The following is a 60,990-nucleotide window of genomic DNA, read 5'->3' on the forward strand; positions in this document are numbered from 1 at the left end:
TCACTAAAAAGTCCCTTCAACCAAATAGCTTCTTTACAAGCCTCAGTAATCGCCATGTACTCAGCTTCAGTGGCAGACAAAGCAACTGTAGTTTGCAAAGTGGCTTTCCAACTGATTGCACAACCTCTGATTGTAAAGACATAACCTATGAGAGATTTTCTTCTATCAAGGTCTCCAGCAAAATCAGCATCAACATACCCAATGACTCCATCTCTAGTTCTTACAAACTGTAAGCCAACATCAGTAGTACCTCGTAAGTATCTTAAAATCCACTGAACTACTTTCCAATGTTCTTTATCGGGATTCACCATATATCCGCTAACTGCACTAAATGCACATGATAAATCTGGACGTGAACAAACCATAGCATACCTGAGAGATCCCGCTGCACTAGAGTATGAAACATGTGACTTGTACTCAATCTCATCATCTGATTGTGGAGACAAAGCCAATGAAAGTCTGAAATTGGCTGCTAAATGAGTACTAACAGGCTTAGCACTCTGCATATTGAACATGCAAAGAACTTTCTCAATGTACCCCTTCTGACTTAGGTACAATTTACTTGCTTTTCTATCTCTGGGAATCTCCATACCAAGTATCTTCTTTGTTGGTCCCAAATCTTTCATCTCAAATTCTTCAGTTAGTTGGCCTTTGACCTTTCTTATCTCTCCTTTATCTTTTGCTGCTATCAACATGTCATCAACATAAAGAAGTAGATACACAAAAGAACCATCATTGTTTTTCTTAAAGTAAACACAGCTGTCAAAACTACTTCTTTTGAAATCATAAGAAGTCATAAAGGAATCAAACCTCTTATACCACTATCTTGGTGACTGTTTCAAACCGTAAAGGAACTTTTTCAGCAAGCAAACATAGTCCTCTTTTTCTGAGACTGTAAAACCCTCTGGTTGTTGTATGTAAATATCCTCCTCAAGTTCTCCATGCAAAAATGCATTTTCTACATCTAACTGCTCAAGCTCCAAATCATGCATGGCCACAATACCAAGCAAAGCTCAAATCGAACTATGTTTAACAATTGGGGAGAACACATCTGTGAAGTCCACTCCTAGAATTTGATTGTAACCCTTTGCAACAAGCCTTACCTTATATCTGATTTCTTCAACTCCTGGAGTCTCTTCTTTCTTTTTAAACTCCCATTTACAATGAACAGTCTTCTTACCTTTAGGAAGTTTCACAAGATCCCATGTTTTATTTTTGTGGAGTGATTCAATCTCCTCTTGCATAGTAAACATTCATTTTTCTGAGCCTTCACAACTAACCGCCACAGAATAATTAGATGGCTCTTGATCCGCATCTATATATTCAGCCACATTTAAAGTAAAAGCAACTAGATCAGCCTCAGCATACTTCTTTGGAGGTTTAATTTCTCTTCTAGTTCTATTTTTGGCGGTAGAGTATTGCGGTGAAGAAATAACTCTATTCTCAATTTTTGTACTGGCTTGAGGAGTCGACTCTGTATTAATCTGATGCTCCACCTGCTTTTGATTTTCTTTATTGGACGAGTCTTTAAGAGATAAGTTAGGTAGCATAGCAGTTTCATCAAAAACAACATCTCTGCTAATCACAACTTTTCTATTTTTAGGACACCTAACTTATACCCTTTTACACCAGCTTTATAACCAAGAAAAATACATTTAATGGATCTCGATTCCAATTTTCCATTATCAACATGAGCATACGTAGGACACCCAAAAATCTTTAAATCAGAATAATTAGCAGGATTACCAGACCATACCTCTTGTGGAGTCTTTTTTTCAATGGCAACAGATGGGGATCGGTTGATCAAAAAACATGCAGTAGAGGCTGCTTCGGCCCAAAACGACTTTGGTAAGTTGGCATTTGACAACATACATCGAACCTTCTCCATGATCGTTCTATTCATTCGTTCTGCAATGCTATTTTGCTGTGGAGTACGGCAAACTGTCAAGTGTCTCACGATCCCTTCTGACTTGCACAATCTATTAAACTCATCAGAACAAAACTCTAAGACATTGTCTGTGCGGAGGTATTTTATTTGTTTTCCCGTCTGTTTTTCAATCATAATTTTCCAAAACTTAAATGCAGAAAACACATCATTTTTCTGCTTCAAGAAGAACGCCCAAACTTTTCTGAAAAAATCATCAATAAAGGTTAGCATATAATTAGCTCCACCTTTCGAAGGCACTCTGGATGGCCCACACAGATCAGAATGAATATACTCCAATGTTCCTTTTGTGTTATGGATTCCTTTGGTGAATTGAACTCTCTTTTGCTTCCCAAAAACATAGTGTTCACAAAAATTCAGTTTGCAAATTCCTTGCCTATCAAGAAGTCCTTTTTTGCTCAATTCTGCCATGCCATTCTCACTCATATGCCCTAGGCGCATATTCCAAATTTTAGTAACATCATCATCTGACAAGGAAGAGAAAGCAGCAGTTGCATTACCAGTAACAGTAGAACCCTGCAAAACATATAACTTGGTAATCTTTCTTCGCCATTTCATCACAACAAGGGAACTTTTGGAAATCTTTAAAACCCCACTTTCAGTTGTGTATCTGTACCCTTTTGAATCAAGATTACTCAATGAAATTAAATTTCTTTTCAATTCTGGAACATGTCGTACGTTACTAAGTGTTCTGACAACTCCATCAAACATCTTAACTTTAATTGTTCCAACACCTGCGATTTTACATGAAGCATTATTTCCCATCAAAACAACACCTTCAGACACTATTTCGTAAGTTGTAAACCAATCCCGATTGGGACTCATGTGGAAGGTGCAGCCTGAATTAAGTATCCATTCCTCGCTTACTTTAGAATCATTGACAGAAGCGACTAGAAGTTCACCATCGCTGTAGTTTCCTACAACATCAGCTTCACCAGAATTTTCTGGTTGTTTTTCCTTTTGATTCACAGCCTCCCTTTTAATATTATTTTGTAGCTTATAGCACTCAAATTTAATGTGCCCTTTCTTCTTGCAGAAGTTACAAGTTTTACCTCTATTTGAAGACTTTGATCTACCCTTAGATTTACCACGAGAATTCTGCTCATGTGTCCTTCCATGATCATCATCAGCATTCTTATCTTGTCTCCCACGAACATGAGACTCTCTCCCTAAAAGTTGGGTTTAACCACAAGATACTTCATATTATCATACGAGGTCAAAGAATCATAAACCTCATCAACTGTGAGAGAGTCGTGGCTATATAAAATCATGTCTCTAAAGGTTGAATAAGACGGGGGCAACGAACAAAGTAGAATCAACCCTAGATCTTCCTTATCATACTAAACCTCCATGACCTCCAAGTTTGAAAGAATTTCTTTAAACACTGTTAAGTGTTCATGTACAGATGCACCTTCCTCCAAACGATGAGCATAAAAACGCTACTTCATATGCAACTTGCTTGTTAGGGTTTTTGACATACATATTTGTTCTAGCCTCTTTCATAATGCAGCGACGGTCTTCTCTTTCATCACATCCTGTAAAATTTCGTTGGACAAATGCATATGTAATTGTGTTAACGCCTTTCGATCCTTACGTTTCTTCCCTTCATCTATAAATGTTGAAGGCATCTTATCTATCCCTAGCACGGCATCCTCGGGATCCATCTGTACAAGAATTGCTTGCATCTTAATCTGCCACAACGCAAATCTGGTGTTACGACCCAACAGTAGAATTTCATACTTCAAAGATGTTATTACCGTGATCAAGATGAACAACCCGGAAGCTCAGATACCAATTTGTGAAAAATAAAAATGAAATAATAAAATAAAATAAAAACCACACAAATTTTTACATGGAAACCCTTTCGGAAAAAAACCACAGGCAGAGAAGAAGAAAATTCATTACATCAAATTTTATTTTATTTTTGCAAGAGGAATATACTATGTCTATTTATAGGCTTGTAAAGTCATATTCTAGTAAGACTGAAACTCCTTATTCTAATCAATATAAAATAGATGAAGTTTAATAAGGTTTAAAAAACCTTATTCTAAAATAAAATAAAAGAAGTGTAATTCTATATGGATTCTTCTTTTATTTTATTTTACCACGTATTTTATTTAAATAAGGATTCGGGTCACTTAATTCTAACAAAGACTAATTAATTTAGCAACAATTTTCACCAACTTAGCAATTCCTTGGGTACAGTCCTCCAAATACTTTCAATATTTCGTTGTAAAATTAACTATATTTCAATTTGACTCAAACACTTGCAGACACCATACCTCACTTCTATATTTAATTGCATTATTCTAAGCCCTGGTGCATGTACATCAAGGAGTGATCAAGTTGTTGGCGCCATTGCTAAAGATTACGACGGTGTAAAATTGTTATTAAATTGGTTGTTTAGTAAAATAATACTATTTGCAAGACGAACGAGCTAGATAGTGTTTTAACTTTCTTATATAGTTATTTTTATTTTTCATTTTTATTATTTTGCTTATCTACCTTTTTGATAATTTAACTTAACCATGGATAATGATGCATACAGGTGGTTTTATAATCAATACTTAAGTAGGAAAAAATCGAGTTGGTCGAATAGAATCTCAACGAACCAATGGAATTATGCCGAAAAATACAGGAGGCACGGGTATTAAGATGAACCTCTGTATGATTCATATGGATATACTACCAAGAGAGAGAGATATACAATTAAGGATAGTCTAATCGTTATCTGACTTACAATCCACCGCCTCAGTACTACCTATAGACTTAGTATAAGTATCCAGATTGGGGTGAGGATCATAGCAGATATGAGGAGTGCCCAGTAAAAGAAGCTCGTCTTGGTGCATTTAAGGATAGCTTGTCTGATTTTGGAGCTAAGATGAAAGGCCACATGTCCCTAATAAACAAGATGGATTAGATAATAAAATTACTTCAAAAAAGATTAGAGGTAAATACTCTAATACAAGAGGTCGTATATGATGTTCCTAACTCTGACGATGAGGACCATTGTACTGTTGTTGACCATATTAAGTTAAATGATAAAGTTCATCAAGAGATTGTAATGGAAACCATGATGAGGATTTGAAGATGGAAGAAGGTGTATCCAATCCAATTCACATAGTAGTAAATGTAGGAGTAGTCACTACCACTGAGTTCAAATCGGTTCTAAATGAATGTGTAATGGAGTTTGTACACTTTTTGGCCATAGTTGGGAAGATTCCAACTAAAGGATTCGATGAGTTCATTCTGTTCTCATTCGAAGAGGAAGGCAAAGCTCGAGCAACCAGAGCCTTACGCGACATTAAAGAGAGGATGCGTGAGGTAATAATACCTTTGAACACAATATGCGGTTGGATCGGATTTGGTGTCAAATGGCTCATAATGCGGATGCCGCATGAATCGAAGATAAGGCATTGTTAGTGGATTTAAACGAGGTTGGTTTGTATTTCTTGACAGGAGAACAAGCATCGAATCAAAGTGTTAAGGACAAGCGACTGGACTGATAGTACATCGAACAGGATCCAAATAGAATAGATCTTGAATTTGTTTGTGGATTTATTCATTTCTGACATTTATAGTATGACGCACCTTAATTCTGAGTGGATGATGGACTATTATGTGTGACTTGTATACTTTAATGTAAGTAAAGACTTGAGTTCAAAGAGATAAGGATTCGAAAGCTGGTGCATTAGGTATACGACTTTTGCAATATGTAGCATCATTCACAATAGTGGAATTCATAGCTCAAGACATGGGTAAATTATATCATTTCATTGACATTACATGATAGATGAAAAGTAAATGTGTCATGGGTCGTTTTTCTTTGTGATGAATGAGTTAATTACTATATGATAGTAATTGACTTTTCATGAAGGAAAATGTAATGATTACCATGAAATAAAATAGAATCATATTGGGAGAATAAATTTATCCCAAAGAGATTAAGAATATCCTATAAGGGTAACACACTTATGAAAAGGTCATTGGACGAGCACTGATCAAGTATCTATGCGTAATGATATGTAATTAGGGAGAGCTCAGTCATGATATTATAGTGGAATGACTTCGTGACTAAATGAGTTTATAATTAATATGCAAAAGGTTGGAACTTACCTATAAATCATTTCAACTCTAATCACATATGTTCAATTGATCCCTCTTCTAGCTCTTTGAAACCATAAATAAATTGCATGTTGAATCAAATGAACAAAAATGGATAGAAATCATAAAGTTAGAGGAATGAGTTATATTCGAAAATGAATGTGGTTTCTCACTAAGTGTGGAAATGACATGAGAATTATTTTAAGTTTTTTGAATTATTATTTAATTAAATAATTGAAGCTCAAAAATAGAATTAAATTAATTGGTCATTGTGAATCTGTTGAATGTAGAAATTAAATATATTTTCTCATAGATTCTTTTACGGTAAAATTGTTATGATTTTAATAGAATTAGAATTGGGTTGAGAAAATTATTTAATTAAAATTTTAATTAATTTTAATTAATTTAATAAGTAATGTTGAGGCACGGTCAGCAACATAAACCAACAACTTTTAGTAGGAAAGTAAGTTCCCTCTCTATAAATCAATAAAACTCTTAATTCTCAAAAAATAAAAATTATTCTTAATAGATAAATTATCACTACTTTCTAGCAGAATAATAATATATTAATAATACATAAAGTGTATTTTTTAGGTCAATCAGTACTCTCTACTTATAGGGAGATATATAAGAGTTATTGTAGAATAAGTCATTAATAAATAATATTCTTTAAATAGAAAATGCAATCCAACTCCAACTTAAGTAGAGGGAACACTCTTGTATTTCCTAGTAGCATTGTGGCCCCTCATGCTTCATGAAGGCTAATTTAGGCTCAATTATATTGAGTTCAATTTAGGCTCTACATGTCGAATCAAGTAATAAAATGATGAGAAGATATTGTTATCACAAGGATCAAATTCTAAGTTGCTAAGTACCAACTATTCAGTTTTTATCTAATTCGAATCAATAAATTAAATTCCAATTACTACTAAAATTAAACTAAAGAAATTAAATAGATTGTATTAAACTAAAATAGTGAAAATTACTAAGCTTCTCAATCAATTATTAAAATCTTGGAACTCTAACTTCACCTATTCTAGTTAATCAATTATCTCTCGTTCAATTGTTCAACCTATGTAATTACTAACTCGGGATTCAATGGTATTACCTAGACTATTCCAGTATCTAGGTAAGTAGTTAATCTCACTTCCCCACTTGTTTTATTCCTACGCTAGGTAAGTTGGGCGAAGTCACTATGAACAAATCTATAGGGTTAATTTAGGCATCAAGTATATTCCTATCCTAGCTGAAAATTAACTCGTTCGTCACTACTACTAAAATTAATCCTAATCTATTGAGTCTAGATTTAAACCTTAATTTTCTCTTCCAAGACAAATCAAGATTATCAAATTAATACTACTTGGTTGTAAGACAGACATATTAAATAAGCACAGGACTGAATAAATAACAAGGATCAAAACAATTGAAGAGAGAATAAATTAATTAATTAAAAGTAGGATTCATCATCGTTCCAAGAAAATAGAGTTTAGTTCATGTTGTTTTGAGAAAGCATTACAAGAAGAAATTCAAAACAAACTTGCATTGAGAAAAAGTAAAAAGAAATCATCTAGAGAGAAAAATAATTATCGAATTAGTGTAAATCATTTCAAATCTCTTTTTCTTTTTGTTTTTGCAAGCTTGAAGTTCCCCTTGGTGTGAGAGAGTTGTTTCTTAGTTCTAAGTTGATTTCTCCTCTTTTTTTCCATATTTTCTCTTAAATCATGTCACCCTTTTATTTTTAGGCTTTTAATCGTTCTGCTCCACCGGATGCATAATTACGGTAGAGCGGACTACTTGTAACAACCCATTTTTCAATGGTGACGAAAAAGTGGTTTCGGGACCATAAATTTCCATTGTGTCAACTCATAAATATTATTTATAGTATATTTACAGAGTCATTAGAGTCATATTATAATTTGGTTAAGAAATATTAATGTTTAGATAGCCAATTAAGGAAAAAGGACTAAATTGAAAAAGGTGCAAAACTTAGTAATTATTGAATTCTATTGACTTGATAGTCCAATTATTAAATAAAAAGGGACTTAGGAAATAATTAGTCCATAAGCTATTGATGGACGATTATAGCCTATTAAATTGTTGAATTATAAGGTTATAATTAAAGGTAAATTTGTAATTTAGTAATTTAACTAGAGATTATTAAAACATAAAAAAATTTGGCCATCATCTTTTTCATGTTCTTCCACCGAAAATCAAAATAAAAATTCATCATTTTTGGAGCTTCAAATTCAGCCAAACATAGCTTTGCATGTACGTGATTTTTGTACCCGTTTCTTCTAATTTTTATGTTTTTGAGATCGTTGCATCTAGGTCCAACTAGCCCATACCTTTGTTTTTTTTTAATATGTTAACAATTTTATTAGTTTCCATTGATGAATATTTAATGATTTTGATAGTTATGACATGTATTTGACTTTTAATTTAACTATACATTCATCGGGTTGAGATTTGGGATGACAAGGAACACATGTACTTGAGTATTTATTGAATAATTTGTTGTACTTACTTCGGTAAGATTTATCATTTTTGTACGTCAACTTACTAAGCTTCAATGAGTTTATTTGTGTTATTTTCTATTCTTGTAGATTATTTGAAGGTTGGACGATCGGATCGACACTCAAGTCACACTATCCTCCTGTTTTCAGTAGTTTTTGGAACGTTCATTTTGGATTATATGGCATGTAATAGGCTAGTTTGTCTTTGCCATTATTTTGATAAATAAAACTTTAAAGTAGGATCTTAAACGAAAGTAGTTAATATGAATGTTATATTGTGTGAATTAACATGCTTTAGAGTGATAGTTGATTTTGTTGTGAAATTGTGTAAACTTGTGGTACCAATGAGGGTACATCGGTTAGGCACTTAGGATTGTTGGTTTATGATAAGCTATAAAAGCAACATATTTTAATCTCATTTTTAATGCATTTTTGGATGATTAATTATGAAAATTAGTGAACTTGATGCTCCCAATCCTTTAAATTCATGCTTCTATACTTAAGAGAGCATTTGGGAGCGAAAGGAGTGAAAAACGAGCCAAAATCGGACAAATAGAGCAATTTTCAAGAACCACATGGTCTGGGAATTTCCACACGAGCTGGGCACACGCCCATGTGCCAGCCCGTGTCGATTTTGCACCCTACTTCCCAATATGAGGAAAAACCCAATTTTTAGGCTTTTTAAACATTCTAAAGTCTGTAAATACCAATTAGAAGAAGATATAAGGGAGAATAAGAGAATATCAAAGAAAACACTCAAAGAATACCATCGGAATCAACTCAAAAGCGGATCCCCATCAAGATCGAAAATCTCTTTTTAATTTCTTTCGAAGTTTTTATGAGTTTCTTTATATCTTGTGGTTATTTTGATTTTGAGACATTTTCATTTAGGATTATGAACAAATTCCCTAGATACTTAGGGAGGATGAAACCTATTATTTAATTTCTATTTTACACGATAAATACTTGATTCTTGTTCTCAATTATGTATACTTATTTCTTGTTTTAATATTTCCGGAATATTAATTCATGTTTAATGTGCTTAACTTAGTGGAGCAAAAGTTCCTATTTAATAGTAGATTTATCATAATTGAGTGGAGTTGCATGCAATCCTAGAAATAGGGTGACATAAATTTACCGGATCAGAGTCAAATCTAATAGGGAGATTCATATATTGAGTTAATGTTACGATAAGGGTTTTAATTAGAAAGAGATTTTAATTAATCAACCAAGAGTCAGTTGTTTTTACTCTCGAAATAGATATTAACACAATTTAAGGATTTCTACGGATCAAGACACAAGTGAATAAATTGTTTAATTCAGATTCTTAATAAAATGTGAAGTCTAGGTGGATTCTTTCATGGGTATTGTCTATCTCATGGGTTAATATTTGATTTTTTCTTTGATTTATTCTTTGTTGTATTCTTAGTTAAATTAGTTTAGTAAATTTAAATTAAAACGCATCCCTCCAAATTGTCAGCTAAATAATAGAAAAAAGGTAATTATTAATACTTTTAGTCCTCGTAGATACGATATTCTCTACTTACCATAGCTATACTATTGTTTGATAGGTGCGCTTGCCTTTGTCGTATTTATAGCTAGTTTAGCGATCATCAATTTAACATGTTTTAAGCTTGTTTAATATCATTTTAAGTAGGTCTTTTGGCTGGTAAATGGATTACTTAGGGTCCAAGTAAGCCTGAAATGGTAAACTTGTCATTTAAGGTTCATTTGGGTCCACACGGCCTGAGACATGGGTGTGTGACTCAATCGTGTGAGACACACAGTCGTGTTTCATCTGATGATTTCTTTAGAGTGCAAGTCAGTGAGTTACATGGCCTAACACACAGCCCGACACACGGGCGTGTGGGGCAACTCAGAGAGTTACACGGCCTAGCATACGGGCATGTGACATGGCCATGTGTCCCTAGTTTGATTGTTACACGGCCTGAGACACGGGCATGTGTCTCAGCCGTGTGACCATTGTTTTGCAAATTTTCCATTTTTTACTAAACTTTCCAAACTGTTTCAAATTGGTCTCAATTTGTTTCTAGGTTATTTTTAGAGCATCGAGGGCTCAATTTAGGGACAATATGCATATGTATGAATGATTTATGATGTGATTATAATATTGAATAGTATAATGTGCAAGTGTTTCTAATTGTTTAGTAATACCCCGTAACCCTAATCCAGCGACGAAGACGGGTTAGAGGTGTTACACTACTTGTTGTTTGAAAATTCTGAATTGAAGATTGTGTTCCACTGCACTGACATCCGATGGACCGAAAAACTTTTCTTCAGTACCTTTTACTCTATGCTCCAAGCCTTCCCTTCTTTCATATTGAAACATACAATGTAGAGAGGAAAATAACAAGTAAATCCAAGCTAACTCTAGAAATGATAAAAATCAAATAAAATATAATTAAGCTGAAAAATATATAAAATGTAATAAAACTAACCTAAATGCTAAGATTATCTACTAAAATGCTATAAAAACTAAATCAACATAACTCTAAATATGAGAGTTATTAGCAATACGTGCAAACCTCTCAGAGGAACCCCCTCGATTCTGACAGTTGGACCCACTCATTAACCACCCGCACCAAACTCCAATTATCACGTCCCATTTGAGATGACCTAGAGCACATCATAGTGCCACTTTACCTAGACATATAGCACTAGATCACTTTGATACTTGTATTTGACCCACCAATAGTGGCTCAACACGAGGCACCTCGGGACAGGAGACAAGATATATACAAGGCTTGAGGCTCAAAGCTAAAGGCAAGCAACCATACCTCCCTAACTCCTATTACTCTATTCCAAATTCCATCTTCTCCTCCTTACCTTCTACCCCAGTACCCAAATAGGCAACTCCCAGTCCTATCCTAAACAAGGTGAACTGCCCATCACCACCACCTACTCCTCCGTGTATGAAAAAACAATAAAAACAAAATAGATCAAACTTGAGAAGATTAAGTTATATCAACATATAATAGATCAAACTCATTCTTCAATATCAAGTCTTAAAGACCCTTGGAGTGAACCATATTAACCCAATATCAAGTCTAGAAGACCCTTACATCAAATTTTCATCAATCATCTTTAATATCAAGTCTAGATAACCTTTTGAGTGAACTATATTGATTCAAAATCAAGTTTCAAAAACCCTTAAATCTAGATCAAATCCAAATCATTTATTCAAACCTACTTTCAAAATCAAATCTCAAAGACCTTTGTTTCAAGATCAAATATATCTTAATCCAAATGAAATATGAAAGAATAAAGAACATCAAGATTCAATAAAAATATGAAATGAGAAAATAGAAATGAATGTGTCCACTAAATTTGATTATTATTTTCGCTTTAAAAGTTTAATCACTTGGATTATTTAATAATAATGAACTTTAAAATATTTAATTTTTTTTTAAATACATATGCATAAATTTAATTTCAAAATGCAAAACTTTAGTATCAAATTTCTAAAATTATTAATAAAATCTCAATATATGAAATATACATATAAGATAACAACATTTACTTCTTTTATCATTGGTTACTATGTTAAAACTTCTTTATCATTTTATATGTATAATTTTAAAAATAAATAAATTTTAATATGGAATAATTTAATATATACTCATTAATGAATACAATTAATTCGTGCGTTACACAAGATAAAAAAAATTAATATAAAATACACAAATATTTATTCGTAAAATTATGATAAGTAAACACATTTATTACTTAATATTTCAGTTTTTATAATAATTTAATTGTTGGACCTATATATTAATTAATATATAATACTTCATTTAATTTAATTAAAATGTAGCATAAATTAATTAAAATAAACATAACATAGGATTTGCCATGAAAAAAATTAATTAAAATGCAGCATAAATTAATTATTTTTAAGTGCACCTAACATGTTTTATATATATTTTTTCCTAACATATGAAATGATATAAATATATTGCCACTTTCAAACAGAAGGTATGTAATATAGCTGTCAATGGGACCATATGTATTTAGGCATGGAAATGTACAACCAAGAAACCATACTTGAATATGAATTTTGCTTTTCTTCTTTTAGTATTAGTAATGATTGTGACTCTAATTTTACTTTAAGCATTATATTTAAACCATATAACCCACCAAATTGCTTAAAATATCTAATTTATTTTTGTTATGATATTTGTTATCACCAGTTCAAGACCTGGATAGGTTCAAGTCAGATGTACTGATTTCCATTGAGTTTGGACATTGACCTCACAGACCGTGCTAGCAAACTGAGCTCGCTGGAAGAGTATCTATGTTCTCCTTTGAAATCACACATGAATTTACATAAAGACGCTTTTAAGTCTAAGGTAGGATACGTGTTGATGTCCATAAAACCTATATAAATAGGCAAACACCAAGAAACAGAAAAATACTCAACAACTTTTCATTTCTTCCCTTAATTATTACAAATTTTCCAGCCACCATACATTTCTGTTTAAGCAATAATAAACTGCTTTATATATCAACTTGGTACATATTTAATAAACATATTAAACTATAGAAAATGAGGTGGACATGCATCAGCTTTGAAATTAAACTATATAGTTTGGATACAACCAAAGTCCCTAACCTATATATCAAAGTGAAATATATATATATATAAAAGAACACTTCACCATATTTTTGACACTTTGTGTTTTGGTGGTTAATTAGTGAAATACAATTAACAACAATGTTGGTTTATAATATCAAATGGACTGTCATACACTTATGGTGTGATAAGTAGTGGGAATATGTTGGGTTGTTGAAGCCAATCTATGAAGCTTCTTCATTTCTTTAATGGCTGGGTCTTGTAATAGTAGCACTTTGTCTTTGTCTTTAACACCAACCATGTGTAGATATTCATCTTCTTCTCTTTCTTTCCCTTTGAATAATAGTCTTTGCTCTTTTGGCTCCAAACTTGTTACCAATGACAATATCATCTTCAATTCTCCTAAATAAACAAAATTCCCCACAAATTTCAATCAATACTCGACCTTGGGGTCCCTTTTTTGGTAAAATTGTTCTATTGATTCCCAAAATTGTAAACTTTATAGTTAATAAAATCATAAAATTACACTTTACTCTCTCAAAAAATTTGCAAATAAGTCAAATTATGATATAAAAACATATATAGTTGAAGCCAAGAGTGAATTTAGAAGGTCAAACAGGCCTTGGCCTCCCCTCAAATGGAATAACCATTTTTTAGTCTCCAATAAATGATAGAATTAAAAGTTATTATGTGATAAATTGCACTTTCACTCCCAAAAATGAAAAGATTTATATATAGTCCTTTCAAAAGTGATAAAATCATAAGTAAGTATGATATTAAATTACACCTTAACCTCAAAAAAAATTATAATTCAATTTTGATCCTTGGTTGAAGCTGATTACTATGAAAAGAAAAGCTATAAAGATAAGGAAAGGCTTACCAAAAGTGGAAGTTGCTCCAATGGAGATATCATGGCATTGAGAAACAGTTGAGACTCTAACAATGATCATCCCTTCTCCAACACTTGAACCAGTTTCTCTCTTTTGAACAAGCATCCCACCAGGCCTAAGTTCCCATTTGATTTCACTTATATTATTACAATTCCCAACACCCTTTTCACCACTTTTTACATTACCATTGTTTCCACCTCCATTCCCAAACTTAAAGCTGCCTCTGCAAAACTTCTTAGACTTCAACTTCATCATGTTCCTTTTAACAGCTAGGATTGATCCCTTAGTGTTTGTCAAAAGCTTAAGAAGCTAGAAATGGGGAGAGAAAGTGTTGAGGTTTAGCTAGTTATATAATACAAGACATGGGAGACAAATGAGACGAAGCACATGGGTGGTGGGTGCCTATGTAACACGCTTGCTTGATTAGTGGACCAAACCCTAAACATATAATCAAAAACATTGGTCGGCTGGCAAATATATATATAGCTTATTGATTTGATGGATGGATTTTAGGAATATTTTTCATGGGGTCTATTGGGATTTGGAATATCTTTATTTAAATATGATCGATTGTGGATTTTCATAATAATATTTTGATAGTAAATGATTAGTTTTTAAGTTTTATTGTGTATTAGTCTCATGAGATTTGATGAATATTTTTTATTTAAAATAATTTGATTAAATAAGTCATTTTGAAAGTAGAGAAAATTATTTCAATCGTAATTCAATTGGCCCGTAATAATTTTTAAATTAATTAATTTTTCTTTAAATTAATACTTTAATTAATTTTTAATTCAACCAGATCGAATTTTAAAATAAATTACTTATTATTAATTTCTTGAACACATTATCTCATAAAGAAAAATGTGAAAACATGATTGGATACTAATTTTTTTTCTTACAATCATACATTTCATTCCTTATTTTTCTTTGTAGCTAAGGTATGGTCATAAAAAGTCAGAGAATGTAATGATTTTATTTAAGGACCATCCATTTATATGACCAACTTCTTTTTTCTTTCTTTTTTGACCACTTGATCAAGTTGTTAAATCATGGTGTTTAGGAGCAATAAGTAATTATACCAAAGTTTGTTTCTAAATGTTGTTTAAAAAATTAAATATGTAATTCTTAAAATTTAACACAATTAAGGATTCATGCTGTCATAATGGACATTCGATCGAATCGAGTCGAATTGAGTAAAAAAAATTTGAGTTAGTCAAGTTGACAAATCTTATTTTAGCAACCGAACTCAATTTGATTTTTTTGAATCAAATCAAAGCGAGTCAAAAAAATTCGAATCAAGTCGAGTCGAGTTAATGAATCTTATTATTTATACTCAATGTTGAGTTTACATGGACCAATTATTTAACTAGCAGACGAAATATAAAATTATTTAACTACATAAGCAATATAATAGTTTTGCATTTTAACTTAATGGGTAAATATTTATCAAAACGACGTAGTTTTGCCTTTTCTTATTGGGATTTTCGGATAACTTGAATTGTGTAATTCATATTCGAGTTAAACTGAAAAATTTGAATTTTTATTCAAGTTTATCAAAATAACTTGAAAAACTCGAACTATTTAATTCAAAATTTAAATCTTTTATCAAATTTTTCAAATCAAATCGGATTTTACTCACCCCTAATAGAGAGTCACTCTTTTGGCTTAAGTTGCTTCGTGTGGATCAAGTTGTCATGGAATCAGACTATTTGTTATGATTGAGGCGATTTCTCATAACTCTGATATTGAGCTTGATAAGATCCTTCACGATTACTTGATGGTGTAATCATTCTTCGAATTGTTGTTCTTCCATTGTATTTGTCAGGGTGCCAATAAGATAACTCATGCTTTTGCTAAGGCGGCTTTATTACATGTAAACCAAACCGAATGAAATATTCTTTCCACTAATGTTTAATCTATCGTATCTTCTGATTTTACTTATCTGGTGCGCCATGGGGATGAAAGATCTAGAACGAGGTACATAAGATAAGAATATTATTTTGGTTAATTGTCCCTCCCCAATATCTCTTGTATTGTTGTTATTTGCTTACTTACTTTATATTAATCTAATTATTAATTGTTCAACAAACTAAATATTGCATATATTGCTTTCTTTGCTTTTACTCTTTTCCATTAGTGGCAACAAGTAACTTAGGCAATCATCTATATATTTATAACTCTCTTCCAACTTTCAAGTTTGGTTTTCCAATAAGAAAATAACTACTTCCATTATTACATTAATTAATTAAATAGAATATTGCTATTTTGAGTAACCCTTTTGCACCCTCTTCCTATTACTAAGAAAACAACTTGATAAAAACAAGTATGCATGTTACAACCAAAGTTGCCTGTGGTATATTTAGTTCTTTGGTACAAAATAGAGTACAAATGTTATAAACTGAATTCCAACCTATTAAATGTGATATTTTAAATATGATTACATGAATTAATTAAATTAAATTAAATTATGAGTTATGTTTTTGATTATATGGGTTCAAAATATATTCCCTGAATCCCTTGCCCATCAAAAGAATAGGCATAATATTCAATTTAGCCCTTAACTTTTACATATTTTATTATTTTGGCTCTTATTCTTCTTCTTCTTTTTAGTTAAATTTAGCCATTAACCTTTTTTTTAAAAAAATCACTTTTTTAAATAGAAATGTTGATGAAAACATTAATTTTTTAATGATGTTGATGTGACATTTTACGTAATAGTCCACATATACTTTATGCTAATATGACACTTTTATCTTATATGTTACATCAATAAATAATTTAAAAATTATAAAAATTTAAAAAAAAATTTAAAAAAATTAGAGTACACGTAAATTATCATGCAAGCTGTTATATTTAAAATTTTAATATTTTAGTTAATATTTCTATTAAAAATAACAATTAGACTTTTTCATTAAAAAAATTGGGGCTAATTTTAACTTAAAAATAAAAACCAAAATGATTGAAAATTAAATTTATTATTTGAATTATCATTTCACAATGACATTTTTTTAATCTTAAAATCATCAATTCTCAATATTAAATCTAATCTAATTTATCAAACATGGTGTAAGAATAATTAATATTTGATGGAATATATGTTTAAAAAAAAGTACCAAAATTGTTTGTCTTGGACTTTATAACTTGTTATTATTTATGATTTAGTTAGTTAGTTAGGTGGATCTTGTCTTGTCCTTTGAGATGTTTATTATTTATTTATGTTTTACTTTTATAAAATGCTTTGCTTAAGTGTTTCATTTATAAGGCTTCAAACTCTCAACCCATGTGAAGATCCATAAAACTCTCAATAATTCAATGAATGTTTCTAAGGGATTAATCTCTAAATAACTTTTTTCTTAGTGGGTGACAATTTTATAAAGATTTGATGAAATTATGAAACAAGTATTAAATTAAAGGATTAATTACAATTATTTATTCAAATCTTATCAACTTTCAATTCTTATTATATACTCTATTTCAAACATGATAATGACACCCACATGGTTTGTGAGAGAAAGACATAGCAAACTTAGGTTTGGCTCACTTTATTTATGCAAAAATTGACAATGACTTCCAATTTTAATATTCTTTTCAATTTAATATTTGATTTTGACTTCAATTTTCAATTTGGTACTTAATTTAAATGTCATTATGTGAGTCACTGAATATTTGACACGCATGTCCTAAAAAAAAGAAAAACCTCAACTATCAAAAGGAACATTGAAACCTACCTTAAGTAAGAAATAGTATATTAACACAACATTTTATTATAAAACTAAAAGGCATAATGATAACTTTAGCCATCAATATTTTTATTTTCTATCAAGTTGACCATTATTCTTTGTTTTAGTCAAACTTGGTAATTAACCTTTCAAAAAGAGTCGATTTACTTTTCTTTACTAATATGGTACCATTTGTCTTTTATGTCACTTCAATAAATAATTTAAAAATTATGACAATATTCAAAAAAAATAGTATGAAGTACACGTGAATTGCTATATAAGTTATCATGTCTAAAATTTTAATATTTTACTCAATATTTCTATTAAAAAAAGTCAATTTAACTCCTTTGTTTTGTTAAATTAGTAATTAAATTTATCTTTTTTTAAAAAAAATTCAATCCACAATTCCATTACATTGTTTATTACAATCTATTGTTTTGATTTCATATTAATATATTGTAACACCCCTTACCCAATACCGTTGCCGGAGTCGAGCATGAGGCGTTACTTGACTTAACTTAAAAGTTCGGGCATAAAAAATTACTTTCAAATTTAATTTCATCATTCATAAGAAAGCTGTCCACCTGTACAGAAGTCACTAAAATAATTATAATTCAAGCTACGAAACTCGAAATTTAGATCCGTAAATTTTCCCTGAAACTAGACTCATATATCTATTCACCATAAAATTTTCAGAATTTTTTCTTTAGCCAATTAGTACAGTTTATTAGTTTAAATCTCCCCTGTTTCACTAATCGACTATCCTGACCACTCATCACTAAAATTTAATTATCTCTTATTACAGACTTCATATGTTGATTAAACTTATTTCTACTGAAAATAGACTCATTAAGGAATCTATACATATAAATTATAACTCATAATTCCTTCTGTACAATTTTTAATGAATTTCTAAATTCAGAACAGGGGACTTCAGAAACATTCTTGCCCTGTTTCACTAAAATTCAAATATCTAAAAGTATATAATTCTTTTGCTTACTCCACTTCTTTCATATGAAAGTAGACTCTTTAAGCTCTAATTTCATATCTCACTCAACTTCTAATTCTATTTCCACTATTTTTGGTGATTTTTAAAATTTACATCAATGCTGCTGTCCAAGAACTGCTCCATTGCAATTTTTTTAAAAAAATTCAATATAACCCCTTTATAATTGTCTAACCTTCCTTGCAATTTTCAAATCACAACCAATTCCAGTATTTCATCTACTTCATTTAAATACTAATGAAGTTCAACCAATCAACCATTTCAAACTAAAAACATGTATATATTTCGATATCTAACGTAACCATAACATTCAAATTTACTTTTTACTTCAATTCCCTATACATGCCATATAAATCCAAAAAGTTGCTTAACATAATCTACCGGAGTATATCTGGATAGTGTGATTCTTGATGTAGATCCGATCCTCCGAATGTATAAATACGTTAATCTACAAAAACAATAAACACACACATGTAAGCTTATAGAAAAGCTTAGTAAGTTCATAGGAATAAAACATAAATCTTACCAAACACTTGTACACTTATACAATATACACCATTACTAAATTTACCTGTCAACCACAATCTTTGGTGAGTTCCTTGGTATAAACTCACTACTACTTATTCTTTTACCATAATTCCTTTGGGCCCATTTATCACTTACTATCCTTGATCAAAATTAAGGAACGGTTACGGAAAATTGAGTACTTCACTTTCACTTTGACATATGGCCTCTTATCACTTGTCCTTGATTAGATAAGTGTAGCTAGGCTACCACTTATCACTTTGCCACTTGATCAGATAAGTGTAGCTAAAGCTACCACTTATCACTTTATCACTTGATCAGATAAGTGTAGCCACTTATCACTTTGTCTCTTGATCAGATAAGTGTAACCACTTATCACTTTGTTTCTTGATCAGATAAATGTAACCACTTATCACTTTGTCACTTGATCAGATAAGTGTAGCTAAAACTACCACTTATCACTTTGTCACTTGATCAGATGTACTCAAATCCGGCGTTCCACTTAATTTGATCATTTATTCGATTTTCACATTTTTATTTTATTCTCACTTCAACAATAAATGCATTTCATCATACATTGTATAATTCATGAAATTAACATTTAATCATTAAATTTCAGCCATATGAACTTACCTGGGTCGATTTGTAGAATTTGCAAAAGTTCAGGGACTAATCAACTACTTTTTCTTTTCCTCGGCTTGCTTCGGGTTCTCGATCTAAAATACAAATTTATTCATTCATCAGCATATAATTCTATTCTAATCCATTTCACAATTTATGCCCTTAAGTTTTCGAAATTACACTTTTACCCCAAACTTTACAGTTTTTACAATTTGGTCCCTACTCAATTAACCCCTCAATTGATCTAATTTTTCTCAATTAACACCTTTTCCAACTATTTTAAACTACTACATAGCCTTTCATACTCAAAACCGCAACACCAAACCTTAATTCTCAACTTTTTCACCATTAAGTCCCTAAAATCAATTTCTATCAAAATTACTTAATAAAATCATCATATAACAAAATTAAAGCTTTAATTCCATGTTCATTCATCATATACTTCCAGCATGTATTCATAGAAACTTTCAAAATCAGCCATGAAATCAAAAACTAATGAAATAATTAGTTGGGCCTAATTGTAAAAGTATCAAAATCACAAAAATTAGAAGAAAAAAATCAAGAATTAAACTTACATAATTCAAATATATGAAAAACCAGCTTGTTTCAGACCTCCTATGGCGTTTTTGCTGATAAATTGTGAAGAGATCTCTAGATTTTTCACTTTTGTCTTTGTTTTAAATGTTTAATTTGTTAAGTTTCCAATTTTGCCCCTATTTCTACTTACATTCTGCTGATTTTTCTTACCCAACCGTCCAGCCCATAAAATTTGGGCCTAATTGCCTTTTAAATCCCTCCTCATTAGTCACTTAAGCTATTTAATCACAATTTAATAAATTTTACACTATTTTCAATTTAGTCCTTTTTAGTTAATTAACTATCCAAACGTTAAAATTTTCTAACGAAACTTTAATACCAACTCAATGACACTCTATAAATATTTCTAAAATATTTATGGCTCAGTTTAAAATCTTCGAGGTCTCGATACCTCGTTTTTTTATTTTAATTATTTTAATATTTATTCCTAGTACACTATTCACTATTTCAAAAATTTTTCTAACTTCACATTTAACTTATACTTACTAAATTTATAATATTTTCTACTCGTTTGTCAGATTTAGTGATCTCGAATCACCATTCCGACACCACTGAATATTCAGGCTATTACATATATATTATAATTAAATTAAAATAATAATAATTTTATTGCATAAATTGTAACTAGAGTATGCTGCATATTCTATTTGGAGAGACATTTATGATGATTTTGCTATGTTAGGATTATGATATACCTTTTCCAGTTTTATCCAATTATCTCCCAAAATTTTGAAATTCAATAATAATTACTTCCTCTTTGAAATATGTTCTTCTAAAATTAAGGGTAAATTATACTATTATTCAATAAATTATAAATAAATTTTTGTTTTGATAACTTACTTAAAAGAAGTTAAAATTTGATCATTAACATTTTTTAATTTTTTTATCCAACAATAAAGTAACACTTTTTAATTGATATAATAATATTTTTAATCCTATTTTTTTGTCAATTTAATCCTGATTATATATATAATAATAAAATTGAAAATTATAAAAATTAAAAATTATATAAAAGTAGATAAATTTTTCAAAAAAATAAATAATGTGAGAGAAAATGGGATAAAATTATTTCCAAACTCTTCAAATTTTTTTCTTTATTATTTGTATAAAAATATTTAATACTCGTCCTTTAAATAACATAGAGACCTCTCAATCCTTCTTAATTTCAAAATTGAGTAAATTGATCCCTCTAAAAGAATGAAGCAATTTAATCTTTGTCAATTTTAAATGTGGGCAATTAAAGATAATTAATCACGACATTAATGTCTACAATCAATTGAACATAATTTTAATTGGTATAAAAAATATTTCTATAATATTTTATAAAATATCAAAAAATATTTATAAATTTTATAAAAAAATTACACAAATCAAAATCATGAAAATACTCATAAATCACATAAACTTTTTTATAAAAATAGAAAATATATATACTTTTAATTTTTGAGATGACGCATCATATTGGCCACATGTCAAATATTCATCATCAAGTGAAAAAAAAATTAACGCCATTTGGTCTCGATACCAACTTCTATAATGGAAATTAAATATTAAATTATATATTAAAACTAAATTTAAATACAAATATATTAACCCAAAAGATGATAGCAAGAGATACCCACAAGATTTACTTCATCTTGGCATATGCATTCCCAAGCCGATTATGATTGTTGGTGAAGATTTTAAGGTCTATGGAAGTGTGATTTCAAAGCTCAATCATGGTGGTCCATTAATGGCTATATATCAAACTTTATAAAATTAGAAACATATAGATATGATTCCCTGTATGTTAATCATAGTAACAAAAACAAATGATGTTGCAACTTGTATTTGTCTTGTTATGTAGATATGATTTTATTGATGATCAAAATCTTTTGTTGTTTCCAGATTGAGATTCTCAATATCCAGCATAGATTGCTTAGCCTTTCTTGTTCTTTACTAAATCTGAATCAAAGGAATTGAGTTAATTTGCTCATGGTTGCAAAGTAAATGCTTTATAAGTTTTAGAATAATGGTTCGAGTCTCCACACCTTCAAGTTAGCTATATAATTATTCTTATATCTTAGGTAGATATTTTTCTTCTGAGTTTTACAAGTTCACCAACTAAAAGTGTTCATGGATTGGGTTGGGTCGAGTTTGGGGTAAGTCTAAACATGATATTAACACACTTTACACTTATCCAAGTTCAACCCGAACTAAAATATGAGCTTAGAATTTTGTCAAAATCCGCTAATGTTTGTAAATGGTTAAGCTAAGCTCATTTTAAGCTCGTCCATATTAATTTTTTTAATATTTAAAAATATATATTTGTATTTTTTTCATTTATTAAAATTTTATATATAGTCATCTTAACTTTTTTTTTAATATTTACATTGTAGTATTTTATATTACTATAGATTTAGTTCTTATGTGTTATAAATTATATTATATATATAAAAAACATAATATAATATATTATAAATATAGAGAACGGGTCAGGCGGGGCTCAAGATTTGAATTTTTGAGCTCGAGCTCAAGCTCGACCCATATTTTAAATGGGCTTAACTTTTTTTTCGAATCTCGTTTATGGGCCTAATATTTTTTTCTGAACCCTCCTAAATTTTGGGTGGGCATCCCGGTCCATGAACAAGCCTACCTCCAATCGAGTAGTTGTAACACCCCTCGCCCAACTCAATCATCGGACCCAATCTATAGGATGCTACATTCGTTGCCAGAGCAACAAACAGTCAAATTCACAGTAAAATAATCATTCACACATACAATTCAATGTCAATCACATTCATTTCAGGTTAAACAATAAAATTTCAAGTCTTAATCGAGCTTATGAAAGCTCTTTTTTCAACCCAAGAACAAAATATAATAAAATTGTAAAGTTTTAAAAATTCAGGATCACGTCGTGACGTCATCTCTTCCATGTTGTGACGTCTTCAAAATAGGATGTCACGTCATAATGTCACTTACTGTTGGTGAACATTGCGACGAGGTAGGTTGGTCGTTGGCACGTGGACCTTGTTTTTGGCAAAAATGAACCATTTGGTCCCAATTCAAGTCATACACATCTACCTATTTGATTCAAGCCATAGCATACCATCATTATCAAGGGAAATTCATTCCAACAAGTCACCAAACCAATTTAAACTAGATCCAAATCTATCATGACCCAAAATTAATTCAAAATCAAACCATGATGTCTCATACATTCCATTACAACTTTACCTATGTCAAATCTATCAAAAGCATGTCTCTCAACTTCATTTCATTCAAATTTGCACATAAAACCTATATGGTCCCAAAATAAACCGAAGCAAATCACATACCAAATGCACAACTCAAGCCAAATAATCATACATACAATTTCAATACATATTTCACATATAACGTACCATTTTCACATGCCTTAGTTCAAATTGACCAATTCATATAACCCATAAGGCAATTTTAACATGTCATACTAATCAAAAGAAAATCATCTTCAACAAGACATCAAGCTTGACCAAAACCATGCACAAACAAGCTTCAAATCAAATGTTATATCCAAGGTTAATCATCTTCACCATTAACATGAAGTTACCAAACTCAAAATGCTCTGTTACACAAAATAAACCTTAAGTAAATGTCACATAGTCTACACTCAAAACAAACTTATAACTACTGTCTGGGGATAGTGTGCATGCTTCTCTGCTGATCCGGCTGGGCAGTTCTGCAAGCTGACATTTTAGTGGAATTACTCACACAAGCTGACCTTGTATCGAGGTTACCCGTCCGGGCTAAACCTACGATATGTATAACCCGAGAATCTGCAACAAATGGTAGATCTCGTAACAATATGAAAATGTTGAATCAATTACATGTATAACCCCTAATGGCATGCCATATGTATCCTAACCTTTTACGAAGTTCACATGAACATTGTTGTCATATACATATCATTATCAAACTTGTACCAATAGACATATTTCATTACAAATCCTGTAAACATTCAATTTTCATATTTTCACTCCAAACCTTTTCGTAATAGCCAATTTTCTCATGATTTTCAATTCAATCCATTTTAAGCCAAATATGCCAAATTCACTAAATGCACTTCAATCTAAACACATAAATGAAACAAAACACAATTCAAACATAGCATAAAATAAATTAGTAAGTTCTATATGAACTTACCTAGTCAAAATATCATCAAATTGATTCTTCAGAGTCTAATGAAAATTTTAGTTTTCCCATGATTAATCTCGCTTTGATCCGATTCTTGATTTAATAATGACTGAATGGTGAAAGCTTTGAAAGGTCTTTCTCCTTTCTCAACAATGGAGGTTTGGCTATGAAAGGATGAGAAAGATGAATGTTTCTCTTTCCTTCAACAATTTCAACTATTTATACATGTATTAATCTTTGATTAACCTAATTAACCTTATTTAAGTAAACATAATTTTAAGCTTAATTAAGCCTAAGTGAGATGTTTCATCATCCACTAATTCATATTATAAAATAGTTTAATTACCATTTGGGACCTTTGGCTATTGCAGTTTAAGTTCCTAAGTCTTTGGCCAGTTAAAAATCTATAACGATTAGACTTTTACAATTTAGCTTGATTTTTACTCTCTACAAAGTATGGGAGACAAACCCCCTACTAGGGAATGATACCATCAATTATTGGGAGATCGGTTAACTACTTGACAAACGATGTAATAGGCCAATTTTGCCCAACCCACCATAAACCAAAAAATAATAAAATAAATAAAACCAAATGAATAAAAGTCCAATTACAAATGGCCAAAAAAAACCCTAATGGCCCAGTAGCCCAATAACCTAAACATTTTTTCAATAGAACAAAAAAATCCTAACCTCCAGCGTCGTTAACTCGCAAGCACGCCACCCGAGGCACTTTCATGTCATGTCTATTTATTTTTTAATCCATTTTTATTTTATTTTAAGTTACCTTATCTATTTTATTATTATGATATGATTATTAATAATATTATTATTACATTATTGTTATTATAGTATTCTTTTATTTATTATTTATTTATCATTCTAATATTTTACTCATATAGCCATTTTATATTATTTCATTATCACTATATCATACATTGTGTTTAAACATATTTGCCCGTTTCATACTTTGCCCAAATAAACTAAATATACATCGTTTTAAGTGTTACATTAATTTTTATTCGATGCATAAAAAGGGGAATTTTAAAACCAATGCAACATTCTTATTTAGAGATTTGAGAAATCATACCCTAGCTTACGGGTTTGATTTTCTCTTTGAACCTAAATAACTGAACATCCTTTTAAAACTAAAAACACAATAGATTTAAATAATAATTAAATAAGGAGCAATTCTATTTTCGAGAATTCAGGATGTCGTGTCCTAACTTACGGGATATGACCTTTTCATTTTGGTTATCTGGAAATAAGAAGGTTTCTTATATAAGTTTTGACTTAACTAAGTGATTTAATTAAAAAATCGTGCAAAGAGGGATCATATTTAAATTTTCGAATTTTTAACTTTCGACACTAAGACACCAAGTAATCATTTTGGTACCAACTTTGGGCGTTATGAGGTGCTAATCCTTCCTCGTACATAACCGACTCCCAAACCCGTTTTTTCAAATTTTTGTAGACCAAAAATAATTTTAACATTTTAGTAACGTAATAAAACTTTGAAGTGATCCGATCATACTTAAATAAAAAAGGATATGTGGCGAATCCATTTTAGCTCTTTTTTTTAAAAAAATAAAAATCCATTTCAAAAAGGTTTCAACAAATGACACTTCGAATTTGAAGACTTCTCCAAAAGAGTTGACCCCTCTTAACAATATTTAATATTTTCATTTACGTTACTCGAACATATAAATAAACATATTTATAAATATTATTAATTGTAATGAATTGCATATAGTAAGACAATTTTACATAAATTTAATTTAATGTCCAAAAAATCATTTTGATTGACATCATTATTTTTTAATCCAAACACAAATCTCACTACTGATTTTAATCTTATTGCTACGATCACTAATTTCACCGCTACAATAATTGATCTTACTGATATCGTTATCTTTAATCTCACTAGAACCAATTTCACTATCCAAACTCAGATTTTTGAAGAAGTCAAATTCAAAATCATCCAAACTCAAAAACCAAACCTTTGGAGTATTTTTAAGTTTAGGATTAATGCATTATTTGGGTCTTGAACTTAGTAAATATTTTCATAGCACCCTTTTTTTTTTCAAGTTTGCCCTTGAACTAGATAATTGTTCCCACATTGGGGTTAAACCTTTTCTATCCAAACTTGGATCTATACAAAAATAATTATTTCAAGAATTAACTTAAACAAAAAAAAGTTTAAACTCCAATATAAGAATTAACTTAAGTTTATTACAATCTTAGGCCCAAAACTTCAGCCCAAACTCTAATCATTATTAAATGTAACATCTTTTTTTCCCTTTGTTTTACCCAAAAAAACCCAAAATCTTAAGCCCAAATATCTCATAGTTTCCAAAAAATTATTATCCAATAATAATCGGCCGCGTGTATAAAAATTATTTGCGGCCATGCTAAGCACACGCCCTAGAAAATAATAGAAAGAAATGTATGCTCCCCGATGAACCCCTAACCTACGGTCCACATTCATCCACGTCACCAAACCGACTTTAAAAAGTCTATCTAATCCACGGCAATGCAAGTACTAAAACTGGAATTCCCCAAACTACGCCTCTGATCACCAAGCTGTTTCTTCCTATATAAAACCCCATTTTAGTCATTCAATAAATGAAAAAATTCCCATAATTTATTTATTCATTATTCAACTGCCTGCCACTGCACTTTTCCTTTTCCCGAAACAATGGCGACCAATTTGATCCGTCGAGCGATGAACATGACGCCACGTTTGCCGTCATCGAAAGTGGCTCCAGCATCGCGGCTGGTGTTGGACCGTCCTTACGCCACCGAAACGGAAGCTCAAAAGGTGGAACCGAAAGCCTCCTCCGGCAGCGGCGGCGCCAACATGAAAACCTTCCAAATCTATCGATGGAACCCAGATAATCCTACGAAACCCCAACTTCAAGACTTCAAAATCAACTTAAAAGAATGCGGACCCATGGTGCTTGATGCCTTGATCAAGATCAAGAACGAGATGGATCCATCGCTCACCTTCCGTCGTTCCTGCCGTGAAGGGATTTGTGGCTCTTGTGCAATGAACATCAACGGTTGTAACGGGTTAGCATGTCTTACCAAGATCGAATCTGGACCATCGGAAACGACGATCACGCCGTTGCCGCATATGTTTGTGATAAAAGATTTGGTGGTTGATATGACTAATTTTTATAATCAGTATAAGAGCATTGAGCCTTGGTTGAAGCGGAAGAATCCGCCACCGGCGGCGGGGAAAGAGATTCCGCAGTCTAAAAAGGACAGAGCCAAGTTAGATGGGATGTATGAGTGTATCTTGTGTGCTTGTTGCAGTACCAGCTGTCCTAGTTATTGGTGGAATCCTGAATCTTATTTGGGTCCTGCTGCTTTGCTTCACGCTAACAGGTAATCAAAATAATGAATTTTTTGGGTTTCCTTTGTTAATTTTATATCAACGATGGTTCTTGTGTTTGGGTTTTGGGATTTATTTGATTGATTGTAAGAAAAAAAAAAACTAAAAAAGCTAGCTCTATCTTCGGTGATTAACAGAAAGGGAAGTTATGTTAATGGCGGTTTTGGAATTTATTTGGTTGATAAGTGAAAAAGAAGGGAAATGTAAAAGCTTTTGATAGTGATTATTTCATTTCCTATTCTCATTAATCATTTTGAAATTAGGGTTTTATGATTGATTCTTTGAAGTTTAGCTTTATATTAATTATTTGAATTTTGATAGTTAAATTTTAGTACTTTATTGGGAAGGTGTGTTTTTGTTCATTGTCAGTTTTGTATAGAGCAAATCTTAGGCCATAAATGTGTTAGATCAGCATTGCAAGTGTTTTTTGTTTATTCATCTTGTCACTTCTGTTTGAAGTTTTTGCTAATTCCACTACTAGGTTGAGATTAGTGTTGTACTCAATACTCGCTTAGTATGCTGTCTTTTTAGGTTAGAGTACCATGGAGGTCCCTATTTTAGTTGTTAGATTGCATTTTGCTTCCCATACTAAAAACATAAGCAAATTAGTTCTTATGCATTAGATCAAAGAGCCATTTGGTCATTTGTGTTAAAAATTGTGGTTGATGAAATGACCAGAGAATTGCATGTGCTGTGTTGCTGAAGTATAAAGACCAACTTTTAATATTAGAAATGGACGGAATTTCTAAAAACTGAAGGACCAGTTTGCTCTCTTTTTTAGTATAGAGGGCAAAATGCAATCTGACTTCTAATACAAGGTCTTCTATAGGACTTATACTGTCTATGCTACTGTACTCGAGAGGGTATTTTTGGATACTAAAGAGATAATGAAGGGTTCGGATAACAGAGAAGCTTTACATATGTCCATAAAATCCAATATTCTTAAAAGAGTCAAATCCTGAATTTTGGTTGTAGATATGCAAAAGCTAATGCTTAAACCTTTAGTATTGGAAAGGTTCAATTATTGATGCTTTGTTATCTTGTTTATTCAATAAATTCTTGTAGCTTTTATAAATTCTATAATCAAGTTTGGTTTTAGGTCTTGATGGATATTGATTACAATCACCCAGGTTTTACTAACTAGTGTTTTTGCTTATTAATTTTAATGCTTGCCCCTCTTAATTATGTCTAGTTCTTATATGATTTATTGTTTTTTCTTTGAGAATGTGAAAGATAATTGATTACCTTTTGAGTTTATGAAGAGCTTCTTAATCATATACTCTCTCATATGCAGATGGATAAGCGATAGCCGTGACGAATACACAAAAGAGAGATTGGATGCCATAAATGACGAGTTTAAGTTGTATCGTTGCCATACGATATTGAATTGTGCTCGTGCTTGCCCGAAGGGTCTGAACCCAGGAAAACAGATTACAAACATCAAGCACCTTCAGCTGACTGGTGGTGCTTAAAGTTTCAAACTTCACAATAAATTGTTTGTGTATTTAAAACCAGTTAATCTGGATCCTTGAACAATTTGTTTCAAGTTAAGGATACCAATAATTGTGTTCTGTATGTAGACTATATTTTCATTTGATATAATGCCAAATTTGATAATTTTATAGCTGGTTTCTATATGTTACTTGTATGAATATGTTCTGTTTGTTTTAACAGTAAGGTTTTTGAAGAATCATATCTCATATCAACATTCGAATATGTTCGAAGGAACAAGTTTTGACAATATGTAACTAAATGGTACTCTACTAATATGAATTTGCTAAGCTTTAGGAGGAGTTTTTTTGTTGTACAGCCTCTCCATTTCATCCAATTCCAGGCATTGAGTAGTATTGTGGGATTCATACAATGGACATGCCAAATTCTACAATTTAGTCAAACCTTATGCATGCTGGATATTTGGAGATGTGTTCTCATGAGCAGACATTGCAATTCGTGAAGCAAGAGAACGAGCTGAAGTTCGGTTTTTCTTTTCCGAGACATGCATGAAGCAATTGTTCTTAATCGAAGACTTCCGATGAGGAGGAACAGAGCTTTTGCTTTCAACAATGCTTGCTTTGCAGGGAGTAGATTTTCTTCCTATGCCAGGTGATTCAGGTTTTGTCAATGGAACCTATGATAGAAACAATTTAGCTTATGTATGAATAATGTAGAATCCATGTTTGAACAAAATGAGATAACTAGCTTGTTTACCTTTTGAATCTGATCTTTAGGTGTTCTTTCTTTATAAAAATCCGGCAATGGTCTTGCCTTGAAGCAAAAGCTTTGTCGTAGTTTCTTGAATTCGGTCCCTGCTTTTTCCTGCAATAATACCTATTTAGCTCAGATATGCTCTACTTGAAGATATCATTTGATCCTATACAAATAAAAAGTAACCTTGAGTGTTGTTTGCTGTTGTACTTTTTGTTCCTGAATAACATTGAATTTCTCTTCAAGCCTCTGAAAAGAAAAGGATGGAGAAAATGTGTAACTTAATGAATTAATTCATTGAAGAACATCATATTCATCACACAGATAAAGTACCACAAAACCCCCAGTACTATACACTGGATTGCATTTTAGCCCCTCTACTGAAATAATAGGCAAATTAGCCCTTGTATGTTAAATGAGTGAGCAAACCAACCCCTCCATCAAAATTTGGTGTTTATATATAAGGTATAATAACAGTTTTAGCTCTCAACCTTCACGCATTTATTCAATTTGACCCTTACTCCTTTATCAATTCGGTATTGTTATTTTTTCATAAAAATTTTATAATTTATTTTTTATAAATTTTGTTTATAATTTTTATGTTTTTTTACTAATTTTTAAAATTTAAAAGGGCTTAATTGATTTTTTAAAATTTTGTTACGAAGGCTTTTTTGACCTTTAGCCTTGTTAGTTTCAAAAAAGTCTTACTTCCAATAAAAGAGTAGAGGTCAAATTGAATAAATAAGTAAAGGTTGAGGACTAAATTTGTTATTATACCTTCTATGTAAACACCAATGCAAACAGTTAATGGTGCAATTTTAACAAATAGGCTGTTTCGCTCATTCATGCCCATTTTTCCAGTAGAGAAGCTAAAATGCAATCCGGGATATAGTACAGGGGGGTTTTGTGGTACTTTCACCCCATCATACACAGACACAGTAAATGTAAAACAAATAGTTTATGTTTGAGAGCCTTGCCTGTTTTCTTCTAGCAGCTCTTTCTTCAGTTCTCAAGTTGAAAGATGCAAATATACCAGGTGACTGTGATTTGTTTCTGCAGGCACTCAAAATCTTTGAACAACTGCCATAAAAAGAAAAAAAAATCAGGACTTGTAACATTTACAAGCAGGTAAGCTGACTATGAACAATTTGTTGTTATAAAAAAGAAAAGATGCTTCTCACTCTGTAGGAAGAAAGTTCCATTTTCCACGAGCTGTTTTGCTGACACTGGCTGAGGAATTAACTGGTGTTCTAGCACTGTAATGCATACATATGATAAAGAGTTTGTAATGATAAATGTTCCAAACATTTCCAAGTTTCAATAACTACCTATATCGGAGTATACCTTTGGTTTTCAGACCAAGGGGTGGCCGAGGATTGTTTCGGTTTTCCACTTATAGACACCTGCAGTCCATAATGAAACACAATTCATCAACCATGACAACTAGAACTAGAACTAAACACAGTACTATAAATTGGATAGAAAAAGAGCACCTGGTTCGGAGTCCTTAAAGGTGTAGGACATTCTTTAGATGCTTTAGAATTCGAATCAATTCTTGAACCATCAATCTTTCTGATGATAGTGGAAGTAAATTTACTGAATTCTTTTGCATGGGTGAAGTTGATTGACTTGTGACTTGATTTTGGTGTTGATCTCTTTCTTTCAGATATGTCCATTGCAGACTTCTTGGTCATTGGCGTGAGATTGTTTCCATTGTTCGGTCGAAGTGGGGGTTTGAATTTTGCAGGTGAAGATGGCATCTTGGATGTTCTTGCATTAGCAAACACCTTTGAAGAAGATTGGGAAGGTTTCATCTCGCTTGTTACCTCAAATTCATCTTCATTGGTTTTGCCACCCTGCATCATGACAACAACAACGCAAAGCTATGTTACTCAGACTCGAGCTGTGAGTACCAGATAGCATAAATGTTGGTAGATGTACCACGGAAACCCAAGAATTAGATTGCATTTTGCCCCTTTACTCAAAAATTGAGTAACTTAATCTCTATACGTTAAATCAAAGAACTAACTTACCCATTTTCTGTTAAAAATCCATTTTTTAGTAGAGGGAGCAAAATGCAATCTTACTTTTACCCATAAATGTTTAACTTTTTTTTACCTTAAGTAGAGGTTTCTCCATTTGAGTCCCTTCACTAAGCTCCAATTCTTTATCATCTCCAAGTAGTCTTGACTGGTTAGCTTTAACACAATTGTTCTTCACTTGGGTTGTTTCTTTAACCTCCAAATCTGTAATTTCAGCCTTATCAACAACCACACCATTCTTTTCAAAAGCTTCATTTTTCATATTATTCTCCAAAAGAACTTGGGGTTCATCAACTGAGCTGCTTTGAACCTTCACAATTTCTGAATTATTCTCTTTACAATCATAAATGGAGCCAGTTTCTGCCATTCGAGGGTTTGGGTTTTGAGCTTCACTTTCAGTAGCATTAGTGGCAGCAGCAGCATTAGCTTGTTCAAGCAAGGCAGCTGCTTTCCTAGCAGCAAGGGTCTTATAATGAGCTTCAAAGAAAGCTTTTTTTTGAGCTACAGAACCTGGCCTAGCATATCTCTCAGCTTCTTCAACATATTTGTTATGAGAAAAGGTTGACCATTTTTCCCAAGCTAAAGATTCAGACATGTATCTGCCAAATGAAATTGACTGTCCAAGACCATGAATTGGGTTTCCCTAAAAAACCCCCAAAAAGAAACCGTTTTTAGTGAAGTAGGACCAATAAAGGAAGAATCTTTAATGGTTTTTTTCAATGAATTATTAACATCCAAAAGAACAATCATAGAGTTGAAGAAAGACAAAGATTTTATTATTAAAATTTCGCTTAATTCATATGATAATTTATGAACTGACCTCTTTGGCTTCATTGGGAAGGCCTGCAGTGTAAGAAAATGGTTGCATGAGACAAGTTGATTCCCCCATGTTTGCAAAAATGTTTCTTTGGCAAAAGCCCTTTCTCTAAACTACTAAAAAAAGGGGAAATACAATAACCATTTAAATTTGAAATTCAAAATGAAAAAATAGCAATAATGGAAGCCATTGGAGATGAAAAAAAGTAAAACTTCAGGGATTTTTTAATTATTATCTAAAGTGGGGTCATAAACCAACAGGTTCCCATGTTTTTAAAAAGAGACCCTTTTTTCAAGGCCCACTTGTTGAACTCCATGGAAAAAAAATGAAATCTTTAACGTCCATAATTTTGTTGGGAACAATTTTGAATTTAAAGATAATTGGGGCAGTTTGAATTTGGACACTGAAACAAGAACCCCATTATATAGGAATTAGGTTAAATTTTGCTATTAGTCCCCGTACTTTGCGAAACTTGTGGATTTAGTCTCTATACTTTTTAAATTGATCAATTTTAGTCTCTATACTTTTTAAATTTTAAAATTTTAGTCTTGACCCAAACAGTAAATGTTAAATGTATGTCTAAATTCACTTATTAGGCTTGTAATATACGTATAATTGCGTAAATTCTAAAATTTCAGTTTTAACGCAAATGACATTAACTGAATTTTTAATGAATAATATGTGGAAATAACAAGTTAGTATGTCATTACACAATAATAATATATTTGACACATCAAATTTTAGAAATTGCATAACTTAATGAATTTAACAGTTATCATTCGGTGAGGACTACAATTTTAAATTTTGACAAGTATAAGAACTAAAAATGACCAAATTGAAGTATAGAGACTAAATCTACAACTTTCACAAAGTATAGGAACTAATAATAGAATTTAACCTTGGAAATATTGTTTTGTGGTTGCTTTTTTAAGCAAACTCAAACATCTCTATGCTTTTTTTTAACCTTAAATTTGGCCAAAAACAAAGTGAAAAGTTGGTAGGTTCCTTGGATGTTCCAAGTTGAACAACCAGTAGTTGAAACATCAGTGTGAAGTAACAAAAAAAAATTGGGATTTGGGGATTGAATTGTTAGGGAAATCTTGCAAGTTTCACAATCATCATATTCTTGAATCGTATACAAATTTGTGTACATCAAGAGAAGATATACTCTAGCTTTCATGAAGGCGACAATTGGCAAGCTAAGTATCATAGAGCACTGTCTAGAAGGTGTATTGCACTTTGTCCTTTATTCGAAACATGAACAAATTCGCCGATTCAAAGAATAAATCAATTTTTAAAAAAATCGTCCATTTCTACTATTAAGTGTTTACATAGCGTGTCGTATGTACTTCATGTTGATATAAGTAAAATGGATGAAATTTTTAACAAAAGAATGATGTGAAAATTTAGATAAAAGATGAAATAGATGAATTTTTACATGGAATGACTAATTTAAGCCACCAAAATAGATAAAATTCTTAATAGAATAACCAATTTGCTTTTTTTTATCTGATATACATGGACTAATTGTTCTTTTTTAATATACAAGGGCCTTCAATGTACTATTACCATCTCAAGCATCCAATTCATTAGAAATGCGGTTTAGCCTACCATAATTGCAGTGTAAGTTTAATGAACCCCAAAGGAGGTAAAAGTACTATAGATAATTTTATATTAGGAGTCAAATTATATTTTGTTCCTTAGTCAAAAAATAAGTAAATTAATCTTTATATGTTAGATCAAAGAGCAAATTGGTAATTTTTATTAGAAATTACATCTATTTCTACAATTAATGTTAACACCCAAAAAAATAGATATATTATAAAAGTAGAGTTAAATTAAATAGTTTAATAATTCAAAAATCTGAGAGGTCAAAGTGTAAAAATAAGAAATTTAAAGGATCAAGATTTAAAATAACCCAATTTATGTCAAGACCAAATTAAATAAGTAGAGAAATAAGGGAGATTAAATCACAATTTGATCAAAAGTAAGTAGTAACTTAAGGATGGAATTTTGAAGAAACACGAAAGGTAAAATAGTCATTTAGTAAGAAAGATAGTTTTTGAGTGTAATGATATATGTGAGATATTTTGAATAATTTATTTAATTAAATAATATATTAATAATAATTAAATTAGATTTTTTATATATTTTAATAATAAAATGATAATATAAAAATTTTCTTCATCTTTCCCTTCCAACGTGAATGGAAAAATGATTGAGGGAAAGATTTCCTTCTTTTACAATTTGGTCCTTATCATGAAATCTTACTTTTTCTCTTAAATTATTTGATAATATTCGTAGTCACCCAAAATGAGAAGTGAAGTAAAGATACTAGAGAATATGTTCATCAATTTAGAAACGAGAAATTGGTAAATAAAAGTGCAAAAATTAGAAGAAAAAAAAAGGAAGGACAGTAATGAAAATGAGAAAGAAATGGAAATGAGGAAAAAGAGAAAAAAACTCTTGACGGAAAAAGAAAAAGATAAGTTTTCATACAAATCATACTTATATTCAATAAATTGAATTAAATATATTGAAAATAAAATGTATAAAATAGAAAGTATTTAATGAAGCATGACATGTAACTGAATTGTGAAATGTATAAATTATTTTAGCTCATAAATAGTTCTAATCTGAATTCAGTTGTTACGATAAGAGTGAAACGGTATTCAATAATCCAATAATATGATAAATCAACCTGAAGTTTCTGTAATTGTTCCGGCAATGAATGTGAAAACCTGGTACCTTGACCAGATTATCTGGTCAGGTATAAGGGTGTTACAATTAAAAATTGATTCATGTATGTTACACTTAACATGTCACGTGTACCTCACGATGATATAAAGGAACCAATTTTTTACTATGAAAATGGATTTTTTTTTCTAACAAAATGATCAATTTACTATATAATCTAACATAAAGAGATTAATTTGCCCATTTTTTTAGTATAGGGGAGAAAATCCAATCTGACTCCTAGTGTCACGAACTGTGCAAAGGAGTCCGCAACCAAGGCATACATTGATGATCCATCTTGTTCATTAGGAGGTCATTCACCTCGAAGGGTTAACTCATTGTTTAGAAAAGACTCGAAGCTCATATACTTAGATCCTAGTTAAAATATAAACAATATAGTAACTTGTATCTTTACGAGAATAATTATTGTAAATTCTAAAGGATAAAAATGCATAGAATTTAAATCCTCTGTACAGTTGAATATAAAGAAGCTCAACTATAAACAGAATCGTTCACTTTCATCAATATGAACATGTTGCAAGCGCTCTTCAACACTTTATCCACAATATGCCAAAAGTAACGCTGACTTAAAAAATTGATTAAGGCCACGCGATTTATCAAACTTAAGTTTTAATCCCGTGACACTAGCACAAGGATGTCCATGATAGTTTTACCAAAAAGAATAGTTATTCTAATCTCTATGTCGTTGGCATTCACTTCATAATGTTCATCTTCTCAACTATTTATCATACTCTACAAAGATGCCTCTGACTTACGGGTTTGCCCATCGCGATCATTCATCTTTAAGAATCCAATACAAGATTTTCTAGTGTTTTTGTTACTTTTACCTTTTAATGTTCCCTTGCTTGTATAACTAGAAAACACCACTAACATGACTGACATAAAACCAATCCCAAAAAACACCCATAATCGAGCGATCCATAACATTAATGTTCTAAACAGTCCATCCGTAACTTTAGTTCGAGATGATTCCTGAGAATGATTTCCGAACATCGAATCGCTTTTCATATCGTAGTTCTCACCAAGCCTATCGAATCTCCTTGAACTTGGAGACATTTGTTGTTGTATTCGGTTTTGGATAGGGTAATGCAGAAGGGTCAGCGCAGTTTCTTCTCTTGTGATGCAAAAGCAATTCTTTGTTTAATGTTTTCGCATATTCGATGCTGAGCAGGTCTTGTTGAAGTTAGTTCTCATCGATTTGTTCGGGTGTTGAAGGATCAGGCGGGTCTGGAAACATAGCCCAGAAACTGTTCACCATATCGACCTCTCTCCAGTTCGCCTTATCAAAGCTCCAAGTCCCAACTTTAAATTCCAAGCCATAGTGGAAAACTCTGTATTGCACATCAGGTTGAGGAACATAACCTGGATATATTAATATCTCACTGCTTATCCGTTGCCGTAACTTCAACTCCATGATAAGAGGATACCGTTAAAACTAAACTCAAAACAGTAAATATCGTTGTTCCGAAGAAGTTTGACTGAAAATGATACCTCAGCTGCACCAAATGAGTGACCATACATTTCACTGATCCACCTAAATTAATATTAATATGTATCTCCAGTGATGTTTGTTGCATAATGAGCTCCGTCAGCTCGGACCCTCTCGGTTTTAAGCAACCATAGTAGCACAAATGCCCAGAGATCATCAATATGCATGACTATAACACCTCCAACTTTGTCACAAGCATCAGGATGGGGAGTAATCGAGTATGAATTTTTGCAAGCTCATTGTTGCAGCCGATAAGGTAACTATCATGCAAAGCCATAAAATAAGTAAAGTTCATACGAACTTGAAGGGGATAAGATTCATAAGGGGTAAATCTAGAAAAAAGGAAGACCTTAATCATTGTTCTCGACTTACTCGTAAGGGGTAGAAACCATCTGTCACGTGCTGCTTTGAACTCCCACGGTGTAATCGGACCTCTCAATATCATGTCAGCATCAAGAATTACTATGTAATGCATCGGTGTTTAGATGGTTGCAGCACGTTTATTAGTTGCTGGATACCTGAAATGGATCGAGTAACAAGAAGAGTTCATTCTCTGCCTTCGAGTTCATGAAATATGCTAATTTCAAAAGACGTAACCCGATAACATTGCATTAACTGTTCGAGACTTGAACCACTTCACCCAACAATAGCCATATGTTTAAAGGAAATGGGTTATTTCAGTGAACCAACATAGGTAGCAGGCTTGTCACCAAAACGTGGCAAAGATGACAAACACAAAATCGTTCGCACGAGTTTTCATGGCTTAAACGAATACATAAGCTTAGAATCGAGCCGAATATCATTTCAAAACTAATAAGACATAAGCTTAGAATACTGCTGCAAGCGAGAGCTCTAAAGAAAATAACAAGACATCTAGTGGATGGTGGCTCATCGAAGGGACATAACGAGTGGGTGGTAGATCATGACCTTTATATTGCTTTAAGTCTTCATCCGTACAGCTGAGAAGACGTGTGATATTTTCAGGCTGGCCACTGAGGTGGAAACTGTGCATGAGTCCTGTACAGCCTGCCAGTCGAAATATGGAATACATTCCGTAGAAAATAGTGTGAATTTTTTTGTGGGTTCACTGATTTCTTTCCCCTCTGCCGCCACCTCAGTTTGTACTGTACGAGGAGTAAGAAGCTTGGGGTGAGTTAGTTCCACAAAAGTTTTGCTTTTCAAAAAGCTTAGATATTTCGACCACTTTGGCATCGGGCATCCATGTCTCGCATGTTGTAAGAGAAGACCCTCATTCATCGTATTAATACACTCTATACTCAAAAACATGCCACGCCTTTTATTTGGATCCAGTTCCATAGCTTTCACCTGCATAAGATGCAATAAAACAGTTTTATACGTGCAAGCATCATCAGATATAATCACGATGTTTAGTTTACGGAAAAGGACAATGCCATGCCTCAAATTTATTTATTTGTAAGAAAAAAAATGCATTGCATGTAGTGATTCTTTCATCCTAGGTCTAGAGATTAACATACCTCCCTAGGATAAGGAGGTTTGGGAAAGAGTTGCCTGCAGTCATAAACAATACCATCTTCATGGTGTTCTAATTTACTGAAAGACCGGTTCCCGACACTAAATGGCAAGCTGTAATGTAGAAGAATAGGCTCAACAACGAGTCATGGAGTATATCCAGGGTAGATCATCAAGTCCTCATTGATCTTATGCCTAAGTCCAGCCTGAAAAGCAAAGACGGATATAGAAATATCACAAACAGCACAGCTGAAGGGAAAAAATCTATCTGCTCTTTATATGTGGGCTAAAATTGACAAAGATCGTACCTCTGCCGCACCGAATACGTAACCATACATCTCACTAATCCAGCCTTCCCCATAGATGTCACCGGTTATATTAGTCTCCCAGTGAGCTTGATCTTCAGGTACTTCTTCGGTCTTGGAAAGCCACAAATGTGCTAGAACTCGAAGACCGTCTATGTGCATGGCTAAAAGCCCACCAACCTTGTTGCAAACTTCTGGGTGTTCTGTGTGCAATTTGCCTAGAATATTATCACATCTTACCGAGTACCTGAAAGAAACAAAGAATTACGAACATCTCAGAACATTGAAAAAATGAATGTCGAAGCAGTGTCACAAGTACATTCCTTGGTTTGGCATACTATGAATAAACAATGAAAAGTTTGGTACCCGTAATAAGCAGCAACAGGCCTGCCTCTCTCGGCACCAAGTTCTCAAGGTATAATCGGACCTCAAAGGATCATATCTGCATCCAAAATTGCGACCCAATCAACATCTTGTGCATCTTTACTATGTTTTAGCCAGTGGACAACTCCAGCAGGCTTGTTCCTTGCAGGGTACCTGTAGAATTTAATGAAACAATGTATGTTATTCCACCAGGAAGTTCTAGACTCGAGTCAGAAATAGTGCTAACGCTTCTTTGATCCAAATCATGCTAAAATACGAAAACACTATGGAATATATAATCAACTCCATTACCCCCACACAAAGACTTACTTCAATCAGAAAGGACACATAAGCTGTATGCTAGAAGGGAATGTGAAGTAAACATGAAACAATGAAAGATTTTCATCAGTCTTCAACATTTAAACATATGAAAACAAGATTTACTAAACTTTATTTCATTCAGAAACCAAATCTTTTGTTTCAATTGATGTAAGAAAAATGACAACAAAAATCAACTAACCCAATAACAACTACACTTTCAATTTCTTACACCCAACCACATCATGACCCACTTGGAAGTCCCTCCTATTATATCCAAGGCCCTTCTTAAGTTTACTACTTCCATTTCAATTTTACAGGCGACCATTAAGTCACATTCTATCACTTCTAAATAGAGTTTTTTACAATCTTAGTAAGAATCTTACATGATAAAATACTCATTTAGTAAGGCCTACACCAAGTTTGATCAAGTGGCATCTTATTATACAATAAAATACTCATTTAGTAAGGTCTACACCACGCTTTATCAAGTGACATCTTATCACATCTCAACCGAATTCTTCATGATCTTACTATAAATCTTATGCAATAAAATATTCATTTTGAGGGGTCTACACTAAACTCCATCAAATCACATCGAACATGATTTTACTACAGACCCTACTTAATAATATATTTATTTAATGGAACCTAGATCGTGCTCTAGCAAATCATATATTATCACATTTTAATAAAATTCTCCATATTTTTATTACAAATCTTACATAATAAAATATTCTATTTAATAGAATTTACACCAAATTCTATCAAGTCTTATCTTAAGAAAAATCTCCACAAACTTACTAGAAACCCTACACAATAAAATACTCATTTAGTGGTGCTCACACCAAGCTCCAAGCTCTCTTCTAGTGAAACTCTACCCAACTCTACCCAACTTCCTCCATAGCCCTTCAGATACCAACATATCCTTCCCAAGCCCTCCTACTACTAATGGCTCTCGGCACAACTGTTTGAACCACACTCAACCTCCGTCACCAGTATCAACAAATATCTCAATTTAATGCATCCAAATGTTCAAAGTAAGAGCATCCTAGACCAGAACTTAACCAAAACAAGACTTATTATACCGGAAAACTCAACAAAGAGAAAAAAAGAAAAAAAATGCTAAAAAAAAGGCCGAAGCTTATTATACCAGTCACCAGTTTTTGGATGTCTTCTCATAGAGGGAACTTCAAGAGTGGGAGCATCCACCCCTTTATAATTCTTTTTCTCTTCATCCGTACAATTTAGCAACCGGGTAACTGGTCCGGGTTGTTGGGCTTTCCTGAAGCTATGCATGAATCCAGCCGTTTTCCAATCAAAATAATTCTAACATTCCACAGAGATCCTATATGGTGCCTCAAGACCCGTTTTTTATCCTAAATGAACCTACCCAAAAAACTCAATAGCATCACGACACCTAAAAATCTGGCCATTGGAAGTTGAATTTCAAAGGCTGATTAAAATTGGGTAGTTTGTAAAATATCTTAATTTCATGAGATTCAGATTGTAAGAAGTCAAACGTTGAAAAAGATCTACATTTGTATAGGTGGCTGATGAAACAGAATGACATCCTTTATAATCATCAAACTTAACAGACATAATTTTTCTTCAAAATGTTACTTGAGTATATTTTAAATTTATCGATATTATTTTTAAAAATTTTAAAATATATATATACTTTCATATTTATTTTAATATAATATTTAGTAATTTCATGTATTTGTATTTATTATAATTTTAGATATAATCATTTTATTTTATTTTTAAGTTTTACATTGTAATAGTTTTATATATTACAATGAATTTATTTTGTAATTATATAAATTACGTAATATATAACAACAAACTTAAAAGAAGAATAATCAAGCCGAACTTAGTTAAAATTTTAAATGTTCAAGCGCAAGCTCAATTCATATTTTAAATGGATTTATTTTTTTTTTTACTTACTAAACTCATTTTTCAAGCAGCCTTCATATTTGAATTAATATCTTGATCCACAAACAGGTCTACTCATCACCCATTCGAAATTCATGTTTTCATTTGCTTGCATGATAATATTAGAGATGCTATAGGAAAAAAAGTTTTAAAACACACAGAAAAATGGCAGCATAGAAAAGTTTCACAAAGTTAAACATGGATACAATAATATAATTTATTAATTTATCAAAATTTATATAAAAATGTTATCTTAAATAAGATAATACACACACAGAGCTTAAGAATTATTTCATTAATTCAATTATTCCATAAAAGACTTCCTCCTCCTTTCAGCATGAATAAAATTCAAAGGTTTTCATATCAAACACATACTAAAATTGAAATCCAGTAACACAAGGAACAGAAACAGCAGTATAATCATCATCAGCGTAAATCATAAAATTTAAGGCCAAACAAGTGAAACATTTCCGGAAATAATTGTTATAAGGGAGAGTATACGGAGTATAATTGCACACAGACACATAAAACAAAGCAATCACCATTAAAATGAAAAACTGAGAAACACAGGCAACTCTCACGACGCAAAGCTCTTTTAGGTAAGATCATCTTCTTCCAGCTCTTTAGCTTTCAGCTTTTCTTTCACTCGAAGTAAAAGGGTTGTCTTCCAAGAATCCTGCATAGCATTTTACGGAAACAGTACATGTTAGCATAGTAACTTCAGGGGTCAAAACCGCATTAGTAATGGAGATCGACATACCAATGGGGTCATGCTATCAAATTCCTTGACAACTTCCGTAAACTTTGAGACATCTTCCTCGTCAATAGCAGAAGCAATGTCCTGTCAGAAAGCATAAGTTCGTTAAAACCCATATTTCAAAGATTAAGAACCAGATTCTCAAATGGATATGTATAATCTTGAAGTTGACAAGATTTGATATAGAATCAAGGAGTAACTGGATTTACAGCTAACAAACATGATAGATAGAGAAAAATTGAAACGAATGGAAAAAGTGAAACCGGTGATCAAGTATGCTTTAAGCAAAATCCAAAAGAAGGTAAAAGTATCATGAGGCCCTTATATTAGGAGTCAGATTGCATTTTGCCTCCTCCACTCAAAAAATGTGCAAATTATTCCCTGTATATTAGGTTAAAGAGCAAACTGGTCCTTCTACTAAAAATTTCATCTATTTCTATTATTAAAAACTGATCCCTATATGTCAGCATGAGGTATATGGCATGCCACATGACACTGTCTGGTTATTCCATACAAATGGATAAATTTTTTAACAAGAAGGATCAATTTACTCTTCAAACTAAGATTCAAGGACTAATTTGCTCATTTTTTAGTACAGGATCCTCCATGATACTTTTACCACCAAAAGAACCAAACAGAATCCTATCAACTAAAAAGTAAATTGCAGGAAAGAAGTAAATCAGTAATATTATGATAACTTACAGCCAATAATTTATACTCTCGCGTTCCAGAAAAAGTTGGATCCAGATCCTGAAGAAAGCAAAAGCAGATTCATATTAACTGATAAGTCCGACATTACAATTTAAGGTAAAAAGCTAATGTGTTAGAATATTAAAAAGAGACTAAAATTTAACCTGATATCGCTCTAACGCATTGGTGATTGCTACAACATCACCTTTGCAGAGTTGACAAATGCCAGCATTAAGAAGATGACCTTTAACTCCATACTTCAGCAAGTTATTGGTAAGTGATTGCCGCGCTATCTCTTCATATATCTCAATGGCTTTCTGGTATCTGGAGAAATATCATAAGAATATCTTTTATATGAGGGAAACACTTATGCAACGGTGTTAGCAAAGTAAAAAGACAATGATTATAATCCATCATAGTAGAAAACTGCAAAAAGGCGTCACAAGAACAATGTTGTCTAGAAGTAAATATGCTCACTGTTCTATCTGAGCAGCAAATTGTGCAACTTTCTGCTTGCATTGATTGGCAGAAGAAGACACATCTTCATTTTGGAAGAAATCAGCAGCCTTTTCAAAATAATCCATGGCCTGCTCAATGTTCTGTTCAGACTCGTATAATTCAGCAATTTCCTGCACGCAACGAAACATTCGTGTTTATAAATAACTGTAATTAACATCATCATACAAAGTTATGGTTGAGGAAATGTGGCACCCCACACTAGACCCAGATGGCAGATCTGGCTATGAGATGTCACATCCATTGCCGAAGCAACTCAGACTGTGATCATTCATTTGCTTTAAAATTAAACCAATAAACATAATATAATTCATAAATTTCAAGTTACACAAGTGAATTGTACAAGCACAAGGTCAAATGGGCCCATACATAGTGACCCGAGGCCAAACACAGGGTTGGACACAAATCCTACTCAAATTATCAAGATGGAAGGTTGTGTCTCGAGACAATGAAGCTATGTCTCGAGACATGCTTCCCCTGTTTTAGTAGTTTTGCTTTGAACTAAGCTGTCTCGAAACAATTGGGTTCATGTCTCGAGACTTGACTCCTTAGGTCTCGAGAATTAGCTTCCTATTTCAGACCCTTAGTTTCAATGTTTGATGTCTCGAGACAGAGGAATGAAAGTTAAACAATTGTCCTGACACTATTAAAGAAGGTTGAGGAAACAATTCGAACCAACTCAAAACAAAACATGATCTCTGCAAAATTATGCTGTATAAGTACTAAACTAAACAATATACGACAAACTCTTTTTCTCCCTTTATAGATTGGCATATTAATGGTTAAACTATACCTTATAATACCTTGCAGCCATGCTTAGCCTTCCAATATCACAAAACAAGTTCACTGCTTGCTGCAAGCAAGATATAGCCTCTGTATTGGAAAGAAAATATATTCAGTCAGAAGCATAGATTCACTAAAACTCCCCGATGGATCCGGACCAAGTGAAACCATATGCAATCCACACTTACCCTTTGTAGCTGTTTTCTTATAACAATGAGCAGCATCAACATAAGCTTGAGCTGTTTCATGCTTGCTGTCTGACTACAGATTTTAAAAAACAAACAAAAGAGTCAAATAAATTACTTAGCAGTGACAAACAAAATGCTATTTAATCCGAAGTGCTTACTTTCAAATGGCAATTCGCCAACTTTACATAAGTTGATCCAGCTTTGTCCCCTTGAAGAAAAAAAATAGAGATTAAAAATTACGGCTATTTTAAAAATTAATCGATAATCTGATCCTAGAAAAGAAAACCCTAAATTTCAAATTGATTAACTGAACAGAAACTACTAAAATTGATACTTGAGTAAATCGGAACTAAAGATCTACCATAATCAATAAATTAAAACAGAAAATAGTAATAAGAAAAAAAACCCAAGTTGCAAAGTGTGTTAATTACTTATAACAAAAACTAAAAATAAAAATTAAGGGGAAAAAAGTACATGATTTGGCAAGCTTGAAGCAATTAGCAGCTTTATCAAATAAATCGGCGGCGTCTTCATATTTAGAACTAAACAAGCCCCAACCATTTAGCTTTTTCTCTGCTTTCTTCACGAATTCTTCTCCTTTCGCTAACTGATCTCCCATTTTTTTCTCTGTTCTTTTTTCTTCTTTGATTATTGATAGAAATTAATTTAATTTATAATATCAAAGACCGTGTTGGTTTTTCTTTCTTTTGATTTTCTTCGGTTAAAATATGCTATAAGTCCTTTTTACTCTTTACAATTTTGAATTTAATCCTTATACTTTTACTTATAAAATTTTAGTCATCTATTTTTTAAATTTTAAAATTCAGTCCAATTATTAACCCTGCTATTTTTTTTTGTTAAATTTATTCATTTGACATTTTGAAATTTAAAAAAAATACTTGATAGCCATGTATCTAAAAAGATGACATTGTAATAACCCCGAATTTAACAAAATAGTTTTAACAATGTGAATAGTTAGACTTGTATTTTGAAATCTAAAATTAAAAGGATTAAATTCCTAAAAATAAAATATATGAACTAAATTTGAAATTACAAAGATTATAAGGAGTTATGAGATATTTTAACATATTTTAACTTTTTAAGAAATTATTTATTTTATAGGTTAAAATATGCTATAAATCCTTACATTATTCATAAATTTAAAATTTAGGCCTTATACTATTATTTTTAAGAATTTAATACCTATACTTTCGAAATTTTAAAATTCAAATCTAATTGTTAACATTTTTTTTGTTAAATTTATTAGCGTGACATTTTAAAAATTAAAAAATATTTACTTGGTAGCCATGTAACTAAAAATAAATAAATTTAATAAAATAATTTTAATAGTATTAACAATTGGATTTACATTTTTAAATTTAAAAAATAAAATGATTAAATTTCAATACTCGAAGAGTACAATGACTTAAAAACATATTTTAACCTATTATATATATATATATATTAGTACTTAACATTTTTTTTAATTTAATTTATTTTTTTCAAATTACCATAAATTGATTATGTCAATTATTCAAATTTAAGATTAGATTAAATTTGATTTATTAATTCGTTATAAGAAAATTAAATTTGATTGAATTTGAATTTTTTGAAGACCAAGTCTTGTGTTTTTGAATTTTCATTTTTTTTTTGAATTTTTCTAACTTTTGAATTTTTCTAATTTTTTTTTTAAATTGTAGTGTTCAGCTTGTTTTCTTATTTTAAATTTAAATTTAGATGGTATTTGTTGAATTTTTACAATTTTGTTTATCTATAAATTTAAATAATTTAAATTATAATAAAACATAATTAAATATTTATTGAATTTTATTTATTTTTAATATAGTAATATAAATATTTTATCAGGGAACAATAAGATATTTCTTTATTTATTTTATTCTTAATATAAAAGCTATTAAAAAATTAATTGCACTAGAATTTTAATTTTTAATAATTTAGTGATTTAATTTTTTAAACATATTTAACAATTTTGGCTAAAAATTATTTGCTAGAAATTTTCAATGAACTAGTGTATAAAATGGTAAGTAAATAACCACTTATTTATCGGTTAAATTTGATAAAAATGTTAAATTAAAAAAAATAAAAGAAAATAGAAAATAGACCAATTTATATTTAGAGAAATACTTTCTTCTCAATGTGTATCTAATTTATATGGTATTTAATAAGGCATACTCGCACGGATAGTTTTATTAGTTGACACGTAAAAACTCCATCTAATGACACACAGAATAAAAATTCTAATTCAAAAGTAAAATTTTACTTATCTAATTAATATAGAATAAAAAAATTTATATTTATTTAATTTTTTTATAAAATATTATAACATTTAATTTTTAAAAATTTTAGGTTTGAAAATCACAACTAATTGTTTAACTTTAGTTAATTTTTAAATTAAAAATATTGAATTTCAAATATTTTATCTTAAAACTTAATTTTAAAATAGAAAAGTTTCATTAGAAATTATTTTAAATTAAAATTAAAAAATAATATTTTATTTATCTTGAGAGATTGATGTAAGTTCGAAGATAGGTGAAGGTGTTGTAGTTTCAAGGTTAACTTTTCGTATTGATGAGTAATGTTTTTGTTGTATGCGCACAATGTCTAAAGTTATCTATATCCCCTCCTTAACCCATAAATAGAAAGATAATGCAGTTCAATACACTCAAAAGCATATGCACCTGTATTAGCGATAATGACCATACCAATTAAATTAAGATTCGATCAACTTTTGTTGTGTTTTTTAGCAGGTCATTAAAGTTGTAATCCGGTTTGTATTTCTATAAGTTTGATGGGAAGAATCAATTGTAAACTTACAAATAATTTAATAATCTTACCGAAAAAATTCAATTAGAGGTACAGCATTTTCTTCTAAGAGAATCTCAAAAATCAAACAAAGCAAAAGTTTTTAATATGTTCTTTTAATGAATGATTTGTTTTTGTAACATTCATTCAAAACAATGTTTCACCACCTAGATTTTATGTACAAGGAAAATGATAATTTGTGAATAAAACTAAAATTCCATCACCCAAAACAAAAAGATTTTTCTTTTGTATCCTCCTTATCCGTTTTATGGTTCATATTCAGAGTTGTGACTACCTCTCTTGACAATATCTTCTCAAAAAAAAAAAAAAAAGATTTATCAACAACTTTAGTCTATTGTAACTTTGATAACACTTGAAACCAAACACCAATTCAAATGAATTTGATCCAATTCAAACATCCCGGGGGAATTGTACATACAACATGGGATTCTAATCTGGAATTCAATCGGAATCGGGAAACTAACTTTATCGGAACATGTATCAGAGCAGTTTTTCTTTTGCATTAAACATAAAGAAAGAACAACCATGTTTAAAACTAGGTCTAGAACAACCATGTTTAAAACTAGGTCTAAATATCAAAATTTCTTAGTCCACAAGAAAGGAGAAATGAAAGTAATATCGAGATCAATTGTAAATCACCTGTTTCAAACGGCCTATCAATGGAACATGAAAATACTGAGTTCCCATCCCCTCTTCCGTCTGGAAAACGAGTTGAGTCCAGAAAACTAAACCACATGGATGTTCCTCGAAAAAACACTTGTGCTATTTAAGCCTCATCTAGATAAGACTAAGGTTGAGTCAATGATCTAAGGGGACTAACTCGGATAATCAGAGGTCTTTAGATGACTTTCTTTTAGAAGGATCCCGGCTGAGTCCATGTTTCTTCAATGTTTTGATATAATTTCTCATGAGAGTAAACTTGTTGCTCCCAAGATTTAAGAAATAGTCCCAAGAATAAATCCCAGTTTTATGCAAATCATCGAAAACTATCCTGAACCATCCACCCGGAAATGGCACAAGCATGACATAGACAAGGAAAAACACAGTTAAGAATCCAATCACGTGTAAACTTTACCAAGTAAAATGGTTTAAAAAAGAACCTAGAGAAGGTACCTTACCCCATAGTTTCCTACAGGTTCGGCAGACATTATCCCGACATGGCGCCGACCAGATATAACCTGATAAAGGAACCTCAAGCAATCACAATTGGAACTTGTTTATCTAAAAGAGAGATAACATCATAAAGTAGACATTCAAGTTACTTAATGCCTTGTGCTCAATCAATGCTGTTAGATGAAGCCATATATATACCTTTTCACTGCCGATTGATCGAATCTTGCCATCAGCAGCAGGGCTATAAACTCGCAAAAACTCAGCTGACAAGCTAAACTTGATACCATTCGCATATTCTACATCTACCTGAACAAGTTTTTCAACATGATAGATAAGAAAGCTATATAAAGCATGGATCAAAGAAAAATTTACTCAGTCGGTCAACACCATGAAAAAACAGATTCAACATGGTCAATCAACCTATGTTACTCGGACTCAAAGATGAGTATCATCTGCGAGTATGTGTCCAACAAATGTTCAACTTTTGTTTTTTTTGTACGTTTTTCTTTGTATTTAGAATCTCCTTGAAAAGGCATATACTCATACCATGTCCCAAAATGTCTGCAACAAAAATGGAGTTTGCCATAATCAAATTTCAAATTTGAATCACTCCATTACTCAAATTCCTTTTTGGGATATATATATATAAAAATTATCAAGAAATATAACATAAATTGGCACCAAAAATTTCAATAACTCCACAAAGTAAACTTTCTTTGGTAATTTTGCTAATAACCCAAATGATTATTTCCACTTCCTAAGAGATAAAATGAAGCTAAAACCAAAAGGGTGCTCAAATAACTTATCTGGGTCTGATTATATACTCAAATTAAAACAAACCCATATCAAAATTCAAAAAAAAAAATCAATAAATTAGTAAAAAAAAAAGAGAAAGAAACCCACTAAAAAAGCAAAAGAAAATAGCAGAAAAAAGAATGGGGAAACAAAAACTTACACTTTTGGGTGCGTTAAGAGAGAAGCTTTTGAGGCGTGGGGTATCAACGAGAGTGTGGATCCTTTGAATTGTTCTCTGCATAGCCATAACTAATCTGAACCGAGTTGCCATTGTTTTTCATCCGAGTGAGCCACTGTTTCTAGAGCTTGAAAAAAAAACACTGTTGGATCTTAGCCTTTCTTTTGTTGGACAATTTTGGCCCATTATTTTCAATATTTTTTGGTTAATGTTGGGCTTGATTTATCTTCTTTTTTTTCCTTCATTTTTTTAGTGAAGGGGTTATTCTAGATTATCATTTTAATTGGCTCAAAAATTATATTTTAATTAAATTATGATGACATGTTAGATGTCTATTTTTTAAAATTAAATGTGATTTTAGTTAAATCATAAACATATCAAAACTATTAATCGTGCACCTCCTTTACCTCATATTACTAGAGAAGTTAAGGACGAGAATAACCTTAAGGTACCGAATGATGAAATATCTACAAGTGCAGCCGTATTAAAATAAAGTTAAGAGATAATTCCCACCAAAGACCCTATCAAAGACAATGTCAATTTGTTGAGAAATTCATCAATTTTGAATAAATAACACTTCATAAATTTCATCTGTAAGGAGTCGATCTCCTCTAAACAAGCTTTTATTCGAGTATATAGAAGTAAAACATTTTGACTAATGTGCAGCAGTAAACAGCGGGGAACAAGGGGAACAAGAGGTTCGTGAGATTGCCGCAGCTATACCAATCATGGTTTTTGGATTATTGTTGGCTAAAGAGACGATGATGGTAGCTGCGGTTTCCTGTAAGGCAAGAGTACTCGGTGGATGTTGTGGATAGAAGTGAGTCACTGAAATGGTGGATTGTTGGGATCAGTTTCTAGAGCGGGGTGAAATCTGATGGTGCGTCAACTGATAGGAATGGTGTTGGTGGTGAATTTTGTGTAAGGTCACTTGAACATTGGGGTGTGCTCCTGCAAACGTAACTTCGTTACGTTGTTTCTAGATATTCCAAAGCGTTATTATCCTTCCATGTACTGCTTCCTGGTGAGCCATATCCCCATGAGGGTAATCAGCAATCTAGGATGCAATCTAAGATTAGCCCTTGAGCTTGCTCTAGCGGATAATTTGGGAAACCAAAAAAAAAATCTTATAACCGGGGTCGTGTAGCCGTACCGCCCATGGAATACCAAACCATAATGCTTTAGAGAAAGCACATAATCTGAATAAATTATCAATGTCTTCTGCAGATCCTGAGCAGAGACAACAATGTTGATCAACTGGTATATGTTGTCGACGGAATTCCATTCGTACAGGGAGGAAGTTATGGCATAGTTTCCATAGGAAGATGAGTAATTTTAGTGGCAACTTTATCATGCTTCCAAACATTTTTATCATGGCCGCCTAAGATGGAAAAACCCCGAGAGGCGAGTTCTTTGTGCCATTCTTCCCCGAGTCTTTCTTTAATAAGGGATTCATCCCAGTGTCCAAGAGTCGGGTTCATCATAGCCGTAGAGGGTAAGCCAGGTAAATCATGGCTATGGTATTAACGGAGGGCCATAGAGACATTGTTCCCGAAGCAAAGTTGAATATCTAAACTTTGTCCTTGTAGAATGCTCTTCTAAGTCCAGGAGTCCGTAGCTTTTGCTTGTACTTCCAGAAAATTTGTCTGAGAGCAATATTTGGCTAATAATAAAGATTGTGTGAGGGGCTATGGCTTGGTGAGACATCGCCATGCTTGTTTGCATAAGAGTGCCTCATTGAAAAACTCTGATCTATGAATGTTTAGTCCTCCATTACGTTTTGGCCAGCACAGAGTGTCCCAGTTACACATGTGAAGTTTCTTGGCCTTACCAAAAGTCTCGTAGTATTTTGTCAATCTTGTCCGTGATATATTTTGGGGCTTTGATGCAATACAAAGTGTGAATGTACGAGTACAAGTCTACCTATAGCAGAAAGCAATTTCAATTTCCAACCTGCCAATTTCCTGTTTAGAAGGGTTGAAAAATGCCAATCCAAATATTCTTACCTCAGTAATAATGTTAATGTCAATCGAGTTAAAACTCAATCGAGTAGGATTAGATTAACAAGGATTGAATTAGAGCTTTACAATGCTATCCAAGTTTCTTTATTTAAGAAGATTGGATTAGTTTAACTTTTGAATATCTTAAAGATTTTAATCTTTATCTTAGTCTTTACAAGGATAATTCGAATGTAATTTATTGTAGTTTAGCAAACCTAAAAACTTATACATCATTCTGTTAGTAAAAATATTGAGAGAGCATTTATCATTGTTCATATAGGAGTTAGTACTCTGAATGCAAATTTATAAGTAAATTCCAGTGAGTCACTTATTTTACGATTAAATTTTCAAAGAAAAAATAATAGTGATCCGAATTAGATAATAGGTATGGGGTTGATATTAATGAGCTTATAGAACTTAAATTATATCTTGTACTTGTTGAAATTTAGTGGATTAATTCTCTAAATAAAGACAAAACTTCGAAAATGTAAGAGGAATTCAAGCATATAACAACTTATATTTAAACTTATAGCAACCAACAAAAAAATAAATGTTACTTTCAAAATCATTAGTTGATTTAATTCACCAAATATCACTTGATTTATCAATAAATAAATCAAGTAATTAACTTCCTAAATGGTGGGATGAACTTACCTAACCCCATGTTTAGATTTGACTCATTTGTTGCATAAAGTACTCTTTAACTAAAATTAATTTATCCTAAATAACTATCTAACAAAATAAATAAATAAAATTACCTTAGTTTATGCCAAGTGTTGTCGAAAGATATGTCCACGTAAGCTGACCAGTCAACAAGTATATACTGTTATATATTATAAAAAAAATACATGATTGTACTAACTAGAAAATTAACATATTCAGTATATTAAAATAAATAAATAAAAACAAAGTCAATGTTTAGGTATCAGTTTGTTAATTCCATAATTATATATTGTTTTTTTAGGACCCTTTTGAACGGGCGGTGTGTTAAACTGTTGTTAGTGTAAAAATAATTATGGTAATGAGATTAAATATTGTAACATAAGATAAAATAATAATAATAATAATAAAAGTATTATTCTGTAGGTAAACACCAACCTAAAAGAGCCCTTAAGCATGTTGAAATTTATAATGTCTAAATATATCTAATGGCATCAATCATAAAAAAAAATTATTTGGGTGATTTATATTATAAAAAAAAAACCATAAAGTCATGTAGACGAGTAATAGACATGTTCATAGGCTGGGTTACTTATCTAGGCCCAAAGACTTGCCCGAAATTTTGGAGGGTTTAGACAAAAATATTAGACTCAAAAAATAAGTTTGGATAAAAAAAGTAAACCCATTTAAAATATGGGTCAGACTTGGGATTGAACATTCAAGTCTCATGTTTGGCCTAAACCGACCCGTTTTAAGTTTATAATATTTTATATTATGCTATTTTTATATATTATGTAATTTAGAACATGTTAAAAAAATAAACATATACTAAACATATAATACTACTCATATTAAATATTAAAATAATGTTAAGATGCCTATATAAAAATTTTCAATAAATAAAAAATATAAATTTATTAAATATTAATATAATATAATATAAATATTTAAAAAAATTAAAAATAACATAGGTAGGCCTAAAATAGGCTTGGATTAGCCATTTGAAAATATGAACGAGTTTGGGTAAAATTTTAGGCCTAGATTTCGGGTTGGACCAGACTTGAACAAACATAAAATAAATTAATATCATACTTAAACCCGACTCGACCCGGCCCATAAACACCTCTAATGATTAAGGATCGTAATGCAAATAATTTTCCAATAAATATTTTTCAAAAGTTAACTTCACTCAATAAATTAATAAAATTGAAAAAAAAACTATTTTTTTTAAATCAACATCACATTTATATCACCATTTCAAAATAATATTAAAAAATACTTTTTATGTTAATGTTTTAAATGCTTATAATTACACTTAAATAAATAAATAAGTATTTTTAATTAATAATTAATAATTCAAACTAAGCCAACAAATTGGAGTAATTTTTTGTGAATCCTACCCTAATATTAATGGGTTAAAATATCTAGAAAGTTCTTACTTTATAAAATCAAATAAGTCTAAATTATAATAAAATTAATATTTATAATATAAAAAATCCAAAAAAATTATCCAATTTAAACAAAAACCTCTCAAATACATTCACAAATTCTAATGTATTGACAATAAATAAATTAATTAAAAAATAAAGCAATGAAACCATAAATTATTTACCTAATAATAAGAAAGAAATGATGATAGCAATGACGATCAATTAAGATTAAGGTGATGACAGTGGGCATTAATTAGCCTACACTTGTTCATATATACAGTAATATACATATACCAAATTGATATTTTATATGTTTTTTTGGATAATTAATTTGATTTGATGTGTAAGTTAGTTAAAAATTTGTAAAATAAACAATTAATCGTGTTTAAAGTTTAATAAATTACCAATTTCGTCTTATTTTGCTAAAAATGTGTATGACATCTAATAAAAACGTGACACATATTACTTTTTATTGATTGGTATTGTAATTTACGATAAAATTGATAATTTAGGTATTATTTTTTATAAATAAAAAAAAACTTTTAAGTACTTTAATAAGAAAAATGGTAAAGACATATTCAAATCACGAATGCATATAATATGCTCAAAGTGAACCATTCAAGTAAAGACCTATCAGTTGCTCTCCAAAGACTCAAATCTAGGTGAGTTCTATGAATGAACATCCATTAAGTCAATATATCAGAAGAATTTACTTAAGTTTTTTATAAAATATTTATTAAGGTATTAAAATTTATTAAAAATAAAAATAATTATATATAGCTTTAAAAGAAAAGCTTAATATAACATTTTACTACATGAATGTAACACTTTTTTCTTAATTTGGTATCTAAACCTTTTTTTACCCAATTTTGTACATGAACTTGGTATTTTTCCTAATTTGGTACTTAAGTTTTTTTTTGTTTAATTTGGTATCTAAATTTATTAAATATTATACAAATTATGCAAAAAACTAACGGTGTTAAAAAAAATTTATGCTACAAAAATATTGTCAGTATTAGAGAAAATTCATGTTAAAAAAAATAGGTTTTGAGTTATGCTTAACAAATTAATATTAAATAAGAAAAAAAAAAGATTTTTTTTAAAACCCTAAATTAAAAGAAATTCATTATTTTCAATTAATTAAATAAATAAAACTAAAAGTAATTAAACATATAAAATACAAAAAAATCATATTATCTGTCACATGTCGGTCATACATTGATTATTTTTGTTACCTCATAAAAAAATAATATTGTTAGTATATTGGAGTGATTTGTAAAACATTTGGCAAGTACCAAATCGAACAAAAAAAAGATTAGGTACCAAATTAAGAAAAAGAGTCAAGTTCAAGTACCAAATTGAACTCCCAAAAAGTTTAAGTACCAACTTAAAAAAAAGTTAAATTTAGACACCAAACTAAGAATTTTGTCAAATTTAAATACTAAATTGAACAAAAAAATTTAAATACTAAATTAAGAAAAAAATATCGAATACTAAATATTATATTAAGCCTAAAAAGAAATACTAATACGGAACAGTTTGTTTAATACTTTTTAGAGTAGGGATTTGATATTTGTGATGAAAATTACATCAACACTGAGTCAGCATGCTTAAGTGAAGGATGATTTATTTAGTCAAATATGTCATTGTAAAGTAGTTTCGGTGTCAATTCATATAGACCACGTCTCTGTATATCTTACGTTGTCAATAATATTTTGTACATCTCTTGATTAGGTGATTAAATTGATTTACTCATATTAATTTATTGATTCAGATAATTTAATTAAATAAATTATTAAAAATTAAAATATATTAAAATTAATTTTTTAATTTAAATTAATCGATTCATATAGATTTTCGATTCAATTTAAATAATAATTAAACTTTATTTGAAATAATTTTTTTTTAAATAACATAGGATAATACTATATTGTAATGGTTTATGATTTTCATATTACAATTAAATTATAAAAAATAGGTATAAATATTATGGAGATTATTAGAGATTGTGTGACCTGAATCCCGTTACTTGTTAAAGAAATAAATACATCACGTTACTTGTTGAAGAAATAAATACAATAAAAAAATAAGAAGATTTGTGGTAGCGAAAGGCTAAGGGCAAAATAAGCAAAAAGTGGTACGGACCATACAGCATAAGTTGATTAGAACATGGTTTCTCAACCTTTAAATAGATATAGTCGAAATTTCTCTTGAATTTTGTCTGTGGTTTTGCTTATGCTTGGCGGTGGTTCTATCGTCATTATAGACGTTTATTATAATAGAGACTCCAGTATTAAGAGTCATATTACATTTTATATTTTTATTAAAAAATTACATAAATTAATTATTATATGTTAAATAAAAAAACAAATCGGTTATTTATGGTAATATTGTTATTGGAGTGAGCATCAAATACATGACAAACTGACCATACAAAGAAATATTTACAGTTATCAAATCACAAAGAAATTTTGTAACTTTAAAAAACAGCAGTTTCCTGGTAAAAAATACAGCTTCAGAGCCATGGAAATGGAATTTGTTCTTCAAGATGAATAAAATTATCCCATGAGAAAAATGAATCCACACAATCAACCCATTGCTTCAAACAATCTTCTTCTTGAGTAGCCATTGATGGATTGTTGGATTCTTCCTTTGAAAATGAAGAATCTAAGCTTCCACACAATATTTCATAATTGTTCAATAAATCATCTGTTTCTGTTCCATCCAAAGTTGTTTGAATTTCATCATCTTTTATTACATCCTCTGACTTTGTCTCTTCTTGTTTATTTTTCTCTCCATTTTCAACAGGTTTGTGTGTCACAGGGTCTAAACCAAGAAGCTTCAGCTTCTTCCTGATTCGGGTATTCCAGTGGTTCTTGATTTCATTGTCGGTTCGACCCGGAAAATGTGATGCAATCTTAGACCACCTACAATAAAAAACAAAATAAGTTTAAGATTTAAATCTCAACATCTGCAATCTTTTCAATGATGTTTTCCATTACCTATTTCCGAGTTGAGAATGAAGTCGAATAATCTCGTCTTCTTCTGATTCTGTAAAACACCCTCTCTTAAGACCTGGTCTTAGATAATTTATCCATCTCAATCTACAACTTTTCCCACATCTTAGAAGCCCTGCATCAACCATACAGAAAAGTGGCAATATTTTTTTAGACAAATTATATATTAACCCATAAAAAAAACAGTAAAAGTATCATGGAGGCCTTTGTATTAGAAGTTCGAATGCATTTTACTCCTTCTACACAAAAAATAGATAAATTAATTTCTGTACATTAGATAAAAGGACAAACTAATCATTTCCATTAAACATTTCATCTATTTTTATTGTTAAAAACTAGTCCTACATAACCTATAATTCTTTGATTATTCCAACACTAAAAATGAATAAAAATTTTAAAATAAATGATTAATTCGTCCTTTTTTTACTAAAAGAAGATAAAATATAATCAAACTCCTACTATAAAAATTTTCATGATACTTTTACCTAAAAGAATATAATCAGAAGCAAATGAAGAAAAACATTACCAGCAAGCTTGGGAACATGTCGCCAACAAGGAATACCATTGTTGAATATAAAGTTCATCAGCTTATGATCTTCCTCATTTGTCCATGGACCTCGCTTTAATCCAACTTTATCACAACAAGGTTTTCGTCCCATTCTCGAAAAAGAAAAATTCAAAGCACCAAAGATTTACAGCTATAAAAATGGCCACCTCCCTTATGGAGGCAATGGAAATGGTCCTCATATATATATATATATATATATATATACATGTGTGTATGGACTAAACAGGGTCGTTTTCGTTGACAAATTTGATTCGTGCAACTAGTCTTTCTTCTCATTTATTTTTGATTAATTCATATATATATAGTGTGTGGGGGGGTGTATATGTATATACATGTGAACTGTTTGTAGGATTTGTTTTGGCCCTAAACGATAGTGTAGAGATTCCCTTACCAGATATCCAAAGTGCCCTAAAATTCCAACCATGGATTTACTTGGGTTCCGTCCTTTCCCGTACTTGGCTCAAATTCTTTATTTATTTTTTTTTAAATGTGTATGAAATTTTGAAGTCAACTTGTATATGATATGAATTTGTTGGACATAATGCTTATTGGAAGACACAAAAGTTTAACTCACTTACTAAATTGTAATTTTGCCCTAATGCATAATCTAGATTAGTTGTAAACTGAACAACAAGAACAACTTACTTACTACATCTTTGCACTAAAAGAAGTTCCTCACACAAGTAAGATAAATGTTCTCTTAATCTCATACAAAAAATTGGAACAACCATTCTCTTAAATAATTGTTTATTTGTTTGCAAAAGTACAATCAATGTGAATTTCTAACTTCTTGAATTCATCTCAATAAAGTTTTTAATATGGAAAGAATTAGTAGAAATCTTCTCAATTTAAACTATTTTTTTTAACAAATTGAATCTTTTCAAATAATGAAACATCTTAGCATTCCCGTATGCATAGTTTGTACCATCCAACATTGAGGGATGTGAGACAGATGAACCTTCCATTTCAAGCAAGAATTGACACTCAGAACACCACTTAATACATCAAATGTTAAGCTTTGATACCAAATTGAAGAAAATAGTTGAGTTTTACAAGAATAGTTTGAGTAGTTATATGGAACAATTATAACTGTTATGTGTAACAACTAAAGAACGAAACACAAAAACACTTGGTTGCACAGTTCGATAATCACCTACGTTTGAGGAGTCTTACCCATAAAGATAATTCACTATCTTTAACCTTATATAAATTATGATTTAAGTCTTATCATTCACCGGTATAACAATATCACATTTACGCTAAAGATCTACATCTCTCTAGAAAAACTTAGTTTGTAAAATCAAGTGACTCGCTTGTTTTACTTACAAAATGCACTTTCTAAAACAATTCCGATTGAACAAATTAATTGCTAAACTCTCGATACAAAACCACCAAGGCAAGTCTCACATATATGAACATTTTAAACTTCTTGCAAATGAATTATAATCACCATCCCCACCGAAGTAGCATAAAAAATAGCAATAAGAACAGAAAGTCTAGAATAATTTAGAGATATCCAATACATGTCTTCAAGTCAATTGATCCAATCTTCTCAAATTAAGGGATCCAATTTGCTTAATTTGAATTGATCCAATCTACAATGATACTCCAAATGATCGATCTTCAAATATGAACTATTAAACACCCTCTTTGTTCATTTAAGAGTTTTTCATATAGGTTGAACTCTTTTCCTTTCTTAAATATTTATGTCGTTACTTTGTTGCTTTATTTATTTGATGTAATTTTTTTTAGTAAGAAAAAATGGTTAATTTAGCGGTCAACGTTCATATACACACTTTTGAGATTAGAAAACAATAGAAGTGAAATAAAACTAAACCCACCTCGTGTTTATATTCTAATTTGTTTCAAAATTACTGATTGAGTCTTAACTCGATTGACATAAGTATTATTGTCAATATAAAAGGATATGGGTTCTAGTACGCTGAAATGTATTATCCTCTTATTTATGGGTTAGGAAGGGGCTATAAATAGTTTTAGATTTTATGTAAAAAAGAGCAGATATGATCGAAATCTATAATAAAATTATTTTTAAAAAAATAGAAACATCAAAATTAATGGTTCCTACGTAGCAATCAAGTTATGTTTTTCATGTCTTTTTTTAACATTAATTGTAACGAGTTTCTTTGTTGTTGTTGTTTTTGAGGTGGTTAAATGACTTCTAAGTTTCAACTAATCACTATTTTGGATTTAATTGAGATTTAAGTAAACCTTAAAAAAAATTACTTGTCAAATTATTCTCCACTTGAACACCAATGAATCTCATGACTTTTTTCTCAAGGAACTTCAATGCTTAAAGAACTCTTTTGGCCCAAATATTTAAAGAAATTTAAGCACTTTAACTATTAAGCTTTATATTTTGGTATACTATCAATTTTAATCCTTAATGTTTACATCTTTTGCCAATTTAGTTTTTGTTATTATTTAGTTAAATTTAATTGTTAACCTTTCAAAAATAATCAAATTAATTTTTTGAATGAACTTTTTTACTAAAACATTAATTCTTTAACGATGTTGGCATGACAATCCACGTGTATTTCATGTTGATATGACAATATTTATCTTATATATCACATTAACAAATAAATTAAAATTTATAAAAAAATAATTCAAAAAAAGTTATAAAAATTCAAGAAGAAAATAACATGAACTATATATGGATTGTTATGTGAACTACCATGTATAAAAATTTAACGTTTTAATCAATATTTCTATTAAAAAAATAACAATTTACCTTTTTCTTTAAAAAGTTGATAGCCGAATTCGAAATTTTAAAAGGTCGAGATGAAATTTAAATAAAAAAGATAAAAAAATTAAATTATCAAAAAAAATATAAACAGTAAAAATTAAATTTAATATTATTTCGTATTTCCTATAATATATAAGTTTTGACTAAGTCGTTTCTTCTTATTAGTTAACATGAAAGAATTAACAAAGAACACAGTACGGCAGAAATCTTAAATTTATTTATATAAAATAATAAAATAAATAATTATGTATTCAATTTTTTAATGATTCAACTAATAGTTAAAATAATAATGGATTATTCAACTTTTCACACTATTTTATTATTATTATTTTATTTTGAACAATTTATGATCATATCTACTATTTTTGACACCATGTTTAAAACTATTTATAGCCCCTCTTTAACCCATAAATAAGAGGATAATGCGTTTCAGCACACTGAAATCATCGTCCTCCTGCATTGATTTAATCGACAACTTTTCACACTGTTGAATTTTTAAAAAATATATATAAAACAATTGAATTAATGATTTTTTTTAGTGAATCATGTATTGCAATAACCCAATAGAGAAAAAAAATGCACCCTAGAAATTAATTTTAAATTGGTTACAATTCTTTTATATTCTTTATGCCCGTTTTACCGTTCATGTTCAAAGTTTGTGATTGTTTTTTTCAACAATATTGTCTCTAAGGTTTTAACTTGGGTCCTTCCCTTAAAAATGTAACGTGTCTTACCATTATACCCAACCACTTGTTAAGTAATTATTCCAATATTTATTAGATAAGATTATTAATTCCAATTAATTCAAAAGTTTAAAAACTAAATAAATAAAATAGATAATAATAAAAAAAACAATGACTATTAATGTCATTGGTTTATGTTTAAATCATGAT

General features: G+C 30.7%; 6 protein-coding genes and 1 pseudogene across 6 annotated transcripts; 1 reads left to right on the forward strand and 6 right to left on the reverse strand.

Moving 5' to 3' along the window:
• Positions 1-12,985: 12,985 nt before the first annotated feature.
• On the reverse strand, positions 12,986-14,465 carry LOC107926404 (BAG family molecular chaperone regulator 2). The gene is made up of 2 exons (XM_016857254.2): positions 14,037-14,465; positions 12,986-13,558 (listed from the first exon to the last, which is right to left on the reverse strand). The coding sequence occupies exons 1-2, from the start codon at positions 14,299-14,301 to the stop codon at positions 13,326-13,328; spliced, it is 498 nt and encodes a 165-aa protein (XP_016712743.1). The 5' UTR covers positions 14,302-14,465; the 3' UTR covers positions 12,986-13,325.
• Positions 14,466-27,219: 12,754 nt separating this feature from the next.
• LOC107926496 (succinate dehydrogenase [ubiquinone] iron-sulfur subunit 2, mitochondrial) lies at positions 27,220-29,690 on the forward strand. Its single transcript, XM_016857359.2, has 2 exons — positions 27,220-28,059; positions 29,361-29,690. Exons 1-2 carry the CDS (start codon positions 27,368-27,370, stop codon positions 29,536-29,538), a joined length of 870 nt encoding a protein of 289 aa, XP_016712848.1. The 5' UTR covers positions 27,220-27,367; the 3' UTR covers positions 29,539-29,690.
• Positions 29,691-29,745: 55 nt separating this feature from the next.
• LOC107926495 (protein WVD2-like 7) lies at positions 29,746-33,470 on the reverse strand. The gene is made up of 9 exons (XM_016857358.2): positions 33,134-33,470; positions 32,390-32,956; positions 31,765-32,127; positions 31,616-31,674; positions 31,453-31,527; positions 31,249-31,351; positions 30,458-30,520; positions 30,275-30,382; positions 29,746-30,194 (listed from the first exon to the last, which is right to left on the reverse strand). Exons 1-9 carry the CDS (start codon positions 33,200-33,202, stop codon positions 29,964-29,966), a joined length of 1,638 nt encoding a protein of 545 aa, XP_016712847.1. The 5' UTR covers positions 33,203-33,470; the 3' UTR covers positions 29,746-29,963.
• Positions 33,471-37,915: 4,445 nt separating this feature from the next.
• On the reverse strand, positions 37,916-41,224 carry LOC107926426 (peptidyl serine alpha-galactosyltransferase-like; annotated as a pseudogene).
• Positions 41,225-42,152: 928 nt separating this feature from the next.
• On the reverse strand, positions 42,153-45,349 carry LOC107926550 (alpha-soluble NSF attachment protein 2-like). Its single transcript, NM_001327264.1, has 9 exons — positions 45,200-45,349; positions 44,884-44,933; positions 44,726-44,798; positions 44,548-44,627; positions 43,716-43,867; positions 43,403-43,562; positions 43,251-43,298; positions 42,552-42,632; positions 42,153-42,467 (listed from the first exon to the last, which is right to left on the reverse strand). The coding sequence occupies exons 1-9, from the start codon at positions 45,342-45,344 to the stop codon at positions 42,387-42,389; spliced, it is 870 nt and encodes a 289-aa protein (NP_001314193.1). The 5' UTR covers positions 45,345-45,349; the 3' UTR covers positions 42,153-42,386.
• A 2,589-nt stretch (positions 45,350-47,938) lies between these two features.
• Positions 47,939-49,778, reverse strand: LOC107926393 (uncharacterized). Its single transcript, XM_016857240.2, has 4 exons — positions 49,638-49,778; positions 48,881-48,988; positions 48,683-48,747; positions 47,939-48,560 (listed from the first exon to the last, which is right to left on the reverse strand). The coding sequence occupies exons 1-4, from the start codon at positions 49,746-49,748 to the stop codon at positions 48,398-48,400; spliced, it is 447 nt and encodes a 148-aa protein (XP_016712729.1). The 5' UTR covers positions 49,749-49,778; the 3' UTR covers positions 47,939-48,397.
• A 6,342-nt stretch (positions 49,779-56,120) lies between these two features.
• Positions 56,121-57,481, reverse strand: LOC107926454 (myb-related protein 315). The gene is made up of 3 exons (XM_016857303.2): positions 57,289-57,481; positions 56,748-56,877; positions 56,121-56,672 (listed from the first exon to the last, which is right to left on the reverse strand). The coding sequence occupies exons 1-3, from the start codon at positions 57,419-57,421 to the stop codon at positions 56,261-56,263; spliced, it is 675 nt and encodes a 224-aa protein (XP_016712792.2). The 5' UTR covers positions 57,422-57,481; the 3' UTR covers positions 56,121-56,260.
• Positions 57,482-60,990: the final 3,509 nt, after the last annotated feature.

The sequence above is a fragment of the Gossypium hirsutum genome, chromosome A07 (assembly GCF_007990345.1).
Source record: "Gossypium hirsutum isolate 1008001.06 chromosome A07, Gossypium_hirsutum_v2.1, whole genome shotgun sequence".
NCBI lineage: Eukaryota > Viridiplantae > Streptophyta > Magnoliopsida > Malvales > Malvaceae > Gossypium > Gossypium hirsutum.

Excerpts from the sequence above, each read along its gene's own strand:
- LOC107926496 (XM_016857359.2), top strand. The coding sequence starts at position 27,368 with ATGGCGACCAATTTGATCCGTCGAGCGATGAACATGACGCCACGTTTG. Across the intron at positions 28,060-29,360 it reads GCTTTGCTTCACGCTAACAG|ATGGATAAGCGATAGCCGTG; the intron begins GTAATCAAAATA and ends TCTCATATGCAG.
- LOC107926495 (XM_016857358.2), bottom strand. The coding sequence starts at position 33,202 with ATGGGGGAATCAACTTGTCTCATGCAACCATTTTCTTACACTGCAGGC. Across the intron at positions 32,957-33,133 it reads TTCCCAATGAAGCCAAAGAG|GGAAACCCAATTCATGGTCT; the intron begins GTCAGTTCATAA and ends GGGGTTTTTTAG. Across the intron at positions 31,675-31,764 it reads CTTTAAGGACTCCGAACCAG|GTGTCTATAAGTGGAAAACC; the intron begins GTGCTCTTTTTC and ends TATGGACTGCAG.
- LOC107926550 (NM_001327264.1), bottom strand. The coding sequence starts at position 45,344 with ATGGGAGATCAGTTAGCGAAAGGAGAAGAATTCGTGAAGAAAGCAGAG. Across the intron at positions 44,934-45,199 it reads CTTCAAGCTTGCCAAATCAT|GGGACAAAGCTGGATCAACT; the intron begins GTACTTTTTTCC and ends TTTTTCTTCAAG. Across the intron at positions 44,628-44,725 it reads TAAGAAAACAGCTACAAAGG|AGGCTATATCTTGCTTGCAG; the intron begins GTAAGTGTGGAT and ends TTTCCAATACAG.
- LOC107926393 (XM_016857240.2), bottom strand. The coding sequence starts at position 49,748 with ATGGCAACTCGGTTCAGATTAGTTATGGCTATGCAGAGAACAATTCAA. Across the intron at positions 48,989-49,637 it reads CTCTTAACGCACCCAAAAGT|GTAGATGTAGAATATGCGAA; the intron begins GTAAGTTTTTGT and ends AAACTTGTTCAG. Across the intron at positions 48,748-48,880 it reads GATCAATCGGCAGTGAAAAG|GTTATATCTGGTCGGCGCCA; the intron begins GTATATATATGG and ends TTCCTTTATCAG.
- LOC107926454 (XM_016857303.2), bottom strand. The coding sequence starts at position 57,421 with ATGGGACGAAAACCTTGTTGTGATAAAGTTGGATTAAAGCGAGGTCCA. Across the intron at positions 56,878-57,288 it reads ACATGTTCCCAAGCTTGCTG|GGCTTCTAAGATGTGGGAAA; the intron begins GTAATGTTTTTC and ends TGGTTGATGCAG. Across the intron at positions 56,673-56,747 it reads CATTCTCAACTCGGAAATAG|GTGGTCTAAGATTGCATCAC; the intron begins GTAATGGAAAAC and ends TTTTTATTGTAG.
- LOC107926404 (XM_016857254.2), bottom strand. The coding sequence starts at position 14,301 with ATGATGAAGTTGAAGTCTAAGAAGTTTTGCAGAGGCAGCTTTAAGTTT. Across the intron at positions 13,559-14,036 it reads TGGAGCAACTTCCACTTTTG|GAGAATTGAAGATGATATTG; the intron begins GTAAGCCTTTCC and ends TTGTTTATTTAG.